Source organism: Zingiber officinale, chromosome 8A, assembly GCF_018446385.1.
Source record: "Zingiber officinale cultivar Zhangliang chromosome 8A, Zo_v1.1, whole genome shotgun sequence".
Taxonomy (NCBI): domain Eukaryota; kingdom Viridiplantae; phylum Streptophyta; class Magnoliopsida; order Zingiberales; family Zingiberaceae; genus Zingiber; species Zingiber officinale.
In genome coordinates this window covers 9,587,595-9,657,828 of record NC_056000.1, presented here as the reverse complement: position 1 = coordinate 9,657,828, position 70,234 = coordinate 9,587,595, and the positions used below count along the sequence as shown (strand labels likewise).

Below are 70,234 nucleotides of genomic sequence, written 5' to 3'. Positions count from 1 at the left end.
CTTTGAAAATATGATGTATTTTCATAGAAAACTATTTTTCCATGATTAAGTATGCCCTAAATAATGTCTACACGAAATTTCATAATTTTTGGATTTTTGTAGAATTTTCTAGGGTTTCGAAGTTGATGAAATGGAATTTCAGCAACTATCCTCCGATCGATCCATGGATCGATTGGAGTCCCTGAATCGATCCGTGGATCGATTCAAACGGCAATTCCCGCGAGCAGAAGCTCGCTGGATCGATCAGCCGATCGATCCAGGGAGTCTGAATCGATCCGTGGATCGATTCAGAAAGGTTCAATCGATTGGAACCCAACTTCAATCGATCCAAGTTGCTGATTTTGGCTGGGAAGGCCTGATTTCAGCATCTTTGAACCTCTTCGAGTCTAAGTAACCATTCCAAACCCCTTAAATACATTTGTATACATACAAAGGGTGTTTTCATGTTGAAAACAAGGATGGATTGGTTAACGAAGACTAAGTAGAAGTTTAGGTTGAGGTTGTTTCAAATTTTGAATATTTGAACCTCAAAACTTCCAAATTTGGGTTTCCTAATGTTTTAGGGATTCCAAGTCATTGTTGGTGCAATGACAGAAGTTACCACCATGTCTTTAGGGGGAGGGACTCTTTAAAGACATGAAAATTACTTTTCATGAACCTTGGAAGGTGGTTAACCTTCTGTTGTGGACTTGCTCAAGGTTGAGCATTTAAACTTGAAATGGAGAGAAATGGGGAGTGGATATCCTCATTATTTCAAGTGGACACTCAAGTGGTAGATAATGCTCAAGGTTGAGTAGTTGTCTACATTGAGGGAGACGTTAAGGATAAATGAAGGGTATGGGACCTTCATTATCGTGTTGATCACAACGAGTGATGTTGTGAACAACGATGAGCAACTCTTCAGGGGGAGAGTCTTCAACAAATGGATTTGTTGAAGTGTGCCCAGAATTGGAGCATAGGTTGATGTGTGTCCAACGATGAGTTGATGTGTGCCAATAGGGGGAGAATGTATGGTTAAGCTTAGTCCTTCATTACCTATGGGAAGGTCATAGGGGGAGAATGAAAGGACTCATGAAAGGGAGTAAGTTAGGCTTTCATTACCTAGAGGGAGTTTGCCCTCTTAGGGGGAGAATGAAGAGCTTAATTTATGCTTTCATTACCTAGTGGCATGAAGAAGGAGGCTATGGGATTAGCCTAACTTACATATGGGATTGTAAGTGTTATTGTGGTATTGTCAAACATCAAAAAGGGGGAGATTGTTGGTGCAATATCCCTCAGGTCGACCTGGGTAACCAAGCTGAGTCTTGGTTTGGGTTTAGATGTTTGACAATAAGATATTGATTGAAGAAAAGTCAAGTAGGTCAAGGTTGACTGGATACTTGACTGGGAAGTCCTAACTGGGATGTTAGGCAAAGTGAAAGTCCTAGTGAGTGAAGCTAGGCAGATGAAAATCCTGGTGAGTGAAGCCAGGTGAAAGTCCTAGTGAGTGAAGCTAGGCAGATGGAAATCCTGGTGAGTGAAGCCAGGTGAAAGTCCTAGTGAGTGAAGCTAGGCAGATGGAAAACCCTGGTGAGTGAAGCCAGGTGAAAGTCCTAGTGAGTGAAGCTAGGCAGATGGAAATCCTGGTGAGTGAAGCCAGGTGAAAGTCCTAGTGAGTAAAGCTAGGCAGATGGAAAATCCTAGTGAGTGAAGCTAGGTGAAAGTCCTGGTGAGTGAAGCCAGGCAAGGGAAAATCCAGATGGATCAAGGATGATCGGACATCTGGTGTTGGGAAGTCCAAGTAGGTCAAAGGATTGACTGGATACTTGGCATGAAAGAAAAGTCCAAGTAGGTCAAAGGGATTGACCGGATACTTGGCACAGAGAAAAGTCCAAGTGGGTCAAAGGGATTGACCGGACACTTGGTAAGGGAGTCCTAGCAGGTCAAGGGAGTGACTAGATGCTAGGCATGATATACCAACAGGTCAAGGTTGACCGGATGTTGGTTTGGGAGGTTTAGGACTTGGTTTTGGACAAAAACCAAGTGCTGGATCGATCCGTGGATCGATCCCAGCGAACAGAAAGCTTCTGGATCGATCCGTGGATCGATCCAGAGGTCCCAATCGATCAGTGGATCGATTGGGACGCGGCTGCTTCGCGCGAAAAGCGCTGGATCGATCCGTGGATCGATCCAGGCGCGTTTCCAGAGCACAGAGGCGCTCTGGATCGATCCGTGGATCGATCCAAAGCCTCCCCGATCGATTGGGAACATTCGAATCGATCGGGATCCGACCGTTGGCGTCGTTTAAAGCCGCAGGCGAGCGTGGTCTTCGGCATCTCTTTACGAGCTCTTCTCAGATTCATTCCAGCTCCTCCACAGCTCTCTACAAGCACGTGATCGCCAGTTCTTGAAGGTTCTTGGAGGCTTTCCAAGTCAAGAGGCGGATCTATTGCAAGAGGAAGAAGTTAGGGTTAGGGTTTTTACGGCACATCTTGTAAGCTTTTGCTTAACTTGTATTTCCCTTTCTTCTTCTTGTATTGAGAGTGTTGTAGGGCTTCTCCGCCTTTGGTAGTTACCATAAAGGAGTGTTATTCATAGTGGAGGGTGTGTGCGTTGGTGTGGATCCTTGGATTAGTCACCTCTTGTGAGGTGGATACCAAGTAAAATCCTAGTGTTAGCGTGTTTGTGTTTGTTTCTGTATTTTCCGCTGCACATCCAAGAAGAAACAAGCAACGAAGAGCACCGAGCGAACGCGACGAGCTATTCACCCCCCCCCTCTAGCTACTTTTGGTCCTAACAAGTGGTATCAGAGCAAGGCCGCTCTTCACCGGAATCATCGCCGGAAGGGTCAAGCATATCAAGAAAAGCTAGAGGGTGAAGAAGTTGGAGCAAATTCCTCAAGTTCAAGACTTTATCAAGCTCAACTTCAAGATGCAATTCCAAGATGGGCTTGGATTTGACACAAGGGTGGCTCCACCATACACTTCTACGAGTTTCGATTCTTGGAAATCAAGAATCGAAAATTTTCTTATGATGGAGATAGAGCAATGGTTTGCTCTAATGGAAGGCTTCAAGGCTCCAAGAAATTCAAAGGGCAAAGTTCTAAAGAAAAGCAAATGGAGCCCGGAGCAAGTCCAAAGGTGCGAGGCAAATGACAAAGTGATCAAGCTTCTGGTCAACTTATTGCCTAGCCACATCTTGGCTCGAGTTGGAGAGTTCGAAGATGCCAAGGAGCTTTGGAGCAAATTGGCCAAGCTTCATGAAGAGATCCCCTCCACTGTACAAGATCATGAAGAATCCAAAGAGGGTGACTCTTTGGAGCAAGACCAAGAGGAGGACCCCGAGGTTCAGAGATACTCAACCTCCGAAGAAGAGGAAATCCAAGAAGCTTCATCCTCAAGGGAATGCACCGAAGGGAACAAGGAGGGAGCATACTCCTTGTTTCACATTCAAGATGATGAAGCCTCCACCTCTAGGATTGAGGGGGAGCAATCCTTGGTGACACCGGATCAAGAAGAAGAAGAAGCTTCTACATCCGGGTCAAGAGATCAAGAGGAGGAAGAAGCTTCTACCTCCACAAGTCAAGAAAAATCAAAGGGAGGAGAATCAAGGTCCGATCAAGAGGAAGCTTCTACCTCCGGATCCAAAGAAAAAGATGCCACCCCTACAAGCAAAGGTATAAATATTTCAATTAATAATAAAATCATATAATATGTTTTGAGTGTAGGGAACATGGGTACTATAAGAGCAAGTGTCCCAGCTTGGCCAAGAAGAAGGGCCAAGTGGCACAAAAGGGCAAGGAGAAGCCCAAGGTGACCACCCCCGGGACAAAGAAGAGCAAGGAGCACATTGTGTGCTTCTTGTGTCAACAAAAAGGGCATTATCGAAGTCAATGCCCCAAGGGGAAGAAAGTGGTCAAGGCTCAAGGAGGCACTAGTCAAGGGGGAGCCTCCAAGGTAAAAAGGAAGGTAACTTTCATTGAGCCTATTTCCTTGCAAAATGGTAAAAAGCATGCTAGGTCAAATTTTTATCATTTTAATGCGATTTACCATAAGAATAGGAAGCATGAGGGCTTTAAGGAAAAGCATGTAGCCCTACATGCCAAAACTACTACACCTAAGGCTAGGAATGTAGGTAAAAGTCTAGGCAAGAACTCTAAGGATTGTAGCTACAAGCCTAGAAACAAAAATGCTCATGAACTTAATGGAAAACCAAAAATTAAGGACTTAGTGATGGAAAATCAAGTCTTGAGGTCAAGACTTGATAAAATGGAAAAGACCCTAAAAAGGATGGAAAATATCCTATTAGGGCAAAATGAGCATAACCTAGGTTTAGGGGTACAAAAGCCATCCAATGGCCATAGAGGTTTGGGATACAAACCAAAGGCTAAGAAGGATGTGCCCTCTTACCATAGAGTTCCATATAGTTATGGAACAAACCCTAGGTCTAGTGGTCAAGCCAAGAATACTAGGGAAGTCATCCCTAAGAGTATTTTTGCAATAAATGTGACTAAGACTTCTAAGAAGTCTAAGAAAGTCACAAACAAGGTCACAAGGGAGGTTATCCCTAGAGTTGACCTAGAAAATGTGACCAAGGCTTCTAAGAGGCCCAACAAGGTCACTAGGAAGGTATCTAGGGAAGTTATCCCTAGTAAGTACCTAGAGCATCCAAGGAGCACCAATAGGTGTTGGGTTCCTAGGAGCATCTTCTCTACCCCATAGATGGGTTAGAGAGTGTCAACTCCGATTAGAAGGGTGGTTAACCCAACTTTGAGGAAATTGACACTCAAGGAGCATTTTCAAGGTTTTTGTTAACCTTTGAAAATGAAATGGAATTATTATTTACTCCTTGAAAGAGTAAAATGTGTCTAATGGTGGAAGATTTGATTTTAATCTTAAATGGCACATATTGGAAAATTAATAAGAACTATCAAGTTGGGTTTTTGGTATGTTCTTAGGCAATTTAAGGCAATCCGGGCCTTAAATTTAAAAGTGCTACTCTTGAGGAAAAATGAAATATGCCAACATTTGAGGAATATACTTAATTTTAATTGGCATAAATTAATCAAGGGAATAAGAAATGCAAACTTAGGTTTTGGCATTTTCTTGAAGTACTTTAGGGCAATCTAGATTTAAGTTGTAAGTTTAGCTAAGACTTTAAGGATACTTAGATAGTTAATCTAGGTATATTTTATTTATGCTAAATTTTGCCATGATTGTTTGCCCATCATATGCCATGACATCATATTTTATCTTATTTGTATTTTGCATTCATGACTTATCATGAAAAATACAAAAATACCATGTCATGTCATACATACATCATGTAGTTATAGGAATCTTTCTTTTGAAAGCTATTTTATTTTGATGTATGCCACAACATTATCATGCATTATGTTTATTTCCTTAAAAATTAAGGACATATGGCATTAGTTAAACAAGTGGCATTTGTTTACAACAAGTGGAATAAACAAGTGACATTTGTTTAACAAGTAAATCAACAAGTAACATCCTTTGTGGATGTCTACCTCTCAAAATGCCTAGATAGATATGCATGATCCCTAGAATAGGGCAAAACCAAAATCCTACATCTCACAAAGACTATAAGGTGACTTGTATGTGTTTTAGTGCACATTAGATATAAGTGAGATGTTAGGATGATGAACACAACTCAAGATGTTGATTTAGTGCATTCTTCTGAGTTTTAGATTCATCAAAACACATAGTTATGTGTTTTCCCATCATTGGGAAAGCTAATGTACAAGTCATGTGCATTAAGCCCAAGGAACATGATGGGATATTGGTTTTGAAAATATTTTTAAAATGTTTTTGGAAAACCTTGGTGAAGGCTATCTTTTGATAGTAATCACCATTGAATAGTTAGACACAAACTTGAAGAAAAACACTAAAGTTTTTGCAAGTTTTCAAGTTTGTGTCAATCTTTGAAAATATGATGTATTTTCATAGAAAACTATTTTTCCATGATTAAGTATGCCCTAAATAATGTCTACACGAAATTTCATAATTTTTGGATTTTTGTAGAATTTTCTAGGGGTTTCTGAAGTTGACTGAAATGGAATTTCAGCAACTATCAGAGCTCCGATCGATCCATGGATCGATTGGAGTTCCTGAATCGATCCGTGGATCGATTCAAACGGCAATTCCCCGCGAGCAGAAGCTCGCTGGATCGATCAGCCGATCGATCCAGGGAGTCTGAATCGATCCGTGGATCGATTCAGAAAGGTTCAATCGATTGGAACCCAACTTCAATCGATCCAAGTTGCTGATTTTGGCTGGGAAGGCCTGATTTCAGCATCTTTGAACCTCTTCGAGTCTAAGTAACCATTCCAAACCCCTTAAATACATTTGTATACATACAAAGGGTGTTTTCATGTTGAAAACAAGGATGGATTGGTTAACGAAGACTAAGTAGAAGTTTAGGTTGAGGTTGTTTCAAATTTTGAATATTTGAACCTCAAAACTTCCAAATTTGGGTTTCCTAATGTTTTAGGGATTCCAAGTCATTGTTGGTGCAATGACAGAAGTTACCACCATGTCTTTAGGGGGAGGGACTCTTTAAAGACATGAAAATTATTTTTCATGAACCTTGGAAGGTGGTTAACCTTCTGTTGTGGACTTGCTCAAGGTTGAGCATTTAAACTTGAAATGGAGAGAAATGGGGAGTGGATATCCTCATTATTTCAAGTGGACACTCAAGTGGTAGATAATGCTCAAGGTTGAGTAGTTGTCTACATTGAGGGAGACGTTAAGGATAAATGAAGGGTATGGGACCTTCATTATCGTGTTGATCACAACGAGTGATGTTGTGAACAACGATGAGCAACTCTTCAGGGGGAGAGTCTTCAACAAATGGATTTGTTGAAGTGTGCCCAGAATTGGAGCATAGGTTGATGTGTGTCCAACGATGAGTTGATGTGTGCCAATAGGGGGAGAATGTATGGTTAAGCTTAGTCCTTCATTACCTATGGGAAGGTCATAGGGGGAGAATGAAAGGACTCATGAAAGGGAGTAAGTTAGGCTTTCATTACCTAGAGGGAGTTTGCCCTCTTAGGGGGAGAATGAAGAGCTTAATTTATGCTTTCATTACCTAGTGGCATGAAGAAGGAGGCTATGAGATTAGCCTAACTTACATATGGGATTGTAAGTGTTATTGTGGTATTGTCAAACATCAAAAAGGGGGAGATTGTTGGTGCAATATCCCTCAGGTCAAGGTTGACCTGGGTAACCAAGCTGAGTCTTGGTTTGGGTTTAGATGTTTGACAATAAGATATTGATTGAAGAAAAGTCAAGTAGGTCAAGGTTGACTGGATACTTGACTGGGAAGTCCTAACTGGGATGTTAGGCAAAGTGAAAGTCCTAGTGAGTGAAGCTAGGCAGATGAAAATCCTGGTGAGTGAAGCCAGGTGAAAGTCCTAGTGAGTGAAGCTAGGCAGATGGAAATCCTGGTGAGTGAAGCCAGGTGAAAGTCCTAGTGAGTGAAGCTAGGCAGATGGAAATCCTGGTGAGTGAAGCCAGGTGAAAGTCCTAGTGAGTGAAGCTAGGCAGATGGAAATCCTGGTGAGTGAAGCCAGGTGAAAGTCCTAGTGAGTAAAGCTAGGCAGATGGAAAATCCTAGTGAGTGAAGCTAGGTGAAAGTCCTGGTGAGTGAAGCCAGGCAAGGGAAAATCCAGATGGATCAAGGATGATCGGACATCTGGTGTTGGGAAGTCCAAGTAGGTCAAAGGATTGACTGGATACTTGGCATGAAAGAAAAGTCCAAGTAGGTCAAAGGGATTGACCGGATACTTGGCACAGAGAAAAGTCCAAGTGGGTCAAAGGGATTGACCGGACACTTGGTAAGGGAGTCCTAGCAGGTCAAGGGAGTGACTAGATGCTAGGCATGATATACCAACAGGTCAAGGTTGACCGGATGTTGGTTTGGGAGGTTTAGGACTTGGTTTTGGACAAAAACCAAGTGCTGGATCGATCCGTGGATCGATCCAGACCTGTCCCAGCGAACAGAAAGCTTCTGGATCGATCCGTGGATCGATCCAGAGGTCCCAATCGATCAGTGGATCGATTGGGACGCGGCTGCTTCGCGCGAAAAGCGCTGGATCGATCCGTGGATCGATCCAGGCGCGTTTCCAGAGCACAGAGGCGCTCTGGATCGATCCGTGGATCGATCCAAAGCCTCCCCGATCGATTGGGAACATTCGAATCGATCGGGATCCGACCGTTGCGTCGGGTTTAAAGCCGCAGGCGAGCGTGGTCTTCGGCATCTCTTTACGAGCTCTTCTCAGATTCATTCCAGCTCCTCCACAGCTCTCTACAAGCACGTGATCGCCAGTTCTTGAAGGTTCTTGGAGGCTTTCCAAGTCAAGAGGCGGATCTATTGCAAGAGGAAGAAGTTAGGGTTAGGGTTTTTACGGCACATCTTGTAAGCTTTTGCTTAACTTGTATTTCCCTTTCTTCTTCTTGTATTGAGAGTGTTGTAGGGCTTCTCCGCCTTTGGTAGTTACCATAAAGGAGTGTTATTCATAGTGGAGGGTGTGTGCGTTGGTGTGGATCCTTGGATTAGTCACCTCTTGTGAGGTGGATACCAAGTAAAATCCTAGTGTTAGCGTGTTTGTGTTTGTTTCTGTATTTTCCGCTGCACATCCAAGAAGAAACAAGCAACGAAGAGCACCGAGCGAACGCGACGAGCTATTCCCCCCCCCCCCCCCCCCCTTCTAGCTACTTTTGATCCTAACACTCATCATCCCATTAGACCTCCCATTGTTGCATCACTTCTCATCATCCCATCAGACAACAAGTATAATATGATAAATTATTATCTTAAATAAGTCCGCTCGGGTGGTACAGTGGTTGAGATATGGAATATTACAATATAAGATTTTGGGATTAAAATTCAATATGTTTGAACATGCCTTGGTCATCTACACTAATAGGGAGCGAACAAATCATCTTTTATCACATTATTATCTAAAACAAACACATCATTTAACATTTTATATTTGAAAACAATCTTCGTCATTATTAAATCTAAGACCCCAATTTCAAAATGCATACTTTTAAAGAGTGAAGTAATTCAGGGTTTGTCATTTGCCAAAGAATTATGGAAAACATCAACAGATTGGAGTGACTAAGACAAAAAATGAAGGTGCTCAAAGACCCCAATTTCAAAATGCATACTTTTAAAGTGTGTAGCAATTCAGGGTTTGTCATTTGCTAAAGATTTGTAGAAAACATCAAAAGATGGGAGTGACTAAGACAAAAAATGAAGGTGCTCAAAATAAATAATTTTTTGTATTATCAGAGAGGAATTAGACAGTAGTAAATAAGTAACTCGATGGAAGTAAGAAAGTTTGGAAGGAAGAATATAAGGATTTGCCTAAACCACAAGGTGTCAGAAACCAGAGCCATTAAAAAAAAATGTTTTTTTTTATGTTCAACAACTAAAGTTTTGGTTTGCTGACCAGCAGGCAATCAAGGTTTCATTGATTATAGAGACCAATTTTGACCATTTCCTGATATATAATGCTTTATAGTTACTCTGACCATGTTAAAAGATTCTCACGTGAAAAGTAACTCAGTCAATCATTCTTCACATTGACATAGATAGGAATACTACAAAATAGTTTAAAATACCAGTGGAGCATATCTTAGTCATCTTCATTTTCCTAGAACTTTCCTTTTACTATACTCAAGCACATCATAATCAAGTATGAAATTATGAGGAAAACAACCAATGTGTTCATCAAATGCCAAGAATCGAGATTGTATGAAAAAAAATAGTCCAACACTATCAAAATCAATTTGGGAGTTGATTATTAGAAAGTCTTTATCATCCACGTATCTAAGTCATCTTCATCTTCTTGGAGCTTTCCTTTTACTATGGTTAAGTATATCATAACCAAGTATAAAGTTATGAGGAAAGCAACCAACGTCTTCCTAGAATTGAGCTTGTGTGAAAAAAAAATCCAACACTATCAAAATCAATTTGGGAGTTAATTAATATAAAGTCTTTATCATCTACGTATCTTAGCCATCTTCATTCATCTTCCCGGAACTTTCCTTTTACTATGGTTAAGTATATCATAACCAAGTATAAAGTTATGAGGAAAACAACCAATCTATTCAAATGCCAAGAATCGAGGTCGTATGAAAAAAATAGTCCAATTCTATCCAAATCAATTTGCGAATTAATTATTATAAAACCTCCACCATCCAATCTCGGTGTCTTCAACTTCTTGAAACTTTCCTTTCATTATGGTTAAGTACATTATAATCAAATATGAAGTTTTGAAAAAAGCAACCAATGTGTTCATATGTGAAGAATCGAGGTTGCATTAAAAAAATAGTCTAACACTATCAAAATTAATTTAAGAATTAATTATTATAAAATCTTTATTATCTATATTTTCATCTAGATTCGATGTGAATTGTGACAAAAGATAAATACACTCATCCTTAGCACCCCCGCCAATCTGTCCCAGGGCCAACACGGAGGAGGTAAATTACGGGTGGCTACTAACATTTGGAATATTAACTAGCACATAAGGGAGGTATTTACTTCGACTTTGCCGAGATTCGAACCCCAGACCTCATTGTGGCAACACCTCATGCGCTAGCCACTAGACCCATCCGAGGAGACAAGATTCAATGTGAATGATTGATAGACTGATGGATCATTCACTCTTCGATTTACCCTATTGATAGATAGAAAATTTCTATAGAATTAAATTGATGATCCCAAAATTAATAAAAAAAATATCAAGCAAGGAGATTCTATGTGATGCGGCGATGGAGGGAGGCCCAATCTAGCACGAGATCAACTACTAGGGTAGAGGTCAAAGTCAAAGTGGTCAACACCTAGGTGTCAAAGGGCTGATCGGAGGACAATTGCAATGGTCGGTCAGACAGTAATGTCCCGATCGACAGGAGATGGGGCCGAGCCGACTCCTATTTCGGCTCAGGACGATACGCAAGACAGCCGATGCTCAATATGGAGCAGCAGGATGTTGAGGGAGACTGCATAGCTGGTCTAAACGGGGGAAGATATGCTATTACACTATCATCGTTTAGAAGAATTATAGAGGCCGACAGAGCGAATGAGTCTCGACTGACCTGCTACCCTACTTAGTCAAGCAGTGGGACCTGGTCATGGACGAAGCAGAGTCCTGGTCGAGTGGCTACCTCGCTCGACGAATCTGTGGGACCATTGTAATATCTCTCAATATCCTTTTCGAAGATAATATCGCTGACACGAGGTATGGTCGACAGGCGGATCGTATGATAGAAACTTCTACTGTCACGTCAGGAATATGCATGCCTTGTTAAGATATAGTGTCAAAGATACTTTCTTGACAAGACTCTTTCATGGGACACATGTAATTCTTAAGTTCTACTATTGCTACTATTACTCAGCTTTTCTCTACATTTCAATGATTGACTTGAACGTCAAATGACCAACGCCGAAGACCTCTTTCCTGACTCAACACTACCATCTTCTATTTTGTAAAGTAAAACGAAGTTGACATCCAATCAGCAAAACTTTCACCTCTCAACTTTTTAACTTGACGCTTTAAGATCAGGATCAGTATGAAAACAATAGTCCCATTCTATTCAATCAATTTGAGAGTTAATTATTATACAGCAGCCACAGCTTGCTTTTCCTATTCTCTCGCCCAGTAAACGTTCCTCTGGTTTTCTGACGCACCATCATGGATGACGAAGGCCGTGCAAACGATTACGACTCGCCGAGTTCCTTCTCTTGTTTTGCTTCATTATTCTATTGAAGAGTTGGTTGGATGCCGCGTCAGCCACCTGTGAAGAATTGAGGTTAGTAAATTGCTTAAAATTTATTTGCAGCAAAAAGAAAGGTATAATGAACTGAACTAAACAGGCACTATGAGCTTTTGCTGATGACCAGCGTCCTGTTCGAGGAAGATGTTGGAGTGGTTCTGATCGTCCTACTAAGAACAGATCGCAAAATCTACTAGATTCAAAAAGGTTTGCAGATCGCCAGTATCCTCTCTATTTTTCCCTCCTTTTTTCGTTTTGTTTTTGATTTTCAGCAGCCTGAAGAACAGTGCCTTGTTCCAGCAACATGGTGGAGTGGCTGGCATCATCCTTCATCGGTAGGTTGGCTGATAAAATCTGCAGCTATGCCGGCAACCAATACGAGCACCAAAGCTACGACACCGAGGAGAAGATTAAGCAACTGGGGAGCAAGGCGAAGATGATTAAAGATTTGATACATGCAGCAGAAGCGAGCCAGACCAGTAATCTGATATTTGCAGATTACATCCTGAGATTGAAGAACGAGTTTTATGTGCTCGATGACATCTTTGACAAGTTCGATTACAGAAAGATCGAGGAGAAAGTCAGGAACCGCAACAAATCACAGGCGGCGCATGGCTTCTTCCAGTGGCGGCTTCTTAATCATGCTGCAAAGCATGCCCAAGTAGTGATTAACCGCTTGTGCTTCTCCGATCAAGACCTCAATGACTTGTTAGAGGCAACAAGAATGTTGGACAACGTTCATTCTGAAATGTCCAATTTGACCAAGCTAGTGCAATCAGATTTAGCTCCGAAGTCAGATGACTCGCTTGAGTGGCGGATTACAACTTCAATCTCTGGGACGAAATTGTTCGGCCGAGACAACGAGAAAGTAAGCTTAGTGAAGCTTCTCCTTCAGCCCTTTGATGCAACTTCTTCAAGTAGTAGAAACTTTTCTGTGATCTCTATAGTTGGCGTGGGAGGTGTTGGGAAGACCAGTCTTGCACAGGCTGCTTTTAATGACCCTGCAGTAATGGCTCGTTTCACAACAAAGGTGTGGGCGTGTGCACACCGATTTGATCTCAAAAGCTTGTCAATTGAGATTCTAGCAGAAGCTTCATCAAGGAGACAGGAAAATTTTCACAACTTGCGCAGTTTGGAAAAAATTCAATTATCTCTCATGAAGCATCTGCGGGGAAAGAGGTTTCTCATCGTACTTGATGATGTCTGGAATGAAGCAAGTGGCAAATGGGAAATGTTAAGTAGGTCATTCCAATCTGCCAAAGAGGGAAGCATAGTTCTGATAACCACCCGCAACCAGAGGATTTCAGATATGATGGAGGCAAAGGAAAGTATGAAATTAGAGGGTCTAGGCAATAAAGATTTCTTGCCCTTTTTTATGAACTGTGCATTTGGTTGTCATAATCCTGGACACTACCCCAAATTATTGCAGCTTGGGCAACAGATCGCAAGGAAGATGGGTGGTTCACCACTGGCTGCGAAGACTGTAGGAGGTGCCTTAAAGTCCAACTTGGAAGAAGATCATTGGAGAAGAATTCTAGCAAGCAAACTATGGCAATTACATCAGAATGAATATGACATTGTGCCAGCTCTGAGATTGAGCTATGAGCAACTCCCTAAACACTTGAAGCAGTGCTTCGCATACTGCTCAATCTTCCCCAAAAACCACTGCTTCGAAAAGGATAGTTTAGTCCAGATGTGGATGGCCCTTGGTTTTGTTCAACCAGATGGTCAGAGAAGACTGGAGGACATAGCCGGGGAGTATATAGATGATTTGTACAGCAGATTCTTTTTCCAAAATGCGGCGGGAAGGAGCAACAGATTTGCAATTCATGACTTGCTTCATGATGTTGGTGAATCTGTCTCAACCAAGGATCATTTCAGACTCGAAAATGAAACTTCAGAAATTCCAAGGAGTGTCAACCACCTGTCTAGTAATGCAACTCACCTGAAGAAGGTCTATGAGTTTGCACATGAAATGAAGAATCTAAGAAGCCTTGTTGTCTTTGGAGAGAAACCTTTGGCGCGGCCGGCATTTGTTGAACTCTTTGAGGAAGTTTTAAAGCAGCTTAAAGGTCTTCGTATCGTCGTTCTCCATGATCTTCCAGTGACCAAGTTGCCAGAAGCAATTGGTAACCTAGTGCACCTCAGGTACCTGGAGATTCAAAGCAGCCATGCTGTTGAATTTCCAAATTCTTTGTACAAGCTTTACCATTTGCAAGGCCTGAAGATTAAGATCAAGATGCTTAGCAGTGTGAATTCCTATGGTTGGTCACCAAAACCACATCCAGCAGCCATAGGGGATCTGATTAACCTGAGGTATCTTCGAATTAGTCCTGAATCATTGTATGCCATACCTGGTATCGGTTCACTGACTCTTCTACAAGACCTAGAGCAGTTCCATGCAAGGAAGTCGAGTGGATTCCAGATCAAGGAATTGGGTAACCTGAGGCAGCTCCATGGAGAGATTTGCATCAAGAACCTTGACAATGTTAGAAGCAAGAAGCATGCTCAGGAAGCCAGGTTATGTAACAAAGAGCACCTCAGGAAGTTGTCACTCTACTGGAACTATCACAGGCAAGGCTGCCCAAGCACTTGGGAATATGAAGAAGTCCTGGAGGGACTCCAACCTCATCAAAATCTCATTGAGTTGAAGATTAGACGCTACATGGGCATCAGGTCTCCGAGCTGGATGCAGACATCAAATCTTGAGTATATCGAGCTGTCCCACTGTAATCGATGGAAACTGCTACCTTCACTTGGGCAGCTGCCCTTTCTGCGGTTTCTGCACATGAGAAGCATGGCAGAACTAGAAGAGCTTGGTACACAATTCTATGGAGACAATGGTACGGCATTTGAATCACTGGAAGAACTTAAGATTGAAGACATGCCCGAGTTGAAGGAGTGGTCATATTCATCAATTGAGCCATCTTGCAATCTGTTCCCTCGCCTAACTAAACTACATATCAGAAACTGTCCTAAACTCAGAGGGCCAATTCCCACTCCCACCTTACCAAAAGAAATAGCCTTGTTCTTGTCAGATAAGATTACGCCAATAGCAAATGACAAGAATAAATTATGCAAGAGGCAGGATTCAAGGCTCGTGCTCACTACTGATCGGATATGGAGGGTAGCACAGTGCATTCCAGAAGCCAGTCTTGGCTTCATTCACTGGTTGGAAATGAGCTCGTCCTTCTTGGTGACTTTTACTGCAGAGCAAGAAGAATGGCTTCAACAACTTTCTTATCTAAGACATTTAAGCTTCTCAGAATGCAATAACATGACATGTTTACCAGCAGTGCTGAAATCCATCACATCTTTGGAAACACTCCACATAAAGAAATGCCCTGAAGTTAAATCATTGCCACAAAATGGTCTTCCTGGTGCGCTGAAGGAGATTCATATCAACGGCTGCCACAGGGAACTGAAGCAGAGGTGCAGCTGGAGTGGAGCGGATGGGCACAAGATCTCTCACGTCAGCACCATCCTGATTGATGGAGAAGAGAGAAGAAGGATCAAGAAAATGAGAGCATAAAGAATAGACAACTTCTTTTCTTTTGCTTTTGGCTTGAAGTCTTATGTCTGAAAAAAAATTCAATTGTAGATTATAAATCAAAGATCATTTGAAGATATAAGAAGTAAGGAGACCAAAACCAGTAGGAAGGATGTTTTACCAGCATGCTCATGAAGATTTGTGGCGAAAAACATATGATTGAGATGCACAGATTTTGTGGAGACAACAGCACGTACAGTGGGTGAAACCGGAGATCTGACATGAAGATGAAGAGGATCTTAAACTAGCCAAGAGATGCACAGATCTGAGATCTCTGTATCAATAGAAGGATTGTGTTTGTTTTTGAGATCTCCATATATCAATGTATATCCAGATATTTTTAAAATAGCAAATAGGCCCCTCAAATACAATTTTGCAAAAATCCAGATCTTTTCTGAAATAGTAAATAGGCTCCTAAATGTGCTTTTGCAAAAAGTCCAAATATTTTCTAAAATCTCAAATAGACCCCTTCAATACAAACGAAACGTGCAAAGGGATAATTGACTGCACGTTTCATGCCCACTCCAAAATTAGGGTTACCACAGGCTGTGTCGCTGTAACAGGCCGGGGTGGCGCGGTGTCCTAAAATAATTCGACCGGAACACACCTACCCATGACTTCACCGGTCGACCATACAATGTGAACACAGAGTGGGACCCTCGTGAGCGCTGCATGCCTCCGTCGAGATAAAGTCCGTTTTGATTTTCATTGGGGGTAGGAATCTTAAAGCATAGAACTCCCGATCCAACGGCGAGAAAGCTGCAGTATATAAACCGCCGACAGCCGCGCCGGGGCCTCTCTCCACGGTGGAAAACAACTGAAGACGTCTTCGCACTTTTCTCCCACCTGTATTCTAGCCCAAAGAGTTTACCCTCGTAGTAATTGCTTAGAGTAGAGTACGGACGCGACGGTGGGACCTTCATTTGAGATAGGTCAATGATATTGGTGTTTATATCAGTTATCACACGTATGATTGGTCTTGAGGCGTACAAAGAGAGAAGGGGGAAGGAGTCGCTTCGTGTTCCTCTCGGTTCCCCTCTTTGCTCTCCTATACTTCGCGGCATCCTTTCTCTTTGATCATGGATTCTGTATGCAATCTCCTTTGCTTCCAGATTTTATGCGTCTTTGCCAGCGGTTTTGTTTTGTTTTTTAACTGAAAGAATCTTTTTTTAGCGAGTAATCCTTGAAATTTCTTCTTTCTTGGGATCGGCGATTACCGAGATCGTGGTCTTGTTTTTCTTTATGGATTGGAGTTTGTTTGACTGTCGGATCGTCAAGTGAGAAGATCATTAGAGATTCTTAGCTACCAATTCATTTGGTGTTTGCAAAAAATGTTTACTAGGGACTGAAGATGTGTTTCCATTTGATTGATTTGGGAACTTTGTTTTTCTTGGATGTATATGAAAATCGATCATATAGGTGATTTATTATGAATATCTACTTCTAGTATTTTTCTTGTTAAGTTGATAATTTCCTTGAATTGGAATTTGCTGATTGCTTAAAGCATGAAGGATCCTGGGTTCTAGGGTAATTAAATCTTTTTCACTGTATTCCTAGTCTTTTATTGGAGTGATCGATGACAATATCCTTGGTTCTTGAACTAGTAATGAGGTACCATAGAGAGACTTCAAAACGTTCGTCATCCCTCTCCCTCTTTATCGACACTGGAATACTTTGAGTCTGATAAATGTGATTTGGATTTGATGTTTTTTCTTCTTCTTTGTACATTTGGAGCTACAAAATTAGTTATCTGATTTGTGTAGATGCTATAACCGGCACAACAGATCTGCCAAACACTTTTAGGGTGCTCCCATTTCTTTACTTGTTTTGTTTCTCACTGTGCTGGATTATATCCGTGACTCAGATATACTCATTAAGCTATTGCAATTTAACCTCTATGTTGCTCCAGTATGATATTGTGGATGATCTGAGCTCCTTGCAAACGAATTATTGCTCAATTCATGATGTGGGTTATAGCTTGTTGATATTTCTAAGCGTAGATATAGATGTGGGATGAGTCATTGACATGGAGTAAATTTTGCATTTGAATTTATATAGGGAGGATCATCTCCCTTTTTCCTGTACTCGTATTAGTTAGCTTAGTGTCATTGTTCTTTGTATTTATCTGCTACGTAATCTTTTGTCCATCTTCAAATAGCTTTATATAAAACATGTCTGCATAAAAAAAAATAGTTCTCATATTGCACCAAGAACAAAGTTACCTGATATTGACTCTTCATGATATCTCAATCTTTGCTAGAACTATGCTCCCTGGTACCTGGATTTATCTGTACCATGGTAAAGGTTGGCTTATGAACATTCTTAAAGGTAAGTTATAGGATAAATACATGCTGCACTTTCATCAATGTCAATGTTTTTGTTTTAGAAAACTGAAAAGTTAGCCTGACCAATGTTAATAACAACTACATTCAGATACTAACCTCTACCTGGTGTTGAAAAAATCAGAATTGGTTATCCTGTTTCCCATAGTATGTACTTGTATAGACTTGATTTGTAGGGAAAAAAAATTACATTTTTTGATGAATATTGTCCTGTACGAATGAAGGGGAGTTATGGCGCAACAATAAAGTTGCTGCGGTGTGTTCTTGTGATCATGGGTTTGAGTCGCGAAAATAGCTTCTGTCCTTTATTATCTTGTACAAGTATGAAACGCAAAAAAATTAATTAACATTTAGGCGCCCATGAAAATCTTGAAGAAACATTACTAATAGATTTAGTGGCTCTTAATAAGTTTCTTCAACTGGGATAAATCCTCAAGTATTTTATCTTAAATTAATTGCTTTTATATTATCACATGTATAGTTAAATTGTGAGTAAAATTTTCTTCACTGCTAATTCCTGTGCATTTGTTTAGTGTTGTTCTGCGAAAATTCTTTGATGGTGGTCAATTCTTTGGTTGTTGTTTTGATTTGTCTCTCATCCTTTTTTTTTTTGTTGATTTTTTTTTTAATTAATATGGTACTTGCCTCATCCTTGGTATTGTTTCTCTTTATTCCATCAGGATCAGGGCCAACCACTTCCTAAATTCGGGGAGTGGGATGTGAATAATCCTGCATCTGCTGAAGGTTTCACTGTCATATTTAACAAAGCTCGAGACGAAAAGAAGACAGGCGGTAATTCAGGTGCAGCAGCAACACCATCAAGAAATGAAGGTTTACAGCCGGATATTGGCGATCACCATCCTTCCAAAACTGTATGATCTTTACCCTATTTCTCTTATGATCCCATTAAACTTCAACCAAACTAGATTGTGGTAGACTGCCCTCCCTTCATTGCTTCAATAACCACTATCTTAATTTCATGCAGCGCAAATGGTTCTGCTGTGGGTGATTGATGTTGAGTGATTCGGCTGTGGTTCACTGAGGCTGAAAGCCTCACGACATGGTGATCGTAGTTTGGGGTTGCAGGGTAAGGGGAGTTTGTTTTAACGTACAAATTTGACTTGAATTATTATTTCCCTTGGTTCGTGTGTGTTGTATTATATATTACTAAGAAAGAAAAACATAGTTTGACGAAGTGTTTTCTTGATTTCAGTTTTCCCGTATGATTTATTGTCGAGATAATTTTGTGATTGCTGTCCTCGTTCCTATTTGTCCACTCAAGTAAAACAAGTTTTAGTTTTAGTAGCTATTGTATATGCCACTGCATGAAAATCTTCTTATTTAATTGTTATCAGTTTATAATTAAAATTAGAAATTTATTTTCTAAAAAACAAATTGGGAAGTTTTGTCAGTGGTTTAATTTAATTGATTTTTTTTGAATTTATAATTTGTTTTATTTCTTATTTTCATTAAGTCATTTTAGGCAGTAGGCACGAGAATATTCATCCTTAAAAAAAATTATTTGTAATTTATTTCCTGTGAGATTATTTGTTATTTATATGATATTGTTTATCCTCTATGCTATGATCAAAGATGATGGACGGTCCTTTCAAGACTCCACTCCATATAAAATTTTAAAGGACTTAATCAAATAAGAATTAATTTAAAATATTTTTTTATTAAAAATTAAATAGTATCCATATATATAATAATTCCTTAAACAAGATTTGTGAAAATAATTTATTTAGAAAATTTATTTTTTATACATTATTAATAATGTAAATTAGAGATTTTGTTTAAAAGTTTGTTAATAGTTTCTTTTCGTAGGTTTACTTGGGGATTATAGTAGTTTTACTAGAAATTTAACTCCTAAATAAATATTACTTTACCTAAGATTTCAATGAAAATATATACCGATCTCAAATTATTATTTTTACAAAAAAAAAAACAGGACAGGTTGTAAAAAAAAATAAAATTAACTAAATTGCCTAGAAAATAAAAAAACAATGCTAAATGATTATATTTTAGTAGGTTAGATTGTTAGAATGAGTTTTTTTTATATAATTTTTTTGGTCATTGTATCTAATTTTTAAGGTAATATTTTATGAATAAATTATATCTGTTCCTTACCTACTTTTATATTTAATTTTTAAAATAATATTTAATTAATTAAATTATTTTTTAGTTAGATAAATTTATTTTCTGAATGGTGAGATTTTAGCCATCTGGATTTATCAAAAATAAAAAATCTCCAAAAAGTTGAAAACAAGATTGTGCATAAATCGGACAAGATTACGAAGGTGTTTGGATAAGACTGTAACATAATCAACTCACTCTCCAATCCATTGAATCCCCGAATCCAATCCTTGACGAGTTGATGGGAGGGCATCTTGCGACCTTCTCCCAGTCTATTCAATCTTCTCTCGCCGTCCTTTTTTTCTGTAATTAGGGTGTTAGCAGTCATCGGTCAACATGAGAGCAACCTCGCTTCACCCTCACCCTGCCGCCGCCGCCACTTCGATCCTGTGGTCCGGAGGACTCCCCGTGTACTCTCTTAGGCTTCTCCCCTCCCCTGCCTTTAAACCCCACGGGAGGCGGGCCATGGTCGTCAGGGCAGCTGTGACTATGGAGAAGGAGTCCAAGGCTCAGGTCGCCCTTGTAAGAATTGGTACTCGCGGAAGGTATGCCATTTTCCCGCTCTTTTTAGCTCGATTTCTAATCTTTTTTGGTGTCAGATCTTACTTTCGTGTAGCCGTTGCTGTAGAAGTTATATTTCATCTTAAAAGTAGGTTTTTAAGCTTTCGGTGTAGAATTTGCTTCAACTCAACGCTTTTAGGGTGTTTATTTATATGGGCGCACCTTGCCTTTTCGGTTCTTTATCTGTGCTTATTTTGCTTTAGGGTTTTCTGCTCCACGTTTTTAGTTTTGTTTTTCTTTTTTCTTTTTATCACATTAAGTCACATTGCATGTTTTTTCGCTTAATTATCATTGGTGACTTAAGTTAATAGCATTGGTCTTATGGTCAGCTTCTTGATTATTGATATATTTTTCCTGCAAAAGAGACAAAAGGCTAAAATTGTCATTTCAACTGCAGTTAAAGTGACTACAAGGAAAAAAGTAATCCTGTCTGATGAAATGAAAAATTAATCTGTGATTCTTTAGTCTGCTTAAATTTCTCTATGAAATCATAAGTTTTAGGTTCTACTGCTTAAAATTCTCTTCTTTCAATTATTTTATTCTGGTCATGCTGCTAATACTTATATTTTATAGCTTTAGTTTTTATTAACTCGTGGATCACTTAATAAGGGTATGTCAAACTCATAATTTGGTGTTCGTTACTCATTTGTGTAAGAACATTCCTAATAGACCTGTGAACTGATTTGTTAGCTAGTGACAGATGTGACTGCCTCCATAGAATGTTTATTTTCACTCAATATAATATCTCTCAAGATTTGTAAAACTCTGAAAAATTTTTGTCTTTATATGTTGTTTTAGTTGCTAACATGGCATGATCACGACACTGCAATTATACTTAATCAACATGATTATGCTAGCTGTTGATGGTTGTTGTTGATTGTAAAGTGATTGTTTGAATTAGAGGTTGTCTTTGTTATGTTTTAAGATGGGATAATATTGTACATTGGTATACACTTCGGGTCATTTTAGGTAATGAACCCTAGATTAACCAAAAGTGCATGCTACATTAATATTTACTAAAGGGCACATTTAATTTTGTACTCTTCCCATTTTACCCTACTTGCCAAATTGATTTTCTTTCCTCTCCTAGCCATGCTGCCTTTTTTTCTCTTTCCTCTCCGCTCTGTCTTTCTTCCCTCTTTTTGCATTTCTCTTTCCCCTCCTCTCTCTTTTTGCATGCATGCATGCATAAATATCAGACCTAATGTGAGCTTAATATGGATATATATCAGACCTACATTGTGCCTGATACGATTCTATATCAGACCCAATATGGACCTAATACATATCAGGCCAGTGTGGTCTTGATATGAATCATATCAGGTCCAACGTGAACCCACATTGAGTTTATAACCGACTCTTCCTTATTATATTTTAACACCTCCGGATAAGCTGAAATAATCAATAGATGACATCGTTGAACTTCTTGTTGTCTTAAAAATTCACAAGACTTGAAATGGGTCCAATCGGACATGTCTAGGTCCATCAGTGAATTTTGACCCATGTTGGACCCACGTTGTGCTTGATATAAAATCAATACAGGCCCAACGTAAGCCCGATAAGATTCATATCAGGCCCACGCTAAGGTTTAGAGCCGATTCTCCCAATTACATTTTAACACCTCGGAAAAGTCAAAATAAGCAATGGGCGACACCGTTGGACTCCTTACAATCTTAGAAATCCATAGGACCTTAAATGGGTCCAATCGGATATGTCTAGTTCTATCAATGAATTTTGACCAAAATTCACTGATGGACCTAGACATGTCCGTTTGGATCCATTTAGGTCCTGTATATTTTTAAGACTGCAAGGAGTCCAATGGTGTCATCTATTGCTAATTTCAACTTCTCTAGAGATGTTAAAATGTAAAAAGGAAGAATCGGTTCTAAACCCCAATGTGGACCCACATTGGGTGTGATGTGGATATATATCAGGCCCAATGTGGGTCTAATATGATTCATATCAGGCCCAATGCGGGCTTGATATGAATATATATCAGACCATATTGGGCCTAATATGATTATATATTAGGTCGACATGGGCTTGATATATATCCATATCAGGTTCATGTTGGGCCTGATATATAATCATATCAGACCGTGGGTCTGGTATTTACGCATGCATCCAAAAAAAGAGAGAGAGGGGAAGGAGAAATGCAAATAAGAGAGAGAAGAGAGATTGCATGGATAGGAGAGAGGAAAGAAAATAGAAAATCAGATTTGGCAAGAAGGGTAAAACAGGAAACGTACAAAATTAAATGTGCCCATTGATAAATATTAAAGTAGCATACGCCTTTTAGTTAATTCAGAAATATAGATGGGTCTTTTGATAAATTGTCATTATTTTTTTGTTGGAGATGTGTATTTAATGTTAGTTGTCGTGACCATGTAGGACAGTCCACTAGCACTTGCCCAAGCCTTTGAAACCCGGGATAAACTCATGTCAACACACCCAGAGCTAGCTGAGGAAGGAGCTATTGACATAGTAATCATTAAGACAACAGGAGATAAAATACTCAATCAACCGCTTGCAGACATTGGTGGCAAGGGTCTATTCACAAAAGAGATAGATGAGGCATTGTTGGAGGGTAAAATTGATATTGCTGTGCACTCAATGAAGGATGTTCCTACTTACCTTCCAGATGGTACAATATTGCCTTGCAACCTCCCCCGAGAAGATGTAAGAGATGCATTCATTTGCTTAACTGCAAATGCTCTCTCAGAGCTACCTGCTGGAAGTATTATTGGAACTGCTTCACTTAGGAGACAGTCTCAAATTTTATACAGATATCCATCGCTAAAGGTACAGCTTTTAACTTAATTGCTACAGTTCATTTTTCATCTATTTTCTTCTAAGCAATAGAAGGGCAGCCTTGGTGCAACGGTAAAGTTGTTGTCATATGATCAAAAGGTCACGGGTTCAAATCTTGAAAACAGCCTCTTGCAAAAAAAAAAAAAGTAAGGTTGCGTACTGATCCGGTGGTAAGGATCGGGGGCCCACAGAGGAAGGGGTCAACGACAGCGGAGAGTCAAAGTTCTGGTTGAGTGGGGAGGAAGTCTCCTGGCCGATCGGCCTAAGTAGATCCCGGGCCAGCACGAAGACAGCTCGACCCGAGGTCGAGCTTCCGACGCTCACAAGCTCCCTTATAGAGGAACCGCTATGCCGAGTAGCTAAGCTGCTCGGACGAACTGCAGAACAACTAGCTGGTGCCCCGTCCGAGTATGTGATCGAACGGCCATCTCGCCCGGTCCGAGGTGCATGTATCCCCGAGCGCCCTGGAGGCCGAGCGACCAGCCCGGCCGGCCCAGTTAAAGACAAGGGGCTTGGAAGAGGACAAAAGGGGCAGCTAGTGATATCATTCTCGAGACACCTGCCACCGACAAACAGCATGGTCGGCGGCCGGGCCGTACCAAGGATCGTACGGAGGAAGTTTCCACTGCCGTGGCAGAGATATGCTCAGGCAATTACGGTATGGCGTCAGGCATGCTTTTCTGGCACAACCATTCTGAGGTATGCTTTGAGGAACGTGCACGCCTTGGGAAGCGTGCACGCGCCTCTCCGGGGTCCTATATAAAGACCCCCGGACTTCGATGGAGGTATGATTTTTCTCCTCATCTACTGTAGTCATAGTCTCTATTCTGCCTCTGTTTCTCCTCGTCATCGCCTGACTTGAGCGTCGGAGGGTCGTTGCCGGGAACCCCTTCCTGGCCCGGCTTTGTTGCAGGTTCATCGGAGGCTTACGTCGCTGCGGAGATCACCCGGGAACAGCAGAGAGCGTCACGTCCCCAGTTTCCATCGACTCAGCGCGCGGACAGGATCACGTACAATAGATCCTTTCCCGGGACCCCGCATGGCGATAGCTTCGTGCATCGGGCTGCCCTTTTTTTTTTTCTTCTAAGCAATAATAGAGCTCAGTGACTTGATTAGTGGGAACTATGTTTTCTTGGTAGTTTGTCAACATCTGGCCATTTGACACAGCAATTATAGAGCTTTTCAATCATGTTTTACATTGCAAGGCACACATTCCTTTGTCAACACTAATGCCTTCATTTGTGTGGCTTGTGGCTCCACTTAGTCTGAAATTCTTCCGCTGGCTTCCTAATAATGGTCTTTGTATAAATGCCCTATATGGACAGCTGTAGATGTGAATTTTCAATTATATTGATATTTCCATACAATCATAAGTCGACATGGAGGTATCACTTGAGAGTATTCTTGTTAAAACAGTGTCGAAGTGTTCAAACAAAGTTATATACGAAATATTATTTACCTTTTGAGTGCATGACTACCTTTATGTGGAGATGCGTGCAAGATGTATGCCAATTGTTGTGTCCCGTAAACTTTAATGCACGTTCAAAATGTTATGCATATAAATGCCTGATCATCTGCATTTTTTAGAGTGATATTGGTATAAGATATTAACTTTTCATCACTGCCACAGGCTTCTATGTGTTTGTTGAGACATATTGCCTTACCACCAATCTATTAAAATCCCTCAAGAGAAAATGCAGATAAATGAAGACTTATTCCATCAGTGACAATTAGATTGTGGTCTAGCCCATGCCATCCCAAAATGACTGGCCAATAAGAATAGGAACTTCCTTTTATAACTTATAAGTCTTAACATATGTACACTATGAACTGTTGCATTTGTTTATGTGGGATTATGGGCGTGGAGCATCTTTGCTATTAGATCAATAGAATCACTTTCCTCCAACATCTTCATGGTATATTTTGAGATGAACTATTCAAACATGAAATGGCCCCACTAAGTTTTAACCTTAATATTTGATCATGTGTACCTTTACTTGTGTGTTCTCATGGACTGATATATATATAGCCATTTGTTACCCTGCACACCCGTTCAGTGCACATTCCTAGGTGACCCTCACAATTCCGGGCCCCCGGATGCACCCCCGGGCGCCTGGAGTTGTGAGGGTCGCCCAGGAGTGTGCACCGAACGAGTGTGCAGGATAACAAACCTCTCTCTCTCTCTCTCTCTCTCTATATATATATATATATATATATATATACATATACACTCAATTCAAGGATGCCTACACTTGCTTGTTGTTTAGCAAGATTCCTATGCAACAATATTCCCTGATATATAAGTGTTAGTCCCTCAATAATTGGGCCTGACTCAACTAATTATTGTTGGTATTATTGTGTATGTGAATGATTATCATGTTGCCTTAACAGAGGACTCACGAAGTTTAATGCCAACAAGCATCTGCATTGAAACAAATTATCGAACAGGTCTATGCATCTGCTACATGCTGCATGGAGCTGACATCCATCATCATTTTTGTTCTATCTTTCAGTTTTTTTCTATCCACAAGAATCGGCAGTCATCAAGATAGTATCAGTCTCTAGGGTGCTATCTTTTCTCCCTTGTCTATCTTTTTTATTTTGAATTATTTTGCTATTCAGCATGCATATGTGATTCATCACAGAGGTTTATACAATCAAACAAAAATACAGGTAGTTAACTTTAGAGGGAATGTCCAGACTCGACTGAGGAAACTTAATGAAGGTGAAGTTCAAGCAACACTGTTAGCATTGGCAGGGCTAAAGAGGCTAAATATGACTGACAAGGTCACAGCTAGTCTCTCCATTGAAGATATGCTTCCAGCAATTGCTCAAGGTGCTATCGGAATTGCTTGTAGAAGCAATGATGATATAATGGTAAGTTGTGTTAGAACTGTTTTTTCAATGTCTTGACTAAGTTTTTTTCCCAACTGATTGACTTTACAGAATTTGCTTTCATGAGAAAGGAACATGGTCTTGAAATACAAAGTATTAAAGCACAAAAGATTTCTCATCTGGTTGATTTTGACACAAATTATATATCTAAATTATATGCATTAATTTTTATGAGTAGAAATTTTGACTCAGATAAGTTGATGGAGAGACTTCAAAGATGTAAATTAATCTTATTTTACCTGGATCTTACTTAACCAACATTGTGTCATCAAGATGCTCAATTTAATATTATAATCACACTACAAATTCCACAAAAACTCAGAATTCTTACTTCCATGATAATATGGGCATATCTATTTTCTTCTGTCTGCATGCTGTCTACAATGGACTTTGACTTTTTTTTTCCTGTGCATCAGGCTAATTACATAGCTTCGTTGAACCATAATGATACTCAGTTTGCTGTTGCCTGTGAAAGGGCATTTCTTGAGACACTTGATGGGTCTTGTCGTACTCCAATTGCTGGCTATGCTCATCGTGATACTGATGGATATTGTGTTCTAAGGTGTTTGGTTTCTTCGCCTGATGGAAAAAGGGGTAGTCTGGTGCATTCAAGATATATCAATGCATCTGTTTATACTTTGTAATCCATCATAATTTATTTTTCATTTCAATTTTGTGTTTTTAGTACTAGAGACATCAAGGAAAGGCTTGTACGCACTGGATGATATGGTGGCTATGGGAAAAGATGCAGGGGAAGAGTTGCTTTCAAGAGCTGGCCCAAGTTTCTTTGATTGGTAACCTTTATTCAGCCTACCTTCAAAAAATTAGTAGAGCAATTTAGATAGGAAATTGTTGCTTTCCATTCTTGCTAGGCCTCGAGATTAAACCTGCAAGGGTTGTACTTCCAACTCTTATATCATCTGTGAATCCATGTGTGATGTCAAGATGAGTATATTTACTTGGTTATTAAACTTCTTTGTTCCTCAACTCTTCTCTTGAAGAATCTTGAGATGAATGTGTGAGATTATAATGTGAGAAAATGAAAAATAGCATTCATGAGCAATTAGAAGTACCTCATGCATGGTTAAGTTAGATAAAGTAGATAATGATGCCATCCATTTGCATGAAGACTATGGATGCTTTAATCAATTAGGTGCATTGTGTTTTTTAAAATTAGCTAAGGTTTATCGTAATATTTTGATGAACAAGTTGTGACTTGTTCCTTTTGACATGGTAGGTTTATTTTGTGTTCACTCTTGTTTCCAGAGTCGAGATGAGCATACTGTGGCTTTCTATTAGTTTTGTTTATTAAAAAAAAAGAGAGAAAGAAATGTTGGTCTACAGCTTGCTGATTGAATGCCATTTGGTTAAGATGTTCTTATGTCTTCTAATAATCCAAAAGATGGTGTCCATCGACCATCGCAACCCCTATCTGTATTCTTTTGCTTAAATGTGGGGTCTCTTGGAAAATCTTTTCTTTGCATAAAACATGGTAAAGACGTACATTTATCAAAGTCATTATGCCCATTTAAAGCTCCAAATGTGTTATTGTTCGTATAATTAGCAGACGATGATAAAAATAGATTCTCATCGTCATCGATCCAAAATAACCATTCACTTGGATGAGATTTTCTCTTCTTGCTAACCTATGAATCATTTCCTCCGAATTGTACTAAGACATTTCCCCAGCAGTTAGGGGAGTTATTCCTTGAGACACAGATAATTGATGGACGAGCTTCATGCAATGAATGGACACTATTTGCCACAAAACTTGAGCCCAGTGAACTATCAAACCATAAATGAACATGAAAGGAATGAGTTGGATACAGTACAAGGGGCAGCCATAGGCCTCATGTCTATCTGTTAAATCCAAATGCAGAGACAAATGGTCCCTCTTTCTGAGGGCTAGCTTTGTCTAGTCTCAATTGGTTGTCAACTCCATGGCATTGGTACCACCCAAAGGAAAGGACAATCTTACAGGTTTATGCTTGCACCACTCTTTTTAAATATGGACCAGGCCAGATTGAACTGGCTCAACCATACAGAAGGATAAAGTGCGAAAATATTATGGTATCCATTGTTCCTGTGTTTACATAAGTCAAATTACTTGTTACTATCTGGGCTGTAATCAAGGAAATACAGTAATTTAGGATTTGCTTCAATTTAACATTATTTGGTTTAATTCCTTTCTTAGATGCAATTTAACCAATTTATCTTCCTGACAATCAACGAGAGAGACGACAAAAATCACGATCACTAGTTAGCTGTAGCAATTGGGACCGAAACTCTCACCAGCCGAGCCACAATAAATGATGCTGACAGATGCATTTATATTATATATGTACAACTATATAAGAAGAGATGGGGAGGGAGGGCCTCCTTATCACAACCACTGCCGTGCATGGCTTCTTTATGCTTCACCATCTACATTCACTATTAGCCACATCTCTCTCCTCCTCCTCCTCCTCTTCTTCTTCCGTTCTCTTTGGTTCTTAAATACATGCTTTTCTCCTCTATTATTTTTGACTTAATTTCTTACCTGCATGATTAAATTGTTGGAATGAAGAGGTTGAAGCTGCCAGCATGATCTGGTCATGTAGTTCCTTCTGCTTGCTTTTTCTTTGAAAGTTTTTCGCAAAAAAAAAAGAAGTCATCTTTCGAGTGTTTAATCGCATCAATTCTTTTTTCACGTCGTAACTAGTTTTAAGTTTCTCCTTCTTCTCTCCTTGTTATCTCTATATTAAATCTTCGAAATGAATTCTGCAGGGTTTCAATCTGATTTCTATTAGAAAAGAAAAGAAACAAAAAAAAAAAAATATTAGTGTTTGTGATTGGAGGTACCTGTGGAAGAAATAGTGCAAGTTTTGATTTCTCAGGAATTAAGGATAAAGAAACTTAACTTATTGATCTATCAATTGTTTTCCTCTATCTGAAAGTCTAACAATGATTGATCAATTAATTAAATCAAGAGGGCGAAGAGGAGGAATTCCTTGTTTTCATTTCATCAGATCATCTGGCAGTTTCAATCCCTCAATTCACCAACAGAACGACGAAAAGTCTGGCAGAATGCCTATGTGAAGAGGAAACTCAAGAAGGTAATAAATGTGTTAACTCAATTCAAGAAGTCCTATTAATTGATTCTTCCTTTCTGTGTATATTCGTCACGAAATGATGAAAGTTTCAAGTTTTTTTTCCCCTATCTAGCTGTTCTTCGTTGACTATTCTTAACTACTCTCCTAGATTATTATAAATATCCATTTTGTACATCTTACTGTTGTTATAAATTATTATATGAACTTAAAGTCCTATGGTTTAGTTTCAGTTAACGTTGCTTCCATTCCTTCTCAATTTCATGTTGTTTAGAGTTTTATCAATGACAACAAATTAAAGTAGCTAGATCATTGAGCATGGATCATTTTTATTTTTGCCCTTCCTTTGTGTAATGTTTATGCCAATGAAAGTATTTTTAAATGAATATACTTTTTTTAGTCAATATTACATTGTTGTTGATTAATTATGTAACCTAACCTAATAAAAACATAGATAAGATGAAGATATATAGCTTATGATATTGAATGAACTCTCTTATGGATCATGCTTAAATTATCTGCCCTACACTATTTAAGGGTGGATGCTAGATGCTATAACCAAACGTTATGACCATGTTTCAAGTAAATGTGCATGTAACGCGTTCGATCTTCACACACGGCTCTTTCTCATTGAGAAACTTCTAACGATAAAGAGAAATATATTGAGCAGTAGCTAGGTGGAAACAAAAACAAATTTGAATGATAGATCAGCATCGTGCATGCACGATATATGGACCAACAGTGTCATGTCTTTTGCAGGGCGACGGCCACAAATTAAAGCATATCATGTGGGTGCAATAGTTGTTGAGAGCTCACAATTAATTAAGCAAACCATGTGCTTTTGCCTCAAAAAAAGGCCAATGCAATGTAGCCACAGACTCCCCGTGAACCACCTCCCGTCCAAAGCGCGACCAGGACCTGAACCGGTCCCTCACCAACACATCTTTATCACGTGGATTTGATCCGAGACCATGTTCGAGTCGACGATTCTTCGAAAAGGAATAACTAACTAGTGACCGAGGACGGATTCTTCTCTCGGTGCTAAACCGTTCTTGCCTTCGCTACTGTGCGATAGAGAATATAATTGATACAATGCATACGAGAAGGTCATTCAGTAGAGCCCAGCGTCAACGAGCTGGAATAAGTGGCTGGTCAATATCTAAAGTAGGTCAAAGGCTGGAATACGAGAAGGCCGTTCAGTAGAGCCTAGGGTCAACGAGCCGAAATATATGACGGTTGATTTTGTACAAAATCTGAGTTAGATGGAGATCGACAGAGATGACGTTAGTATTGACGGAGAGGTGACTTTGACGCACTCTATGTACGCACGTCCCAAAAGCTAATTCCCACGTGAAACTCCAATTCTGTACCTTTTTATACGACGTTGCATACTTTCAGAGTTTGTCTGTTATCAGAGAATGTCGGGTGTCAAGGTCTGTTGGGTGAGAGAGGATGTACGGTGGCCTCCTATTGGTGGAAGGAAGGTTCCATTCATAGGTAATAGTAGACCACTGGAATATTCCCTGACATATGATAGTTATTCTTTAACAGGAGGTTACAATTCCCTGACATTGTTGTCGCTTAGCGCTTTCCGTCCCGCCCGGGTTCAGCTAGAGACAGCTCGAGATGATCGCTCAGATGTACCGCCAAGCTCGAGCCTTAATGAGGAGGATGAGCTATGGCGAACCGACTGAGTTTTATCTGAGACTATAGCGAGAGACCCATCTTTCACACCTTGATCGTTGAAGAGCTGACCGAGAGTTGTCTTAGTAAAAGTACCAAGCCCATCTACATAGCCTGAGCTGGGGAAGTCCGATCAGTCGGGGGCAGGTCAGGGACTACTCCAAGCTCTATTTTATGTCTCAGATCTAGGGACCTGCACTGACTGTGATCGACCAGGAATTATGCGGCTAATGACGTGAAGCGGTCTAACTATCTCCTTCTCTTGACTATTGATTGTCACGTCCCCTTGAATTTTGACTGTCATGTCCCCTTGACTATTAACCTCCTGGCCTTATCAAGCCCCTCCTTTATGCACTGTATCAACGGTCAAGGTCCAATGTAAGTCAAAGGTCAAATACCTGGTCTAGTAGGATCATCACCTCCCGATCAACTATCGTTGATTGGGCAGGCCTTCAAAGGGTCCCACTTTCCTACTCTGTCGAACACCCATGAGCCTTTACTCCCTATTCTTCTTCGATCAGTTATCAGACTGGCCCTTACTGTCAATCGGGCATGCTCTCAAAGAGCCTCACTCCCGACTTTGCCGGGCATCCACGAGGTTTAGCTCCCTCGTTCCCTCCTACGGCCAATCGTACATCCCTCAAAGGGCCCCACTCCCCAGCTCTACCGAACATTCGAGAGGCTCCACTTCTCGTTCCTTCTTGATCAGTTACTGTCGATAGGACAAACCTTTAAAGGGCCCCACTCCCCCGACTCTGCTGGACACCCGTAGGGCTCTACTCCTTGTTCTTCCCTAATTAGCAATAGTCGATTGGGCAGGTCCTCAAAAGGCCCCACTCCCCGGCTCTACTGGATACTCAAGGGATTTTGTTCTCCGCTCTTCCTCGATTAGCTACAGTCGATCAAACAGACCCTCAAAGGGCTTCACTCCTCGGCTCTGTCGAATACCCATAGAATTCTGCTCCACGTTCTTCTCTGGTAGGCTGTAAAGGCCCCCACTTTTTGGCTTTGTCGGATACCAGGGGCTCCGTTCCCCATTCCCTCCTGATTGGCTATAGTCGATTGGACAGACCCTCAAAGGGTCCCACTCTCCAATTATGTCAGACACTCACGGGGCTATGCTCCTCGTTCTTCCCTGATCGGCTACAACCGATCAAACAAGCCCTCAAAGAGCCCAACTCCCCGGTTCAACCGGATTCCTGTGGGATTCTGCTCCTTATTCTTCCCCCATCGACTACAGCCGATAGGGCAGGCCCTCAAAGGGCCCCACTCCCGGCTCTGTCAAATACCTGCAGGATTCTGCTCCTCGTTCTCTCTCGATCAACCAAGTCAATCGGACGGGCTCTCAACAGGTCAACTGACGCTGAGCAGAATATAGATTATTCTGGGGTGTGAAGTTATAGAGGGATTAAGAAGAAACAAAAGAGAAATAACGAAATAAGAAGTAGCTCAAGATAGGTTTATATAGCTCTCAAAACTCTCAAAAAAATCTAAACAAAAAAATAACCAACTAGACTTATTCCCTAAGATTTAGGATAAATTAACTATCAAGACTCGGTTTCTAAGATTTAGGACAAAATTAAATATAAAAAATAAACTAAACTTAATTAACGGATAACTACTTAAAAAAAAAAAAAATCCAATTTTGGATTCTCTCCTGCATCACCAACACTGTAGTTTGCCAGTAGCTTCTAAAGCTCCACTCTCTCTCGGGATACTATCATGGCCGATTTAGACCTCCTGAGAAAGTGGGACCCCTATGTCGGGCCCATCTTCTAATAACGGCCCAATATGCCTCTTAGTCCACAAACCCGTTTCACCATTAATACAGCACGTGGGTTTATCAGAGATAAAAGATTTTATCTATGTATAGATACACAATACATCCTCCCCATACTCACGATGTGACTGCTAGATACAGTGGAAGCATACTGATGGGACAAATTGTATAGTAGTGAGATGAGACATCATTAATTGCGGGGAATGTGAGAGACATCATAAAAAGGGATCCTTCTCCGTTGGTACAGGTACGTGTGCACCTTTTCTCATACTTCCTTCATTTACATTGATCCTGTCCGAAAGTCGAAGAGATGGATGCTGGGGAGGTGACGCTCCTGCGGACCTTCGGTGGACTTCGCCTCCGCCTGCAACACAAGTCACGTTAGCGCCGAGCCAGGGAAGGGGTTCCCGGCAATGGTCATCCGACGCTCAAGTCAGTCTCCGGCGAAGCAAGAAGAAGCAAGAACTATAGCGCAACAGTGGAAATCGCGTGTAAAGAATACCTTCACGATGCTTGGACCCCCTTTATATAGAGTTCCGGAAGCACACGTACATGCTTCCAAGGTGAGCATGCATCTCAAAATTTTTTATGAAAAGACGTGCTAGTAATGTGTCCCTAATATAGTACTTTAATGGGCTAGACATATCTCTGAAGTGACAGTGGAAGTTTCTGTCATACGATCTTCTGTCTGACCATGCTACCTGTCAGCGGTGCTAACTCCCAAAAGGATGTCCAAAGATATCCTGTTGTGTTTGTTGCTTGGCCGAGCGGGATGGCCGCCCGGTTGGAATTCTGCTATCCCTGCGCTATCTTCTGTCACACCGAGCGGGATAACCGCTTGGCTGAAAGTCCACTTGTCCAATTGTCGTCCGTTGCTGGGCCAAGCGGGATGGTCGCTCGATTGGAAGCCCACTGTCCACATGCTCTATTGTTTGGCTGAGTGGGATAGCCGCTCAGCGGGCAGTTCACTATCCACGTGCTTGGCTGATGTCGAGTCTGCTGCTAGGCCGAGCTGAGGAGTCGTTCGGCTCAACTTTTGCGTGTCCCTTGAGCATTGGCTTGATTATTCCTTGTGTCGGTGGGTTGGTGCTTAATCTCTGGTCGAAGTATGATTCGCCGACCGGCCGACCGTCAACCCGTTGACCTCCACCGTGGCAGTGGGGGCAGGGGCCCCTCATCGTCCCCGCATCATACGCCATAGTCCTTTTCTTTCTGATTCCTTACTTGATTATTGAAGTAGCTGCTCCAGGGACCCCCTAGCCTATTTATTGATGATTTACCTTCCTCCTTTGCTGATATTTGCAGGCGAATCTTGGAGTGCTTGAGCAAAAGTCTTATTCCCGGTCAACCTCCAGGCCAGCTCACTGGCATTCCACGACCCACCGCTTCCAGACGAGATCAAATTTGACGTCATCTGTGGCATCTCTCCACCTGATCTAGAACATAAAGATGGGCGGCGCCGACAAGTTTACAACTGTTACTTTGTCGTAAGAAGACTTAGATCTGCTGATCATGACCAAAGCACAAGTGTTGGCGCAAAAGCAATAGGCAGCTGGGTGGTCCCACTCCAAGGCTCCAGCAACATCGTTTGAAGGGCAGCAAGCCACCGACAGAAGATCCAAGCTAAGGCAATAGGTGAAGTTCGCCAAGGCTTTGTTACAAACGCCCGTGAAGGGCTCAACCAAAGTCGATCGATCCCAAACCTCTTCTGCTGCGAATTCAACTCTCCATGATTCTAGGCGAGGAAAGACCCCTGCTGCAAATGAGTTCCCTAAGCGATTGAGTGTACCCTTCAGTTAAGAGATTCTAGAAGTCAAATTGCCCAAGCATTTCCGACCTCTGCCAATCGGAGAATACGGAGGCTCCACCAATCTTGAAGACCATCTATAGGGTTTCAAGAACGTCACTTTGCTGCACCAATATACAGATGGAGTCAAGTGTCGAGCGTTTTTGTTGATCCCATGTAAGTCTACTAGAGGAGGGAGGTGTGTAGCCCTAAAAGAAAGTTAGCACTTAATCTATATTTCTTCCCCTTTGATCACATCAAAAACATATTAAAGAAAAATATGAAAAATAGTTAGAAAATATTGAAATTTTTTATAGGGGTATAAAACATAATTTTCAGCAATATGTTTTTTTTATTGAAATTAATTTTCTAAGAAATAATTTTTATCAGTTAATTCTATATTTTGATAAAAATAATTTTAAAATGATTTATATTTATAAAAATTTAGAATATTTTTTTACATATCAACCATATAAGAAAAATCATAAATAGTATATTTTTATTTTAACCGTATAAAATAGTTAGTTTCATAATCAAATGTATCTATAAATATTTTTAAATAAAAATAATAAATAATAATAAGTTATGTATGATGAAAAAATTATTATACAATTTGGTGTCAAATCTCTGGGCACCAACTAAATGGTCAAGCACACGGGTATGGAAAGGCATTATAGTGGCAACTCTTGCAAGTGAAAGATCAAGCCTCCAATTATATACATATGACACGTTACTTCTGTAATGCATGCATATTACTTACAAGCTTGCGGCTGAGGAATGAGAATCCAAAGTAAAATCACAAATTATTTTTGGATTTTATCGGACAGAGCTTACAGAAAAGGACATATTTTTCATGATTTTTTTTATGTATTTTAAATGTGGAATCAAAGTGGAGGTGGTGCCATCACCGCTAGTCTCATCTTGTGCAACCGTTGTCCTCGCGATCATGATCGCCTAGGGTTTTGGATTTACTGTATATTCAACAAAATGTTAAGCACGATCGATCGATAAAGAAGGTGGGGGAAAATTGAAACTTTAATTATTTCGAAACATTCGGAGGTCATACCATATGTAAAAGTGTTCCCATTCTTGACCAGCTGGATATCTCCGGGCCCTCCAGCATGCCTGTACGTGAAACTCAATAAGTAATAATTGACGTAGGGACCGCCAGAACTGAAGCAGGGACCTCTAGAAGAAGACTACAAAATTTGTAGTTAAAAAAATATATTTTCTCATAATCCTTCTAAATTATAAGTTTATCGACTGTGACAACTTCAAAAATGAAAAGAGTGATAATCTAATTACATTTTGAAGACGCCTTTGGGTTCTAGCTAATCTTGAGGACATCCTAGAGCCTGGAGGCCATTGGTTGCATTAATGTTCATGTGGAGCACCGTTGACTTTTTCAAACCTTGTACGGGTTCTGCAATCTGTCGTCAATGAGAACGATGATAACACAAATGAGACGTCAGGCCCTAGGTAACGGTGCAACTGCAAGATGTCTCCTTAGAGATTTAAAGATAGAATGTTAATTTTAGTATAGTAACGGATGAATATGAAGATTGACTTAAGCATACTAAGTTGATGGACCATTTGTAAGTATTTTATGATTTATCTGGATCATTGACAAGGGTAGAGCTAGGTTATGGTTTACCAGAGCTGTAATCAGGAGTTGACAGTGTCGAATAGGATAAAATCTTCAATTTACAATGAAAAAAAAATGAAAAACATGAGAGAAAGAGGAATTAGCCTAAGGCAACGACTAGGGGGCGGTGGTTGTTGCCCACAACCTGGAATCAACTCGAGTATATCACCCAGGATGGATTCGCCATTGATCGCCGATAGGAAACTTCCATGGAGTAATACTAATAATCTTAGGATTTAGTGGTGTAGCAAGATTTTCAATCAAGAGGTGAATTCAAGCCGCTAGGGCATGCTGTTGATGTTGCGCTCGACCTCGTGACCTTTCTGCGAGGTCACGGCCATGGCGAGACTCCGCTGTGAGGTCGCTGCCAAACCATCACTAAGAAAGGAGAGATAATGGGAAAGGATTGAGCATACCGATAGGATGCATATCGGTGTTGGAGATGAAAGAAGAGAATAGAGGAGTGCGTCAGAGGTCGAAGAGGAGGTCGATCGGAGAAGATTGGATCGGAGAGGTAGATTTTAGGTTGACATGAAGAAAAATTCAGAAATGAAAATCCTGTTTAGAAAGTTAATTAGCAAAATAAACTAAATTCGGTTGTTAAATAGTGATGGAAATTTAATTTCGTCGTTAATTATAGATTTTCTTATAATGAATTATATGATAAATCTATCAATGCAATAAATAATATAATCAAACTATAAAATTGATCATTCATATAACAAAACAAACATAAAAATCACAGAATATCTTAATATCTATAAATACTGATGATGTGGTGATAAAGGGGGGCCCACTAAGTGCGGGTCAAAGGATGGAGATAACAGTCGATGTAGATATCAAAGTCAAGGAGGTCAACGTCAGAGAACCAACGGGCTCACCAAAGTGGGGCTAAGCGGAGCTCTCCTGCAGTGGCCAATCGGGCATGAACCGCCCGACCAGCAAAGGGCTGGTTCAAATAGAATGCCCGTACAACCAAGATCATTAGGCACTCATCATGGAGCAAAGAAACGTTGGGACGACCGAAGCGTTAGTCCGGTCGGGCGGAAAGAAGCTACTAAGTCGAGTCACCATAGGGAAGAGCAGCCGACTTCGACCGAGTGGAGAAGTTCCCAGCCGAGCGGCTATCCCGCTCGGTCGAGCAGAGAGATCATTGATATATCTCTTAATATCTTTCTGGGAGATAATATCGATGATACAAGGCATGGTCAATAGGCGGATCGTACGACGAAAACTTCTACTATCTTGTTAGGGATATATATGACCTGTTAAGGTATGACGTCAGAGACACTTTCCTGATAGGTCCTTTCATAAGACAAATTGGAGAATGTGTTCATACCTCGAGGAATGTGCACATAGTCCGCTGGGGTGCTATATAAAGGGAGAGCCTATACACCGGTGGAGGTATCTATTATTCACTATTCACGCTTATGCTCGCTGTTGCTCCATTTTATTTCCTCTTTCCAATGACTGACTTGAGTGTCGAAGAGCCAATGTTGGGGACCCCTTCCCTGACTTGACACTGATGCATCTTGTGTTGTAGAGCGGAGTGAGGTCTACATCTAGTCAACGCAGCAACCACATCCCCATCTAGCCATCTTCCCGATTTTTAGATAGGATCATATTGGTGTCGTTTGTGGGAACGTAACCTGCATCCGATATGTGAAGATGGAGGACGCTGGACGACTCACCGCGATGACTTTAGCAAAGGAAGAACTGGATATGCTGATACATGCCAGAGTAGTAAAAATAGTGGAGCAACAATAGCAGCAGGCGTTGTCTGAGCGCCAAGTACATGCGCCCGTAGCATCAGTAGTGGGCTATTAGGCTGGATAAATATGAAGATTGACTTAAGCATACTAAATTGATGGACCGTTTGTAAGCATTTTATGATTTATCTTGATCGCTGACAAGGGTGGAGCTAGGTTATGGCTTACCCGAGCTGTACCTCGGGGGCTGACGATGTCGAATAGGATAAAATCTCCAATTTATAGTGGAAAAAATGGAAAACATGAGAGAAAGAGGAATTAGCCCAGGGCGACGGCATTGGGGTCGACAACTGTTGCCCACAACCTAGAATCAGCCTGGGCTGGCTTCACCATTGATCGCCAATAGGAAACTTCCATAGAGCAATACTAATAATCTTAGGATTTAGTGGCGTAGCAAGATTTTCAATCAAGAGGTGAATTCAAGCCGCCAGGGCATGTTGTTGATGTAGCGCTCGACCTCGCGACCTTACTGCGAGGCTGCAGCCAGGGCGAGACCTCGCTGTGAGGTCGCTGCCAAACTATCACTAAGAGAGGAGAGATAATAGGAAAGGATTGAGCATACCGATAGGATGCATATCAGTATCGGAGATCAAAGCGGAGAATACAAGAGTGTGTCGGAGGCCGAAGAGGAGGTCGATCGGAGAAGTAGATTTTAGGTTGACACATGCATGAAGAAAAAAATCAGAAATGAAAATCTTGTTTAGAAAGTTAATTAGCGAAGAAACTTAATTCCGTTACTAAAATAGTGATGGAAACTTAATTTCATCGTTAATTACAGATTTTCTTGTAATGAATTTTATGATAAATCTATCAATGCAATAAATAATATAATTAAATTGATCAAACTATAAAATTGATCATCTTCATATAATAAAATAAATATCAAATGGACAGAATACCTTAATATTTATAAATACTGACATACTTGATTAACAAAAAAAACATAAATATCTAAAAATTTAACATTATATTTTTTTCAGCACTTAAATCCGCAATCGAAATAGATTAAGTAAGAAAATTTCACTTCAATCAAAATATATTTTGTGAAGCGTTGACTAAGCGACGACGGTGGCACTAGCAACAAATGATGGCGGCGCTGATAGCAATAGCGTACGACGACAATGGCATGTGTTGACAGTGATATGAGCGGTAAAAATAGTGACGTGTGATGAGAATTTTGACGGTTAAATTAGAGAGGTAGAAGAAAACATGGAAAGAGGGGGAAAAAGTAGTTTTGGCTTTGAAGTCTAAAAATTATTTGCTTGTGGAATTTAATTGGACTTTTTGTAAAAAAAACATCTCACAAATTTTGTATGGTTTTTTATCAAAACGGACGGTCATGTTTCTTCATTTACCCAAAAGAGCACCCTAATTTTAAAACTATAAAAAAAAATAAAAAATAGTGTTATTCCCTTCTACCTCTCCTGCCAATGTTCTAGATCCTCTTTCTCTCCATTTTTTAATGCATCCCTTCTATTCAGGATTAAAAAGGGTATGATATATTCCTATATCAGGCCAACTGTTTGGTCTGATATGATCACATATCAAGCTCATGATGCGCTTGATATTTTCATATATCAGATCTACTTTGGACCTGATATGGTCCAATATTAGACCCAAATTGAGTCTGACATTTTCCATATCAAACTCAGTGTGAGCCTAACATTTTCCATATCAGGGCCAACCTGAGTATGATATTTTCCATACTAGACTCACACTAGGTATGCATTGAAAAATAACATGAGATTTAGAAGGTATTATTTGACGTAATCTTTTTTATAATTTTAAATTAGGATGTTTCTTTTAGTAAATAAAGAAACGTCGCTGTTTTTGTTTTTTTTATAATATAAAAGAAGCCCTTTTTTTAATTGCTTTTTCCATTTTTTTTTTTGTTTGCAAATTCCAGGGTCGGTCGCGCCATGGTCCCCACGTAACTACGCCTTGCCATGATTAGTTTGAAACCCGGCGCAACTTAAAAAAAAAAAGAAAAAAAAAAAAAAGGGTGATGTCGGAAGGGTAGAAATGGAATAGGGTTTCTGCTGGGATGAGTCGAACTGTCGAAGTAAGAAAATTTTGGTATTATTAATGGGCTTATAGGAAATTACTCTATGGGCCGGGTTTAATAGATCGTATAGTAGGTCCTCTGCTTGTTAATTAAGTCGGTCCTGATCCGGTGGAAATTTAGCCCCGGTCGAGCCCTAGAGTAGTGGTTTAAAAACTTTAAAAAAAAATAATAATAATCCTAAAAAAGAACATAACGTGCTAAAATTTGTTTTTTTTTAAAAAAATTTTAAGCTCGTATATTTTTTGCGTAAATATAAATAGCATTCAACCTTTTTTAACAGAAGTACATAAAGCTTCTTTCGTAATTATATATGCAAATATAGACATTAACAACTTCTCAGTTGCCCAACAAGCAGCAATAAAAGTAAAAGCTTGACAGTTCCGATTGGCAATTATGAGAAGAACAAACAACCTGACACAGTAACATGCATAACCGAGTTGACCCCGGACACAGAATAAAAAATTCCTCCGGAATTACTCTAAATCACTGGAGCTTTTTCTGAACTTTTCTCATCCTTTATCCAATTAGTGATCGACTATAAATTAATTTTATAATTTAGAGACATATTGTAAAAATCATTAGGAGTGAGTGTAATCACATTTTATTATATTATAATGCATAAATGAGTTGAGTTACCTCAGGATATAACCAAATTGGTTATTATAAAATGCTTAACCGAGCTGAGGCCCCATGAATTAGCATAGTTAATATCGATAGAATGTTTGAAGAATAATTTTTTAAAGAATAAAATTCTTCTCATATAAAGAAGTTGTTCGATCATCCTTATTTATTTCCTTCATCTAGCTATATATAGGACCAACGGTGAGAAATAATTGGGATGAGTGAGTCAGACCTTTTGTCCCACATAAATTAGTATGGTAAAAGTTGGATAAATAGATTAAAAAAAATAATACTCAATTACTGATCTAACCTCAAGTAAATTATCACACAAAACTGACCTAAATAATCCCATTAACAAGCATAAATCCCATACACCAGAAATTAAAGCCCGAAACAAGTGTATGATAGTTGCCTATTAAAATTTCATGAGATCCCTTTTAATCCTCTCGGCGCCGGCGTTCTCAACCAAAGCCGTCACAGTGACATTGGTGGTCGCATCTCCCTCGTTTCGCACCACCGTGACACACAGGACCTCCGCCTCGTGCGTCTCGAACACCCGCAGCAGTTCGGTGACCGTCCCGACTCGACTCGGCGTGAAGCGCATCGAGAAAAAGGATGCATTGCCGGACACAGCCACAACATCCACGGTGGTGCTTCGCTGCACCTCTATCGCCATAGCGGTTGCGATCGTCGTCGCCTTTCTCGCTTCGAGCGATGCGATGCGGGCCTCGAGGCTCCTGATGTACGATATCGTCTCGTCGATTATCCTTGTCCTCGTTGGCTACAGAAAACAGGTAAAGGAATCGTCGATCGAGGTCGATTGAGTTGTGATGCTGGAGACGAGTACCTTTGGGAGAAGATTCGGAACGAGAGACTGCAGGGCGGAGTAGAACTCGATCATCTTCTCCCTCCGATTGCGCTCCATGTGGAGCACATCATGCAGAGGCTGCTGCTTGCTTTTTGAGGGCGAGCCTTTCTCATGCATCTCGTTTAGTTGGAGGATTAAAGGTCTTTGGCAGTGTTTTTATAGTTTTCATTTATTATTTTGTTGCTTATCCAAATTAGTGAAATGATGAGGTCTAATTCAATGATGGAGAGGTCAGAGAGAAGGTTACCTGATAAGGAAACCTGAACAAATCAAGAACAGAGAGAGATAAAGGAGCTAGCCGAAGTGAGACGGTTCAGGGATTTTGTTGGGCCGGAGCAGCATCATGGGCCGGCTCTGATTCTTCCTGGCTAGATAATAATTTAAAAGAGAGAATTATAAGGTATAATTTCGAACCAAAACAGAGCCAAATTCGTCGTCTTCGCAGATTGCGTGCAGCTCGAGGGGTTGTAGTAGGAGACAAGCAGAGGCAGTTGGGTTGACTGAAAATACTGGACAAAGAGGGTGTCACTCTAAGGATATCAAAATAAATAAATAAAGTTATATTAATTAAAAAGATATTAATATTTTTTAAATAAAAGAAACATTTCGTAACGCCAAATTAAAAGACTTCAAGATTAGTAAAATCAGTGTTAGAGTGGAAATTTTCTATATGTTGAGGTTGCATTAAATGCAACTCCACGTTTCCATCAATGGTTTTGAAAGAGAGACGTATTTGGCTCAAATTGAAATTCAACCAAATCTAAATTAAAAAAAGTGTCAAAATATTTCCAGCAAGTTACTGAATATTCACCAGTCGTGTGCTCGTCGTGATTATAATATGATCGATAATCTAATCTTAAATTCTTAATTATACAATTTGTCGAGCAAAACAATTTAGATAATGATTAGTAAGATTTATTAATTTTTTTTTTTATTTTAAAATTTTTATTTCTCGTGCCGTTAGGCTGGTGGGTCGGTGCCATGCGGGGGCCGGTCTGATTTTATGGTTGAGACTTGTCGACGTGTTGTGGTGGGGCCTCGTAGATCGTCTCTCGAATAGCCAGCAATCGATGATTCGATCGACAGGAAACCGCTAGAAGGTGCAGGAAATACGAAGTAAAGAAAACAGAGGAAATACGAAGTAAATTTTTTACGAAAATTTCGCATCATATCGCTTCCCCACCGTCCGATCCGATCGACCCTCTCTATTAAAACCGCTTCCAGTCCCTTTCTTATCCCACAAACAAAAAACCTAGTCGATCTTCTCATCTTTCCAATACGATTGTTCCAACGATGGCCGACGACGAATCCGTCCCCCAAATCGTTGAACCTGCTCGATCGGTGAGTATATTGATCTGTTTTCCTTCGGTTTTTCTCTGGATTGTTCGAGATCTGACGAACTTTGTTGGGTTGGGATGAAGGAGAAAGCGTCGGTGAAGAGAGATAGTCTGAGATACCTGGAGTTCTTGCATGTGGCAGCGATTCAGACGGTCCTTTTCGTGGCGAGGATTTACAGTTACGCGAAGGAGAGATCGGGGCCTCTGAAGCCCCGCGTGCAGAGCGTCGAGAGCACTGTGAAAGGAGTCGTTGGACCAGTCTACGACAGGTTTCATGACGTCCCCTTCGAGCTTCTCAAGTTCGTTGACCAAAAGGTTCGCCCCCTTTCTGTTTGCTCCTTCTGCGATCTCTTTCTTTTTCTCTCTAACTGCTGCCCTGGTGGGCTACTCTGTCACGACCTCGCTCAAAATTGATTTATTTTTCTTTTTGCTAAAATATTATCCATAGAGAATTTTGTCGACGCCTTGAGAAGTATTTTGTTTCTTTCATTACAAAGTTTGAAAGGTCGATTACTGAAGATGGTAAATTTATTGCTCTTGCAAGCAAAAGATATGCCGATGTGATTGTTTAGCGAAAATCTAAACTGCAATCCTGAAAATTGCAGTCAAGATATGTAAATCCTATGTATCTTTTTACTGAATTAAAACAAGAACTGCAGTATAGAAAATTGTCTCACTTTGCTGTGTAGGTTGGAGAATCGGCACAGAAGTTGGAGCACCACATCCCCCCGTCGCTAAAGAATGCCTCAGCGGTTGCCCGGTCGGCCGCTGGCGAGATTCAGCGCAACGGTCTGGTCAATTCTGCGACAAGTCTCTCGCGCTACGTCTACACCAAGTACGAGCCGGCGGCGGAGCAGGCTGCTGTGTCGCTCTGGCGGTCCGTTAACCGCCTGCCTCTTGTGCCGCAGGCGGCCCACATCGTCCTCCCCACCGCCGCCCACCTCGCCAAGAAGTACAACCAAACCGTCTCTTACACCGCAGCGAAGGGTTACGCCTTCTCCGCCTACCTCCCCCTGTTCCCCACGGAGCGTATCAGCCGCGTTTTCTCGGGCGAGGCCATTGCTCAGTGATGTTCTGATGCTCGAATAACCGTCCCGTCGATCCCTCTTTAATAAAATTTCTTAAGAAATTAAAAAAAAACAAAAAAAATTGTCTTTTTATTTTTTTTTATTTTTATCCTTGTCTTGCATGTAAGGGTCTATTTCGCTTTGTTGTTTGTTGGGTACCTGGTGAAGATGCTTGTTTTTTTGCTTTCTCGATACAAGTTGTAGTTGAATGAACATATCTTAATGGCATATATTCTCTTTGCATGTCGATTGAGTATCCTAGAAATCTCTTTTTTCTTGTTCATGTTATTCGTCTGTAGGATTTCTTGCAGGTTTTCGTTTGATTTTATAATTAAGAAAACCTTTTTCTTTTTATAATAAACTGTGCCAATGATAAATTGTTTTTTTTGTTTCATTTTAATGGCAAAATTTCAAAAATATTGCCATTAAAATTTATATTGATAATGAAATGTCATTTTTATTCTTAATAGTCTATATATTTTTTTTTGTACCAAATGTGTTCCTGATGGAAATTAATATAAAATATGAAGTTTTTATATTTGATTTTGCCATGTCGTGCGATGGAAACGCCGTAGACGGACAAATGAGGTGATGCTTGAGTGTCGGCAATGGCGTCAGGAGGTGCGATAGATAAATCTGGTGCTCCACTGAATAATAATTTAACAAAAAATAAGAAATAATAGATTTATTAATTTTGGAACAAAAATCTAACAAATTTATTAGAATATATAAGATTTGTAATATATATTATTCTTCCATTTTAAAATCTGATTAGGAAAAGAACATTAGAAATAACTCGACAAAATTTACGTATGGAGTGGTTTTATAGATAATTCTTTCATTTCTTTTCAACTTGGATCAAACAAGTCCAATCCAATGTAAAATGAACAGTGTGTAAACTCTTTCAATTTACGATCAACGGCCTCAATTGAATCCATCCCAGATCCCTCGATCCAACTCAGGCAGTAGCGGACGCATTGAGCCGGTACGGTGCTCCACGCGGACATTGCTGGCCTCCACCAGTAGCTCAGGTCTCATGGCGGTGCTCAGACACGGCCTTGCTCCAGCGGCATGGCTCTCAAGAGGTGGTTGGGCAACACCAGCAGTAGTAAGTCCTAAATAAGTGGTGAAAGATGATTCAATCGTCCAACGCTTCTATTAATCCATTTTAAGATTAATACGAAGAAGATAAATCATACGAGAATTATACAAGATTGTAAGGAAGTAGTTGAAGGACTGAGTTATACGAGATGATAAAAAATTACATTCTACCAATCCCACAGTTCAACCACTCGACCTCAAGTAATAAACCATCATCCAACTATCAACTCAGCTAAGTGCAACTCTTAAATATTGGACAGAGGAGGCTCGCACCACAGAATTCTTCTTGACACAATTGCGACAGCTTAGAATTTTTCTCTTTCTTTAATTAAATATTATTAAGGTGAAGATGGATTGGAGGCTGTGATGGTTTTGTTTGAATTTATTTGTCTATGCATGGGTAAAAAAGTTAAATTAATAACATACGAAATTGTCATTAAGAATTAAACTTAACATACGGATCTGCTTTGTTTATAATTTGACATGAAAAGTCACATTATACTTTCAACCTGTAATTGGACATCTGCGGAGCCACAGGAATGAAGAGCCGATCAAACCTTTGCACTAAGAAAAAAGATTAGTTAACCACAGCCAAAAAAACTAGAGCAGTTAATAACATACGTAGTGAGACAATAATTCCGTTCCAATCAATAAGCGGGATTCTAAAGCCTCATTATCAAAACAAAAATTAAAAAATAGTGCAGCCCACGAGCATTACAGCACTTTCTGATAAAACAACACCGCTGAAAGGACACATACACGACCAAATCAAAAATGTACAAAGACGGATTATGTGAGTAATATGCTTGGAGCTAATTGGGATCTTTAGCTTTAGAAGCAGATAAATTTAGTTGTTCTTCACTTCTTTGCTTTTTTGGAAGACCTGCACGATCAGAGTACCAGTATAAGTTTAAACATTGTGCTGGAAAGATATTGCAGAAAGGGGTTAAAAGAGTTATACTCCGTTTGGGCAGCAGGAGCGGGTACTCGGTCTCCAGGCCCCTGCTAGGGAACAAAAACAAGTAATAGTGAGCACAAATTAACATTTCACAAATATTAAAAAAACAAATTATGAGATTTGCCAATTGATTCAAAGATTAATAATAAATAAAGCATAGAAGAAGTAACAATATTGCCAAACTTCATCTAAAAAGACTGATATGGACAATCAAACAGTGAAGAACAAACTTTGAGAATTACACACCACATTCTATAAAAGAAAACGAAGGAAAAGAGGAAAAAAATGACCTGAGCCAGCCGTTCCTCTCGCCTAGCAATTTTTCTTTCTCTGCTAGCCTTGCTCTTGGCTCTTTTGGCTTCAAACTGGTCAGATAAGGTCTTCTCTCTGGCCTTTTCAGCTTTGGACTTGTGGATAGTCTCCATCAGGACTCTCTTGTTCTTGAAGACGTTACCTTTCACTTTCATGTACATGTCATGGTACATGTGCTTGTCGATCTTCTTTGACTCGCGGTATTTCCGCAGCAACCGCCGAAGAACTCTCATCCTGCGCATCCAAAGCACTTTTGTTGGAAGCCTAGCTTCCCTTGTACCCCTGCGTTTCCCTGTAAAAAAAGAAAAACAGGTCAAAAACAAAGGAAATGTTACATACAAGAAGATAGTAGCTATTACCATATCCAGAATGGCGCCCCTTTCTCTTTGCCTCCAATGCCCTCCTTGCTCGTGAACGTGAATGAATCTTGGTTGGCTTCCGGATGATAAAACCATCCTTCACCAGCTTTCTAATATTTTGGCCTGATCAAGAAACAAAATAGTCTACTATAAATTTCAAGATCAATAGATTTCATCGATAAGAAATAATACAAAATTATATCTTATGATGAATCATAACAAATTCTAACTGATCACTTACCTTCGCCGAAATCAATGACATGTAAATCAAAAATGAATAAAAGGAACTACTATCTTGCAAGAATTACTTGAGTTCTAGCAGCTAATTCAAACAATTCAATACAATAACAAATGCAAATGCATACCGAATGAATAAGGGGCTGTTAAAACCCATAAAAAGGATAAAAAAAAAATTATGGTAACATTGTCGGTCCCAATTCCAATCCCATTCGAAGGAAACACAGATTATAACCCAAAAGGCATTACGTAGTTAGAAATAGTAAGATGTTGCAAAATAATAAAAATAAAAATAAAAAACATATCAACGATTCAAAATTCCACAAGTACACTACTTGCATAAACAAAGTAAATTTTTTTTTCAAAAGCAGAAAGCTTTATGAATGAACCACATAAACATAAGCTTTCACGGCCAAAATGAAACATCATTGTTGTGTATACTTGGATAAAGTAGGAGTATAAAGAAAAAAACAATTAATTTTGTTTGTTTAAAAGATAGATAGGATGAAAGAATTGGATTCCATCCATTTTTTTTTATTTGTTTCCACCCAAATCGAGCAGAAACGGAAAATTTTAAAATTTAAGTATCGTATAAATACAATGAGATAATATCTATGTTCATCAATTCTCATCCAAGTGAATGGAATTGGAACAGAAAAAAAGATAATATGTCCTTCTAGGTTGTTTCTGTCTATTTTAAAATACTTCCTTTTACCCTTCAACTTTCTCCCGTCCAATCCAAGTAAACAAAGGGCTAATGGCATGGACGGCAAAATACTTCCGTTTTCTATCTATTTCAACGAAAACAAGTACTGCTGCTTGCTGATCGAAAGAACTGCGAGATAAGAATCCTGAACCATTTCACGGATGCAGGGTACCAGTTCTATCCAGCGCTCAAGGAGAAGACGGCGAAGGCTTACGTGAGTTGGCCATGGAGAGTTCGTTGACCTCATTTGGATCGAGCCACACCTTGCCGCGACCGCAGTTGAGGACGCTCGCGGCAAGCCGCTTCTGGAGCTTGAGCGATACCATTCCCTTTGCTTTTAGGCAGTCGTCCGGAAGAAATGAATCAAAGGGAAGTAAGTAGCGGAAGAACATATATATGTATATGGGTCGCCCTAGGGTTTCGTTATGGGTTATCTTTGATACTTCACTTCGCCAGCCCAATGGGCCGACAATCAAAGTACCCAACGTCATCATTTGTTTTTTTTAAATACTAAAACAAAACAAAAATATGAAATAAAATGAAATTATCCTTTACAAAATAAGATGGGCCTGTATTAGCCCAGGCCCATTGGCCTAACATCACTATTTAAGTCAGTTAAGATTGGTCGAATTAGGGTTTTGCTTCGCTCACTCGGTCTCATCTTGTAGTTTCACCTTCGGAAGCCGCGCTCAATCGTGAGCAACCATGGTGAGAGACAAAAGAAAGGAGGAAAAAAAAACTTCTACTTCTTTTATTCCTCGTTGATTGATCTCACCGTGTTGTTTTTTCGCTATCAGATCATTCCCAAGAAGAACCGCCATGAGATCTGCAAGTACCTCTTCCAGGGTATATCTCCTTCTAATTACGATTGTTAATGCATAAAGTTTGCTCCTTTATTAATTTTTTTTGGTCGAAAGATCCAATTTTTATCACATTGGATGCGGTTTGATGCATCTCTCTGTGCTCGTAGAGGGGGTGCTTTACGCGAAGAAGGATTATAACCTCGCCAAGCACCCGGAGATCGACGTGCCGAACCTTCAGGTGATCAAACTGATGCAAAGCTTCAAGTCGAGAGAGTACGTGAGGGAGACCTTTGCGTGGCAGCACTACTATTGGTATCTCACCAATGATGGTATTGAGTTCCTAAGAACCTATCTTAATCTTCCCTCGGAAATTGTCCCTGCAACCTTGAAAAAATCTGCAAGACCGCCTGCACGTCCATTTGGATCTGGTCCTCCTGGTGACCGCCCAAGGTGGTGCAAATTGCTCCAATCTTAAGTTCATTTTTGCTTCTTTCTTAATGAGTCTTGGTTATCATTTGATTTGGTATACCATTCTCTCCAGAGGGCCACCACGGTTTGAGGGTGATAGACCAAGATTTGGAGATAGGGACGGATACCGTGGAGGACCTCGGCCTGGAGGCCCCCCAGGTGAAGCTGGTGACAAGGGCGGCGCGCCGCCTGAATTCCAACCTTCTTTCAGGGTATACTTTTCCACTCTGAATTGTTTGTGATTGCAATTTAGTTATTGGAGCCGAGTCACAACTTCTTACTATCATGGATAAATATACTGTTCATATGCTTATAATGGTAATTTTTTAAGTAACGTAGTAAAAAATGTCATATCATACACACTAAATATCAATCATTTTCAAGAAGCATGTCAAGTTTGGCTCTTGTTGTGCTTAAGCTCACCTAAAAAATATCATGTTAAAGGTTGATTTTCAAATGAACTCTTATTGAGCTCAATTTGATGGTGGAATCTAAATTATATGCTTTAGCATATTATGGTAGCAAATAAACTCAAGGATTTTTTTCACAAGTTGAATACATAATGTGGATTATTTGAGGTGTGAAATTTCCTTAGGCTTAGTTCACTTGGATGAATAACTAGGAGGGTATAGAAGGGGACATAGAAGGAAAGGAACAGAAATTTACATGTGACTCATCATCCATTTGCAATTTTAAGACTATAACCTTCTTCCTCCTCCCTCTCGCATCTTTCTAATTGAGGCTCAATAAGGCAATCAATGTCACTCTCCTAATTTCCTTCCCTCTATAGAAACACAACACAATCTAGTGAAAAATTCCACTATCCTCCGCCCTATAAAATTTCCATTCTCATCTCTCTTTTTACCTATTATTTCCTATGTAATTAGAGAAAGAACTCCACGACCCTTCTCTAGTTTCCATGAAAACCAAGCCTTAAATCCACTTAACAAAATATTATTTTTTACCAAATCAATTTAAAAAAAATTTATTTTAGAGATTTATGTTTTCCTTTTTTCCTTCTGTCCAAGAAGATGTGGAAAAACAAATGTCACGCTCCTAATTTCCTTCCCTCTATAGAACACAACACAATCTAGTGAAAAATTCCACTATCTCTGCCTTATAAAATTTCCAATCTCTTCTCTCTTTTTATCTATTTATTTCCCTTGTATCTTACACAGCCATGATGTTCAATAGTTGTATTGTTAGTATTCTTGCGATAGAGGTTGACATATACTACCACAATTATTTCCAAAAGCTTAAATAGAATCTCGTATATAAATTCTATAGAAACTATGTTCCTGCATTCCTATTTGTTTATGAGGCTATTTCATTGGGGAGACTGCAATCCATAACGTATGGTAAAGCCTGAAATTCAAGAATGAGCTCAAAGATGTCAACTGCACCTTGTAAACTATTGTCAACATTTTGGTTTCTTTTGAATTTGATGTTATGACTACTGAAATTGTCAAATTATGCAGGGTGCAGGTGGTGGCCGGCCTGGATTTGGCCGCGGAGGTGGAGGATTTGGAGGTGGTTCTGCATCTGCTACATTCCAGTAGATTTAGCCGAAGTTACTCTGCGCGCACAAACACATCGAGCACTTAGTGATGCTTTTGCTTTGGTGATTATTGAGTTGATTGGTGTTTGTAGTATCTGCAGTTCAGATGCATGGTACATTGGTAGTTGACACTTGCCCTTGATTAGAAGTTGCAATTTTCAGTTGATTTTTTTTTAATATTGACGTTTTCAGTTGCATCTTCTTTGATCGTGTGATGGTTAGCAGATTTTGATTGTTCTTGCGTTCCCAAACAAACTTGTGCAGGGGTAAGAATTTTGATTCAAAGTTTTCAATTTGAATCACAATTCAGTTACTCGTGCAATAAAAGCCTTATTAACTGAAAAAGATAATTGCACTTTTATTTTAGAATAATATGATCGATGGAGCACTATGATGAGAAAATGTCTTCTTAGGAGGATAGATGATACGTTTATGCAAAGAACTAATAAAACATATATAAGTTAGGCATGTCTAATAGAACTTCTAATGGACAACGAGGTGAATGTTTTAATCCAAAGATTCCCATGGATAACATTTGCACCCTTATCAAGATATATTCTTTAGCTAGATTTCTTAATATGCATGACTTTTGCCTCTTAGAGCAAGAATTGATTCCTTTGGTAGACAAAGAGTAGCAGCCCTAAAAGTTCCACGAATAATCTCTTTCCTAAGTCAATGCTCCTTAACTTGTGCTACATTTCTTTGAACCTATAATGGGGAATCAATAACTAATTCTTTTAAGTTTCAATTGTCTCTCCATTCTTTTTCACCAGCATCCACGTTATGAAATGGTTTTACTTATGCTTAAACAATTTTAAGTGTTTTTTTTTAGTTTGTATTTTTTCAAACTGATTAATCCAGAGTGATCGCTTATAAAGATTTATCCAAACGGTTAGCATTCTTAGACCCGTAGTTGATATTCAGCCTTAAATCTTTTAACTATTCATTAGAGGACCTAATTATTATATTATTACTTGAGGCAAGTGTTTAACTTCATTAATGGATGTGGTATAGCATGATAAAAAATATTCGATCAAATTGTGAAGGAAAATAATCCAAATAGGTAAATAACTATTTTTTTAAAGCTAAGATAAATACAATAAAGCTTATATTATATGAATGCCTTCTCACACCTAAATATTTAACGAAGGCAATTATTATGTATTGACACATGTAAGACTAATTTAAAATAGTTTTATTTCATATATGAAACTTTAGCTTCTATTATAATTAAACTCTCATACATATCTATTAGGTTAATATAGCACCTTAATCAAAATCTAACACCTAATATATGGCTTACTACAGTTAAACTATAAACTTACCTACAATATCAATATACAACAACCAAACCATACTCATCTACTACACTATTATATAATAAAGTAAGAGGAATTTATCTCCCCACGGATGTGGTGTAATGACAAATCCTATGTGGAATGAATATAGAATTATTCTCCATTAAGCAACAAAATGAATTCTCTTGCAAGTGCCAAAAATGACGTTGAACAAAATAAAACTGCTCTGAGTTAAGTGGAAGTCTGTTTCTCAAGTTTCTACGGTCGAATATGATCGGAAAATCATAAAGTTTATCCTTTTAAAGTCGGCTGCAGCTAAATTCTTCGTCCAGTTCAATCAGCTGTTCAGTTTCTCAAATTTCATAATTTAAAACTACATAAGATTTACACTTGAGAACTTCGTTGGTACATATTATTTCTATCGACCAAGCAAAAGTCAGAAATCAAGAACAACTTCCCTTTTGTTGTTGTTGTTATTGTTCTTGTTGTTATTGTTTTTCCATGTAAAGGAGCTAAGAATTGTTGTTCATGGAACAAAGTACATGGGATTCGGGATTTTAAAAATGCGATCGCCGGCGCAATCGCCCAGGAGGTCGCTCCACTGGTCGCCAACGTTGCCTCGAATCCTAAATCCTTCAGCCACCAACTGCTTCCTCCTCTCAGATTTGAAGGCTGTTGCTCCTGCCCCTCTAAACTCTGCGCTTCTGCACACCTCTCACAATTAATTCATCATTATTATTACTATTTCTTCTCGGAAAGGGAAATCCAAATTTCAATCGTATTGAAACTCTTATCGTCACCTCATGATCAACCTCTCGTATCCCGTGAAGCCCTGCGCATGAAGATTCTGTGTCGTGGACGAGCAGAACACCTCTTCATCTCTTCCGGTGATCAGGAACACCTTGAAACCTCTCTCTATTAGCTTCCTGTAGAGATGAAGCACCGCGAGAATGGCGGGCGAGGTCCCCCTCAGAGCCCAACTCTTGAATGCCATCCGATCAAATGGATCTCCGCTAACAGAATCGCGAATAGACAAAATTATGAATTTCCTCTTCTCGATCGGACAAGCATGCTTGATTTTAAAATATATGAATGGATTCGCGCTGCGCGCGTTACCCGAAATGCTTGTCCTTGTAGTAGAGAGTGTTGGACAGGCAAGTGTCGTCGACGTCGAGAATCCAAGCGTCCAAGCCGTCTGCGGCGGCCGTGATCCCGTTGAGGTAGGCCAAGATCTGGTCGACGACGGTGTCGAGGTCCCGGCAGTACTGACCGCCGACCATGTACTCCTCGATGTAGCGGACGCATTGAGCCGGGACGGTGCGCCACGCGCGGACATTGTTGGCCTCCACCGCCACTCTCCAGCTCAGGCAGTAGCTCGGGTCGAAGCCCATGGCTGACCTCAGGCACGGCCTCGCTCCAGCCTCGGATGCTCTCAAGAGGTGGTTGGCCAACACGAGAAGTAGCAACTCCCAAATAGCCACCATGGACAGAGGAGGAAGAAGACAGAGCACTCGCACCAAATGCGGCCTATACTTCTTGACTTTGGCGAGAAGATTGGAATTATACTATTTAAAATATAGAAATGAAAAAACATAAAATAAACAAAGATGCCGATGCATTTGGCTTTGGTGTTGTCCCTTTGTCGCTTTGTGAGATCGGATAGAGTTGCAAAAGATTTGCCATTGTCAATTTAACTTGAGTTCTAAACAATATGGCCGGAGTAGTCAACGATCACATGGAAATGCCAGCCGGATTGACTTAGCTTCCAATTCCACGCTGTTGCAGAAACATAACTTGTGTTCTTGCCACAGTACCTGAAGAGAAAATCTAATCACCTTTTGCATCACAGAGGGGTTTCATGAAGGTCAGAAAAGGTAGGTTGCTATCTGGAAATCATGCAGAGTACAGAAAAAAAGAAGCTTGCTGAATTATCAAGAAAAAAAAATAGCTTTCTTTTAGAGTTTTAAGGCGATGGTTTGGGGTACCTCCTTCTCCTTGTGACACTGAAAGTATTGGTTTGGTCAAGAGCCTTGTCAAAATTTTGTACTGTTGGATTTGAATATGGTTTTTATACTTCGACGCTGACTAGTGAATCTTCCTAGAGGTTGTGTTCACTATAATATTGAAGACAAACTGAACTTCTATTGGAAAAGTAAACCGAATGATGAAAGAAAGTAGTATTTAGATTGCTTTCCTTATTGATCATTTGCTGTTGCAATTGTAGCTATCCTGCTACATCATCATCAACATCATCATGATTATTGAAAGAAACAGATTGGAACGATTGGTATACACCTCAGAAAATTTGGATAGGGTTTATGCTTGAGGTCACCTAGATAGGTTAGGTTGGGTTCAGCAGGGGTAGCTTTGAATAGGATCCGATTCAATCTGACCGAACTCTGACACTGTACATTAAGATGATGGAAATCCTTGTTGGGTTGCACTGAAGTAAGGGATATCATTTTTTTGCTAGATCATGGAATATGACAACCAAACCAAGGCATGCATGTTTCAAAAAGAAGACGTGCATCTTTGAGGCTCATTTGAAAGTATCGTGACTAATTTAGGATTTGGAAAACTTTGGCAATTCTAGATTACTTTTGTGTTGTATCCTTGAAGAATTCCCATTTTTTTTTTTAATGGGGATTGTGATTTACAGCTCTGTTTTTGCTGCCTCTGTCTATAGATTAGTTGTGAGGAGTCCTTTTTTGGCAACTGGCTATTCATCCTTTCAATCAACATGTCTTTAACGTATTCATTCTATGGCTGAACCACTTGCTAAATTGTCCTTCAGGCCTGCCATTTTTCCCAACTTAGTCTCTCTTGATGTCTATGACTTTTATCTCTAGAATCCTTGTCATCTTCGTTTCAATCTTTGCTACCTTCAGTCCTTCACCATCGCCACACTTCTCTTTTCTCACTTTCTTCTTTGCCACCTTTGAGCCCTCATTTAAAGTCATCTTGCCGCCATTAATAAATCCTTGGTATTTATCACCTTTATTTTATTTTAGAATAATGATTTAAAATCATCCATTAAAGAACTTGTTTTGTGGAGAAAAGTAAAAAAAAAATAATGTTTTGATAAATTGTAAAATTGTAAGGTTTTTTTTTAAAGGAATTATGAAATTTATGGTGAGGATGTTAATGAAGCTGGAGCTCCAAAAGCGCGGCCGCGGGCCGAACTCTGTTATAATATCCAGCCCAAAGGAGGAAAAGAACTCACAAGGAGAAAGATGTATGATTAGTTTTGGGAACGACTGAAAATGGATGTAAAAAGGATTTAATACAATTTAATGCTTTAGCTTTATATTTCAATTTTTTTGTATAAGTATCGTCAAATAGTAAGAGATGTTTCAGCCTAAAAGTCTTCTTTTTTTAATCGAAATATTTTACACATTAAGAGCTCTCACTCTTATATCAGAAACGTGAATTTTTTTTTTAGTAGTTTTTCATGATTTAATACTCAAGTTAACAAGATCTCTAAAGAATGAGAGGCCCCCGGTTTGACTGAGTTGTCACCGCGTGGGAGAATTATCAAATCAAATATGGATCGATTCTTGATGAAATTAAAAGAAATATTTTTTCCATATTTGCTCAGTTTTCTCTAATTTATCTTTTTAAAAATAACTGTGAAATTCATTGTGTGAAATGCTTGGATGAATGCATGATCTTTGACAAATTTGCTAGAAAGAGCTTGTATGATTTTATTGAGCCCAGATCTCTTGCTTCACAAAAATGGATCAGAGATATATCATTTATAATTATATTGGATCGTGGTCGTGATCTGATCGTAATTGATTGTGATCCTTTCTTAGATTTATTGTCTCCTAAGATTATAGTTTGAATTGGAACAGATGATCGAAGGTCATTTAGAAGTTGTCTCCATTTGACGTCATACTGTCTAGTCACTTATCCATTATTGACGGCCTTCGACCATCCGTTCCGTCCCGACTTAAATTATAATTTAAAAAATCTAGAAAGAGACCATAATTAATTATAATCTGATTGTGACTATCATCTAATCATAGTTATAATAATTTATCCTGATCTATTGTTTCATGGACCAAAAGATGTATCCTTGATTTTATTTAGCTATTTCTAGTGGAGTCAGAGTTAAGTGGCATATAAGCAACGTATTTGTGCTCGATGCTTTTGATCAAATCTTATTGCTCCTGGTCGATCAAATTTATCATAAGAATGATTATTTTTTAAACTTGGGTTTATTCATTTGAGAGTTGACTAAAGCTCACCAAAAAGTTGAAAGAACTTTTACATTGTAAGTCGCACAAATTCTAGGAACTGAAAAAAACCTCGAAATAGTAAATACAACATGTGTATGATTTTGCTTTAATGAAAGCATATGATATAGTAAAGTAAAAGTATAAACTAAAAGTGATTAGGAATTTAATTGTAGAGTTATCATCCTTATCTTGCCGTATCGTCTTAGAATCCAATGATCCTTAGCTTGTAGAAGAAGAAGCGGAAGTGATCCGGTGGTTAGGTGAGGTTCGTTTGGTAGGAGGTCAAAGTGGTCAACGTGAACTACCTCCTCGATCAGCAGGAAGAGTAGCCGGTTCGACACTCCGATGACTCGGTCAGACACCGATCTTCCGACGCTCATAAAACTCAAAGTAGAGAGAGACGAAGGTCGAGCGGCCATCCCGCTCGGCTAGGTAGTGGATGCAGCCTCAACTCGATAGGCAGGACTCTCTCTCCCGACGGGTTGGAGCCGGAAGCAGCTCATCGGCCGAGCGAACGCTCGGCCCTGAAATTGCATTGCTTGGACGGCAGACTGACCGAGTGGATCTCCCGCTCGACCCAATAATAAACAAAGAGAGCAGTTGGCGATATCTTCCTAGGGATCAGTGTCATCGACAGGCGGCATGGTCAGCGACATGGTCAGACAGAGAATCGTATGGTAGAAGTTTCCACTGTCACGTTAGGGATATGCTCGGGCTGTTAAGGTATGGCGTCAGACACACTTTTTTGATACGACCTTTCCAGGTATGCTTTGGGAAGCGTGCATATCTCGGGAAGCGTGCGCGCGCCCCCTGGGAGTTCTATATAAGAAGCCCCAAATATTCATCGGAGGTAGGTTGTTCACTACTGTAGTTAGTATTACATTGTTGCTCCTTTTTCTACTTCATTTTTCATTCGCTTGCCGCTGGTGACTGACTTGAGCGTCGGAGAGCTATCGTCGGGGAACCCCTCCCTGGCTCGACACTAACGACTTGTGGTTGCAGGTTCACCTTGTCGGAGATTTACGTCATCTTCAGTCAACATCCAGTCAACGTGAGCACCACCTCCCCAGCGTCCGTCGACTCATTCTCGGACAAGATCAAATTTGGCACCGTCTGTGAGAACGCACCTGAATTCGAGCTGAGGAGATGGAAGAAGCTAGACATACCACCACACCGTGATGCTCACTCCAGAGGAGCTCGATGCGCTCATTCAAGTGCGAGCGACAAAGATAGACGAACAGCAGCAGCAAAAGACACTAGCCGATCGTCTGGTGCAGCAAGCGACTTCGGCCTCGGGGGGTCGGGCGGCACACGAAGATTGACCGGAGCAACTCTTCATATGGAGATAGAACAAGATGTCGACCGGTACTCGTTGGGCCTTTTCCAGCTCGGCCTTCCAGACGAGTGACTGGTTGTGCCTGGGAGGAGAAGGCTTCTCCAGAAATTTTGTCCTTCTTTAGCTCATCCTCCACTTGGGCCAACCGCTGGCACATGACAATATTCTCCACCCAGTACTGCAAGCAAACATTAGTACCAAGCGGAGATAACTTATGAACTGATAGTTGAAAATACTGACCCTAGTGGACATCTCCAGATGGCTATCAGCAAGTGCGCCAAGGGGTTTCATGGCCGTTCGTGCCCTTGCTTCCTCCCAGATAGCTGACCGCGAATATAAACTTGATGCTGAGGAGAGTTGGGCTGGTCACTCGGCGCTAGAAGATCCTCCGTCGGGAGGTGAAGCGTGGCGGTGATGGATCATCACCAGGCCGACGCCGATTGAGCGGAGGGCGACGGGCCGGAAGCTTGAGCTGGAGGGATTGGCAGAATAGCGAACCGTGTCACCTTTCGCCTAGCTAGCGGCAAGGAAGTGATCGACTGAATGACGAGCGACTGTAAAAGAAGAAAAGGATTAGTTAGACTCAAAGGAAGAAGGCTGAGAAATTTCATACCTAGGCTACTCAGGAGCTTTGCTCGGATCGGGCTCAACCCAAATATGTACATTACGCCCTCCGACAACAACTTATGGATGTCGAACTTCAGGCTGGCTAGCATGTTGGCAGCATGGAGGTAGTCCGACCGGGTCTTGTACTTCTTCAAATCAGGTTGAGGAGGAAGCCCGGTCTGCCATCTAGTCAGGAAGCTTGGCTGCTCGGGGAGTCTCAAGAAGAAGAAATACTCCTTCCAGTGTTTGTTTGAGGTGGGCATTTTGTCAAAAAAGACTAGACTGATCCGAGATTGGAAAAGGTAAGTGTCTAGCTCAGACTGTTTGGGATAATAGAAGTAGTGGAAGACCTGAGGGGTCAGTGGAATGTTGTACACTCGGAACAACACTACCACACCACACAGCAGACGGAAAGAGTTAGGGGCGAGCTGGGCGAGTGGGACACGGAAGTAGTTACAGACCTCGGTTATGAAGGGTGGACGGGAAACTGAAGATCGACCACGAATTGGTCTCGGAAGAAGAAAACTGTGTCGATCGGTGGGTCATTGGGCCGGTCAAACGGGGAGGCTAGAATTATCTCATGGTCAGAAGGGATATCAAAGGTGTTTATCAGACTTGCAACGTCGCCCGGATCGAACCGAGTCTCCATGTTAGTATATCAGAGACCGGGAGCGGGGTCAGACGGCTACGAGGAGCTCGCTATGATCGGAAAACGAAAAGGCAGAGGGTTCAACGGGAAAAATGGCCGGAAAACACAGAAAACTGGAAGCGGTGGAGGCGGAGAGAACAGTGGAAAAGCAGCAATGAAGAGGGAGGGGAAAAGCTTATGAGATGGAGAGGACCATCACCGGGAGCAGAGGATCGCTACAGCAGGGAACCAAGGTTCACCGGAGCAAGCAAACGCACAATCGCCGAAACACACAATCGTTGCAAAACCTCGGAGTAGAAGCCGACACCACGACTTTATAAAGAATGGATAGGCCGACCGGAGCCGTTCGATCTAGGGCATAGGCATCGAAGCACACATCTAGTCGTTGAATTCGAACCACCAAACATCACATCAGCAGCTGTCACCTCGGACGTGCGGCGACGACACGTGGCGCCCTCCCACAAAGCAACATTTAATAGGTGTGGGCGCGTGCTCGGCCTTAATGGGGGTGATTTGTGCGTATTCCGAGGAGATTCAGGCGGCGTCAGCATTGTAAAATACCGAACCAGATAATAATTAAATAATAAGATTAATGGATAAATAATCTTATTGAAATTTTTAGGAAATTTTAGGAATTTTCTAGGATTTAATCGGAACTCGTATGACGTATTTTGAGGGGATAAAATTATAGGTTTTGGAAAAGGTCCGTTTGGAATACCCAATTATGGCAGTTGATTGAGGAATAAACTTAGGTTTTAATTTATCTAAACCTAAGTTTATATTATAAAAACTTAAATTTGCCGTGCCCTAAGCCGGACGCCGCCTCTCCCTTCTTCTCTCTCGGTTCCAGCCGAGCCACCGCCACCTCCTTCGTCGAGCCTCTTCTCCGTCTGGCACCATCCACCGAGCTACAGCCGACCGCATCTTCTCTTCTCCGTCGAGCCACGGCCTCCTTCTCCTCCTCACGCGAGCGAGCCATAGCCATCGGCCTCTCCACCTTCACCGAACCTTTTCTCCCCAAACCAGTGGCAGCGCTGGTGCTCTTCTCTGTCGAGCCATAGCACGCGGTCTCTTCTCCTCACGCGAGCACCAGAGACTTCTTGCTGTGCCCTAATTGATCCGGTAAGTACATTCTGATTATGTGGGTATGAAATTTGGAAGGTATGAATTAGGCGATAGGTGTGGTTTTTAGGTTTATTTCAGATGATGGTCGGCTTTGTTGAGCTGCGATTTGGGGATTTGGAGATGTTCTTGTTCATTCCTGCTCGTTCTTGTGTTTCCACCTAGTTTTCTTCCGAATTTTCCACTGTGGATTCAGAAATTTTACAAGAATGTTTGTTCAATTGGGTTATTCGGGCTTATTTGGGTTTTTATGATGGTTATTCGACTACTTCCAGGTTTCCTTTCTCTTATGTAAGGTTAGGGATTTCAAAGACTTAGTGTGTTATGGGGATCACAGGTGGTTTTGGTTTTGGTTTTGGGTAATTGAAGGTTGGTTGCAAGGTGGCTTTGATATGTCTCGTTGAATTTGAGTTTTCGATTTGAGATCTTCCCCTTTTTTTTCACTTCTAGATCGTTATATGTTCAAATTCCTTGGAGTTCTAAGTGTTTACATTGATTGTCTTTGTCATAACTATGTTCTACATGTTGTTCTCAGATTTAAAGGATTTGATTGTGCCACTTGAATTGCTAGATCTATCGAGCGTTTACCATGAATTGTCAATGGATTTGTGGCCGATCAGAGGTTGTTGTTGGTGTTTTCAGTTTTAGTAGTTAACTGTGAATGGGAGATTTTGTTGTATGATAGCCATGAGTCTTTGTTATTAGGGGTTAGTTAGTGGTTAGATTTTATTCCTAATTGGAATTGACTTTCTCGGGTTTTCATATTTATGGCAAAACATATCTTGATTCTTGAAGTAGGATATATATGGGTTATGGGTTGAGCGGCTTGAGTGGTTAGGAATGTATGTTAAGATCGTTAATTGTTGATAGTGGGTGAATCGAGATTCATAGTTGGATTAGGGTTTTTCCCTAATTTAGTTAGGTTTGGGTTTAGCTAGATGTCATTTATGGAATTAGCTAAATTGTACATCCCGTGATTTGCAGGACGTTGATTAAAGACGGTGGACACGATATACATATAAAGGCGGGTACTTCTTGCTTTGTTTTCTTTTAGTACTTGGATCTTAGTGCATGAATTATTTTGGATAAGGACGGTTTACCTTGACTCCACTCTTATTTTTCCTGTGCTTGATACTTCCACGTGATCTTTGAGATATTCGTTTTCATATCTATACAGTCTCTTGTTGTTGTCCATGATCAATAGCAGATACTAGATACCATGTTTGTTTGCTTGACTGTTGCTTATTTATTTACGATATTAAGCATGCTGGCCTCATGTAGCATACTTGGTTCTGCTTATATATATGATGACTGTTGCATGGTTCGCATCATGTCATTGCATGCATGCCGCATCCTCGGCCACTCGAGAGGGTGGTAGCTGGAGTTGATGCCGCTTGTCCTGTCGTGTCGCACTCGGCCATTCGTGCGAGTGGTAGCTGGAGTACGAGTAGCAGGGACCCCGTCGCAGATGTAGTTAGTTAGCTACTATGCAACTGTCCCCTCGGTCATTCGTGTGAGTGGTAGCTGGAGTGGTGTACAGTCTGTCACTGACCCGGCCTTTCGACCATACAGGGGTCATGGTGCAGAGAGGTGGGCGGGAGTGACCATCCGTGCATACGCTGTTATTATATTTGCTTGGGCTGCTGTTGTTTATATATGCTGTTATTGCTTATTTACTGCTGTTATTGCTTGTGTATACCTTGCTTGTTGTCTCTGTAGTTATGAGTAGTACTGTAGCAGATTAGTACCAGTTCTGTCCCACTATACCTAGCCTAGGATATGGTTTCAGGTATGAGTGCTTATTTTGGTTCTATTGTAGTATCTGCTATTTCTTTTATGAGACTGTATACTCTTGGCTCACTTTCTAGTTGTACGTTATATTCATGCACTATCTTTCTATACCCGCTGAGTTTCAATACTCACCACCTCGCAAATTGGTTTTATTTCGCCAGGTAACAGGTAGATGAGTCATGGATGCTTGGAGAGTCCCAGCTGCCAGTCCCACGACACACTCGAGGATAGTTTCTTTTCTGGTTTTGGTTGCTAACGCTATTTATGTTTTGGTTTTGTGAACTTGGTATTGTATGCTTCGATATGGATTTTGGAGTCTAGTCCGGTGGTTGCAGGCAATTTAGTTAGTGATTTTGTCGGTTATACATTTGTTTTCTCTTTGTGATTTTCGCTGCGTTTACATCCAGCCGTGTAGGCTGAGTATTTATTGTTCTGTCTTCCGCTGTGTGTGTGTTTCGATTTTGTTCCAACCATTTAAGCTGATGGTTATAGATGATGGTTATGGGTTATTTCATTTTTGTCCAACCGGGTAGGCTGAGTATATTAAACTGCGTGTCATGTTGTTTATATTTTGTATATATATTCCAGCCGAGTGTGGCTGAGGTATATTTCGTATGTAGTAATGTTTCATATTGTCCGCCGTACAGGGGAGGTGTTGCCGAAATTTCTTCGGACAGGAACTTCTCTAGGGCGTGACAATTTAGTGGTATCAGAGCTCAGGTTTTGCGAAGTCTATTTATGTGTTTTTGGGATTTCGATCTTGTTTCGAGATATGATTTCCAAATCAATTTGATACCAATTTTTGGTGTTTCAATTTTGTTTGTAATTTGACTCCTCGATGTGACTTTCGAGTTTTGGGACTAGGCAGCGGCAGGAATCTCCAAGCTATGGGAGGTATGTGTATATTGTTATCACGCACTCCTTTTAGTACGCATATAGTTATCTATAACAGTGAGTTAGTGAAGTAATAGCGTTTGGTGTAGCACTAGAAAGATAGTTGGGTTTTAGTTATTTGTCACAACTGAATGAACCAATTGGAACATCTTTAGCAACAGACATTGTTAACACCCAAATAGGCTTGTAGGAAGTTTTCATGTACATTAGGTTGCAAAAAGAATGGAAGGTGGCTTGCTCCTGGTCATTGTAGGCTTCACGACTAAGATTGTTACCCATGCTCACTCTTGTGCCTATACAACAGTTTCTTTGAGACCTGCTTTGGTCTCTTAGCCAATGCCTATGCCAGCTACATGTTTACATACCATAAGAAACTTATAAAAACTTAATAAAATGGACGTGTCTTTGATGCACCTTGCTTTGTCCTATTTGGTAGATTATAAATATTGGAAGTATCATTTTGTAATTTAGTCTAGATCTATGGCAGATTGTAGGTTGTATTGATATTAAATCCTTTATGGAAATGTCTTGGGTTGATAAGCTTTGTGTTTAATTTGAAGATGATACATATTGCTTGGGACTGATAATTGATTTGAGTGGGGAGGTTCATGGCTTCAATTAGACACTGGGTGTGGAATTTCTGGTGAAAATCTCGGAGTTCTTAGTAGTGGATTTTTAGAGGTGGTCTAAGTTTGTGATTAGTTCAGATTTGTCTGGTTCTTTATCAGTGCCTATAATGGTGGTAATTATGAATCGGATTTCTCGTTGAAGAAGACTGTAATTTGGAGAGTCAATGATGTGGGTTAATATAATTGTTGTCTTTATTAGTGAGGTACTTGATTTATCCACAATTGGTTAGGTATCAGAGTTGCGTAGAGGAAGCAGGGTAAGCTTATAACCCATAGAGTCATCTCTTACGGTTGAAGATTTGTTCATGATATTTGAATGGTATGGTATATGAATATGTTGTTTGGTGGTTACTTTTACATGAGGATCTCTGAGTTGAACAGTAAATTTGGGGACCAAATTTTTATTAGTGAGGGAGAATGTAAAATACCGAACCAGATAATAATTAAATAATAAGATTAATGGATAAATAATCTTATTGGAATTTTTAGGAAATTTTAGGAATTTCTTAGGATTTAATCGGAACTCGTATGACGTATTTTGAGGGGATAAAATTATAGGTTTTGGAAAAGGTCCGTTTGGAATACCCAATTATGGCAGTTGATTGAGGAATAAACTTAGGTTTTAATTTATCTAAACCTAAGTTTATATTATAAAAACTTAAATTTGCTGTGCCCTAAGCCGGACGCCGCCTCTCCCTTCTTCTCTCTCGGTTCCAACCGAGCCACCGCCACCTCCTTCGTCGAGCCTCTTCTCCGTCGGGCACCAGCCACCGAGCTACAGCCGGCCGCATCTTCTCTTCTCCGTCGAGCCACGACCTCCTTCTCCTCCTCACGCGAGCGAGCCATAGCCATCGGCCTCTCCCCCTTCACCGAACCTTTTCTCCCCAAACCAGTGGCAGCGCTGGTGCTCTTCTCTGTCGAGCCATAGCACACAGTCTCTTCTCCTCACGCGAGCACCAGAGACTTCTTGCTGTGCCCTAATTGATCCGGTAAGTACATTCTGATTATGTGGGTATGAGATTTGGAAGGTATGAATTAGGCGATAGGTGTGGTTTTTAGGTTTATTTCAGATGATGGTCGGCTTTGTTGAGCTGCGATTTGGGGATTTGGAGATGTTCTTGTTCATTCTTGCTCGTTCTTGTGTTTCCACCTAGTTTTCTTCCGAATTTTCCACTGTGGATTCAGAAATTTTGCAAGAATGTCTGTTCAATTGGGTTATTCGGGCTGATTTGGGTTTTTATGATGGTTATTCGACTACTTCCAGGTTTCCTTTCTCTTATGTAAGATTAGGGATTTCAAAGACTTAGTGTGTTATGGGGATCACAGGTGGTTTTGGTTTTGGTTTTGGGTAATTGAAGGTTGGTTGCAAGGTGGCTTTGATATGTCTCGTTGAATTTGAGTTTTCGATTTGAGATCTTCCCTTTTTTTTTTTCACTTCTAGATCGTTATATGTTCAGATTCCTTGGAGTTCTAAGTGTTTACATTGATTGTCTTTGTCATAACTATGTTCTACATGTTGTTCTCAGATTTAAAGGATTTGATTGTGCCACTTGAATTGCTGGATCTATCGAGCGTTTACCATGAATTGTCAATGGATTTGTGGCCGATCAGAGGTTGTTGTTGGTGTTTTTAGTTTTAGTAGTTAACTGTGAATGGGAGATTTTGTTGTATGATAGCCATGAATCTTTGTTATTGGGGGTTAGTTAGTGGTTAGATTTTATTCCTAATTGGAATTGACTTTCTCGGGTTTTCATATTTATGGCAAAACATATCTTGATTCTTGAAGTAGGATATATATGGGTTATGGGTTGAGCGGCTTGAGTGGTTAGGAATGTGATGTTAAGATCGTTAATTGTTGATAGTGGGTGAATCGAGATTCATAGTTGGATTAGGGTTTTTCCCTAATTTAGTTAGGTTTGGGTTTAGCTATATGTCATTTATGGAATTAGCTAAATTGTACATCCCGTGATTTGCAAGACGTTGATTAAAGACGGTGGACACGATCTACATATAAAGGCGGGTATTTCTTGCTTTGTTTTCTTTTAGTACTTGGATCTTAGTGCATGAATTATTTTGGATAAGGACGGTTTACCTTGACTCCACTCTTATTTTTCCTGTGCTTGATACTTCCACGTGATCTTTGAGATATTCGTTTTTATATCTATACAGTCTCTTGTTGTTGTCCATGATCAGTAGCAGATACTAGATACCATGTTTGTTTGCTTGACTGTTGCTTATTTATTTACGATATTAAGCATGCTGGCCTCATGTAGCATACTTGGTTCTGCTTATATATATGATGACTGTTGCATGGTTCGCATCATGTCATTGCATGCATGCCGCATCCTCGGCCACTCGAGAGGGTGGTAGCTGGAGTTGATGCCGCTTGTCCTGTCGTGCCGCACTCGGCCATTCGTGTGAGTGGTAGCTGGAGTACGAGCAGCAGAGACCCCGTCGCAAATGTAACTAGTTAGCTACTATGCAACTGTCCCCTCGGCCATTCGTGTTAGTAGCAAAATGGTTGATATAAATTATGCCCAAAATCCTGCTGAAGTATTGAGGGATTTTAGTTCATTATATTTATATTTCTTTGTTGTTTATATATCTTTATCATTTTCTTTATTATTGCTTGTGTATACCTTGCTTGTTGTCTCTGTAGTTATGAGTAGTACTGTAGCAGATTAGTATCAGTTCTGTCCCACTATACCTAGCCTAGGATATGGTTTCAGGTATGAGTGCTTATTTTGGTTCTATTGTAGTATCTGCTATTTCTTTTATGAGACTGTATACTCTTGGCTCACTTTCTAGTTGTACGTTATATTCATGCACTATCTTTCTATACCCGCTGAGTTTCAATACTCACCACCTCGCAAATTGATTTTCTTTCGCCAGGTAATAGGTAGATGAGTCATGGATGCTTGGAGAGTCCCAGCTGCCAGTCCCACGACACATTCGAGGATAGTTTCTTTTCTGGTTTTGGTTGCTAACGCTATTTATGTTTTGGTTTTGTGAACTTGGTATTGTATGCTTCGATATGGATTTTGGAGTCTAGTCCGGTGGTTGCAGGCAATTTAGTTAGTGATTTTGTCGGTTATACATTTGTTTTCTCTTTGTGATTTTCGCTGCGTTTACATCCAGCCGTGTAGGCTGAGTATTTATTGTTCTGTCTTCCGCTGTGTGTGTGTTTCGATTTTGTTCCAACCATTTAGGCTGATGGTTATAGATGATGGTTATGGGTTATTTCATTTTTGTCCAGCCGGGTAGGCTGAGTATATTAAACTGCGTGTCATGTTGTTTATATTTTGTATATATATTCCAGCCGAGTGTGGCTGAGGTATATTTTGTATGTAGTAAATGCTTCAGATTGTCACCCGTACAGAGGAGATGCTGTCGAAATTTCTTCGGACGGGGACTCCTCTGGGGCGTGACAAGCATTGCTCACTCGGCTCATGCCCCCTCCGGGAATGATGAGGAAAAATATCCAAGTGAAAAGGCTCAATGTACCGATCGACAGAGAAAGACCAGTCCTACCTGAGCCAATCGGGATTCAACCCACCCCTCAGCTGATCGGCCGATCGGTCACCAGACTACTTGTCTAGTCAGTCGAACTTGCCACCTCCTTCGACTAGACTTAAGGGGGAGGCACGTGATCCAGTAGTTAGGTGGGGCCCGCTCGGCAGAAGGTCAAAGTGTTTAATGCGAACTACCTCCCCGATCAGCAGGAAGAGTAGCCGGTTCGACACTCCGATGGATCGGTCAGGCATCGAGCTTCCGACGCTCATAAAGCTCAAAGCAGGGAGAGACAAAGGTCGAACAGCCATCCCGCTCGGTTAGGCAATGGATGCAACCTCGACCTGACAGGCAGGACTCCCTCGCCCGATGGGGTGGAGCCGGCAGCAGCTCATCGGCCGAGCGGACGCTCGGCCTGACCGCTGCATCGCCCAGACGGCAGACTGACCGAGCGACTCTCTCGCTCGGCCCAATAACAAACAAAGGGAGCACTTGTCTATATCTTCCTAGGGATCAGTGTCATCGACAGGCGGCATGGTCAGCGACGTTGTCAGACAGAGAATCGTACGGTGGAAGCTTCCACTACCATGTCAGGGATATGCTCGGGCTGTTAAGGTATGACATCAGACACACTTTTCTGACATGACCTTTCCAGGTATGCTCTGGGAAGCATGTACACCTCGGGAAGCGTGTGCGTGCCTCCTGGGAACTCTATATAAGAAGTCCCAAAGCTTCATCGGAGGTATGTTGTTCACTACTGTAGCTACTATTACACTGCTGCTTCTTTTTCTACTTCATTCTTCATTCACTTGTCGCTGCCGGTTACTGACTTGAGCGTCGGAGGGCCATCGCCAGGGAACCTCTCCCTGGCTCGGTACTAACGACTTGTGGTTGCAGGCTCATCTTGTCGGAGAGTTACATCATCTTTAGTCAACATCCAGTCAACTTAAGCGCCACTTCTCTAGCGTCCGTCGACTCATTCTCGGACAGGATCAGGAAGTAATAAGAAAAACCTTTCAAGGGAATTAGGATTGATAACGTCATGTAACTTTCGTCAATGGGGAACAAAATGTTATGTTAAAATGTTTAACTTCTTTGGGACCTTTCCCATATATTGACACTCTGATCTGTTATCAACCCTATGTTAACAGATTGGGTTAAAGAGTTCTACACTTGAAATTCACATAAATAACTCGAGACCCAATAATCTCAAATTAGATCACTTAAATATTTCATATTCATATTCACAACTTATAATTAAGTCCACCAAAAGGAATAATAATATCAAATAATTTTCCACATGAGCTACATATGAGTTCACTACAAGAATTCAGATTTTTAACGACGTATTTTAGCGTCACCATATGTACGTAAAATGCGTCGCAGACATGCATATGCAAATGTCAATATGATCTTTGGCGACGCATTAATGTACACATCGCTAAAGGTTACATAGATCAAGATATGGATGTGTAGAGTATAAATTATATGAAATACGATCAGTACATGTAGATTTTCAATAGGTCTTGAAGTGACCCAAAAGGGTCTAATTATATTTGCTAAAACTTTATACTAAACTATACTAGCAAATCATGATCCAAGCTTTATGATTCCAAGTGAATCTATATTATATTTATAAATATCAAATGTTAAATAATAATAGTAAATCATAATACTTTATTTCATAGTGTCAAATAAACAAACAAAATTCTCATTAATATTTTAAACTTTAAGTACGTATAATAATCAAAACAAAGTATTTATTTTTATTAACAAAAATATAGAGCAATAAAGAAAATACATATTCTCACTAGATAAATTCTTCTTCCATAAGAATAACTCTCATATCTACAATATATGCATGAAACATCTTAGGTATCAAGCCTTGGAAAGGGGATATGCCAGTATGGAATATGTACTGATGTGCTCTATTATGACCTGACGACTCTAAACTCTTTGTTTAATAGCCAGAAATTTGATGTTGATATTCTTGGACTTCGATGAACTATGGTTCTTCTTGGCATAGATTTTTGTGGCTTTATTATCATAGTTGATCCATAATGATCTGTTAAATTCCATTAATGATCTTTAGCGATGTGATGAGGTTTTGTCGTCTTTATTATCATAGTTGATCCATAATGGTCTATCAATACCATTAATGATCTTTAGTGATGTGATGAAGTTCTGCCACCAAATCTCATGATTGGATGTTTCATAGCATGCTATCAACTCTATCTCTATAGTGGAAGTGACTACTAGCATTTGCTTGATGCTCTTACGAGATATCGATCCTCCAATGAGCATGAAAATGTAGACTAAAGTGGATCTCCTATTATCTAAACATCCAGAAAAATTAAAGTCCAAATATCCAATCACCTCCAAGAAATCTAATCTCCGATATGTAACCATATGTCCTTTAGTTTTCTACAAATACCACATCATCAATATAAGAAAAAAAAAACTAAAAGATAACACTTTTTATGTATTATTTATGTGGCTAAAAAAGTATTGTTAAAAGCACTGTTGTTAAAAATTCATTCAAAGATAATGTTTAAAAAACATTGTTATTTTTTGCAAAGACAAAGCTTTGCAACGCTTAAAAATCATTGTCATTTTTTATAAATTTCTATTTACAAAACCGTTGTCTATTATATTTACATCACGAATTGTTTAACTAAACTCTTATAAATAATACTAATTACAATACCATAAAAGTATAACCGATCAATTTTCTTACTATTGAACAAAAAATGTGTCATACAATTCAAATTAAAATATGTAGATATAATTCATAAACTTTGGGTTCATATTAAGTCTATATAAAAGTAAAAACGTTATATACTAGACATGCATATTAGTTTCAATATACCTTGCTTCTTGGATTGAATATTTCTGGTATTATTGCATCTTCTTCAAAAATATATCAGTACCTTTCTTGGTAAAACAAAAACTCACTTTCAATTTCTTTCCACATTCATCTGTGAGAAGGAAAAGTATTACATTATAATTAAGATAAAGCAGCTCACATAATCAATATATTAAATTATTATATTATAATTTAAATGAACAACTTTATAGTTGCACAAGTGGCTTATTTAATTGGAACAAAACTGTGGGTGCAATCGACCTAGGTTTGATAGGATACGATCATGATTTTGATGTGTGTATCAAAGAATTTAAGTTAAACTTTCATATTATTTTGATATGTGTTTGAGTCATGTAGGACTTGGTGAAATACATGAGTAAAGTCTCATCCTATAACTTGGGTCCTTGAGATTGGTGAAGGATGGTGCATCCGAGGGATCGCCGGACGAGGAGCAAAGGAGTGGCCTGAGGAAAGTGGACTTTAAGGCAATGTGAAGGATGATACGGAGAGGAGCCACGAGCTCAAGTGCATATGAGGGGCGAAGGCCGAGGAAGAGGTTTCAAGGGTGACTTTGGAGAGGATGAGTGGGAGTGAATATAAGAGATCAGTCGACTAATACTGAGGTCAGTCGAATAGTCCAAATTCTGAGCACAGAATGGTTCTGTGCCCAACGGTTGTGAAGACCAGTCGATTAGTAGTGACATCAGTTGACTGGTAGAAAGCCATTGGCAGAATCTCAAATTTTCTGGAGTATCGTTGGCTATGTCCAACGGCTACACTAGTCGACTGATGCAGGAAATGAGTTGTTTAGTGATCAAATCTTTTCATAATATTTAAATGAGCTTTGAGAGATGAAGGAGGTTACTGATCTTTGTTGAAAAACTCTTAAGTCATCTCTTAAGCTTCCAAGCCTTTCTCTTCCTCCTAAACCTAAGTTTCATCTTGTAAAGAGTAAGAGAGCTTTGTGAAAGGTTGCACTCTATCGAGAAGGAGTAAGCTCTA

At 40.1% G+C, this 70,234-nt stretch overlaps 7 protein-coding genes and 1 long non-coding RNA gene across 9 annotated transcripts; 6 read left to right on the top strand and 2 right to left on the bottom strand.

Annotated features, from left to right (window-relative positions):
• Nucleotides 1–11,820: 11,820 nt before the first annotated feature.
• On the top strand, nt 11,821–15,315 carry LOC122010492 (disease resistance protein RGA2-like). The gene is made up of 2 exons (XM_042567031.1): nt 11,821–11,990; nt 12,084–15,315. The coding sequence occupies exon 2, from the start codon at nt 12,088–12,090 to the stop codon at nt 15,313–15,315; it is 3,228 nt and encodes a 1,075-aa protein (XP_042422965.1). The 5' UTR covers nt 11,821–11,990; nt 12,084–12,087.
• Nucleotides 15,316–16,274: 959 nt separating this feature from the next.
• LOC122012332 (protein NOI4-like) lies at nt 16,275–18,870 on the top strand. Its single transcript, XM_042568831.1, has 3 exons — nt 16,275–16,421; nt 18,356–18,547; nt 18,661–18,870. Exons 1-3 carry the CDS (start codon nt 16,413–16,415, stop codon nt 18,682–18,684), a joined length of 225 nt encoding a protein of 74 aa, XP_042424765.1. The 5' UTR covers nt 16,275–16,412; the 3' UTR covers nt 18,685–18,870.
• Nucleotides 18,871–19,973: 1,103 nt separating this feature from the next.
• Nucleotides 19,974–27,065, top strand: LOC122012331 (porphobilinogen deaminase, chloroplastic-like). Of its 2 annotated transcripts, none has more exons than XM_042568829.1 (5): nt 19,974–20,356; nt 22,769–23,174; nt 25,857–26,060; nt 26,495–26,672; nt 26,764–27,065. In XM_042568829.1, exons 1-5 carry the CDS (start codon nt 20,148–20,150, stop codon nt 26,874–26,876), a joined length of 1,110 nt encoding a protein of 369 aa, XP_042424763.1. In that variant the 5' UTR covers nt 19,974–20,147; the 3' UTR covers nt 26,877–27,065. The 2 variants fall into 2 exon arrangements, with proteins under 2 accessions (XP_042424763.1, XP_042424764.1); XM_042568830.1 differs by having other exon boundaries at nt 20,219–20,356; nt 22,764–23,174.
• A 15,508-nt stretch (nt 27,066–42,573) lies between these two features.
• Nucleotides 42,574–44,031, top strand: LOC122012330 (stress-related protein-like). The gene is made up of 3 exons (XM_042568828.1): nt 42,574–42,725; nt 42,806–43,036; nt 43,411–44,031. Exons 1-3 carry the CDS (start codon nt 42,678–42,680, stop codon nt 43,789–43,791), a joined length of 660 nt encoding a protein of 219 aa, XP_042424762.1. The 5' UTR covers nt 42,574–42,677; the 3' UTR covers nt 43,792–44,031.
• A 1,499-nt stretch (nt 44,032–45,530) lies between these two features.
• Nucleotides 45,531–47,830, bottom strand: LOC122012436 (60S ribosomal protein L19-3-like). Its single transcript, XM_042568977.1, has 5 exons — nt 47,676–47,830; nt 46,519–46,641; nt 46,138–46,451; nt 45,851–45,891; nt 45,531–45,772 (listed from the first exon to the last, which is right to left on the bottom strand). Exons 1-5 carry the CDS (start codon nt 47,785–47,787, stop codon nt 45,748–45,750), a joined length of 615 nt encoding a protein of 204 aa, XP_042424911.1. The 5' UTR covers nt 47,788–47,830; the 3' UTR covers nt 45,531–45,747.
• A 204-nt stretch (nt 47,831–48,034) lies between these two features.
• LOC122012610 (40S ribosomal protein S10-1-like) lies at nt 48,035–50,467 on the top strand. Its single transcript, XM_042569210.1, has 5 exons — nt 48,035–48,169; nt 48,259–48,307; nt 48,432–48,714; nt 48,806–48,944; nt 50,211–50,467. Exons 1-5 carry the CDS (start codon nt 48,167–48,169, stop codon nt 50,289–50,291), a joined length of 555 nt encoding a protein of 184 aa, XP_042425144.1. The 5' UTR covers nt 48,035–48,166; the 3' UTR covers nt 50,292–50,467.
• A 1,556-nt stretch (nt 50,468–52,023) lies between these two features.
• Nucleotides 52,024–54,548, bottom strand: LOC122010491 (acid phosphatase 1-like). The gene is made up of 4 exons (XM_042567030.1): nt 54,471–54,548; nt 52,705–53,153; nt 52,389–52,601; nt 52,024–52,292 (listed from the first exon to the last, which is right to left on the bottom strand). Exons 1-4 carry the CDS (start codon nt 54,546–54,548, stop codon nt 52,115–52,117), a joined length of 918 nt encoding a protein of 305 aa, XP_042422964.1. The 3' UTR covers nt 52,024–52,114.
• An 8,983-nt stretch (nt 54,549–63,531) lies between these two features.
• Nucleotides 63,532–66,202, top strand: LOC122008438. Its single transcript, XR_006119285.1, has 2 exons — nt 63,532–63,845; nt 65,749–66,202. It is a non-coding gene; the product is annotated as an uncharacterized LOC122008438 (long non-coding RNA).
• The last annotated feature ends 4,032 nt before the right edge of the window (nt 66,203–70,234 follow it).

Coding starts and splice junctions, on each gene's coding strand:
- LOC122010492 (XM_042567031.1), top strand. CDS start 12,088: ATGGTGGAGTGGCTGGCATCATCCTTCATCGGTAGGTTGGCTGATAAA.
- LOC122012331 (XM_042568829.1), top strand. CDS start 20,148: ATGAGAGCAACCTCGCTTCACCCTCACCCTGCCGCCGCCGCCACTTCG. Junction 23,175..25,856: donor ACAGATATCCATCGCTAAAG/GTACAGCTTTTA, acceptor ACAAAAATACAG/GTAGTTAACTTTAGAGGGAA. Junction 26,061..26,494: donor GAAGCAATGATGATATAATG/GTAAGTTGTGTT, acceptor CCTGTGCATCAG/GCTAATTACATAGCTTCGTT.
- LOC122012332 (XM_042568831.1), top strand. Junction 18,548..18,660: donor ATCACCATCCTTCCAAAACT/GTATGATCTTTA, acceptor AATTTCATGCAG/CGCAAATGGTTCTGCTGTGG.
- LOC122010491 (XM_042567030.1), bottom strand. CDS start 54,548: ATGACTTTAAATGAGGGCTCAAAGGTGGCAAAGAAGAAAGTGAGAAAA. Junction 52,602..52,704: donor TACAAGGACAAGCATTTCGG/GTAACGCGCGCA, acceptor CGATTCTGTTAG/CGGAGATCCATTTGATCGGA. Junction 52,293..52,388: donor TACGAGAGGTTGATCATGAG/GTGACGATAAGA, acceptor AGAGGTGTGCAG/AAGCGCAGAGTTTAGAGGGG.
- LOC122012436 (XM_042568977.1), bottom strand. CDS start 47,787: ATGGTATCGCTCAAGCTCCAGAAGCGGCTTGCCGCGAGCGTCCTCAAC. Junction 46,452..46,518: donor GGGGCGCCATTCTGGATATG/GTAATAGCTACT, acceptor CTTTTTTTACAG/GGAAACGCAGGGGTACAAGG. Junction 45,773..45,850: donor GCTCCTGCTGCCCAAACGGA/GTATAACTCTTT, acceptor CTGATCGTGCAG/GTCTTCCAAAAAAGCAAAGA.
- LOC122012610 (XM_042569210.1), top strand. Junction 48,308..48,431: donor CTGCAAGTACCTCTTCCAGG/GTATATCTCCTT, acceptor CTGTGCTCGTAG/AGGGGGTGCTTTACGCGAAG. Junction 48,945..50,210: donor AATTCCAACCTTCTTTCAGG/GTATACTTTTCC, acceptor CAAATTATGCAG/GGTGCAGGTGGTGGCCGGCC.
- LOC122012330 (XM_042568828.1), top strand. CDS start 42,678: ATGGCCGACGACGAATCCGTCCCCCAAATCGTTGAACCTGCTCGATCG. Junction 42,726..42,805: donor TCGTTGAACCTGCTCGATCG/GTGAGTATATTG, acceptor GTTGGGATGAAG/GAGAAAGCGTCGGTGAAGAG. Junction 43,037..43,410: donor TCAAGTTCGTTGACCAAAAG/GTTCGCCCCCTT, acceptor TTTGCTGTGTAG/GTTGGAGAATCGGCACAGAA.